The sequence below is a fragment of the Microchirus variegatus genome (genome assembly GCF_963457635.1).
Source record: "Microchirus variegatus genome assembly, chromosome: 19".
Lineage (NCBI taxonomy): Eukaryota > Metazoa > Chordata > Actinopteri > Pleuronectiformes > Soleidae > Microchirus > Microchirus variegatus.
Window position 1 is genome coordinate 18033941 of NC_139820.1, and position 60948 is coordinate 18094888.

General features: G+C 39.5%; 3 protein-coding genes across 4 annotated transcripts; 1 reads left to right on the top strand and 2 right to left on the bottom strand.

Annotated features, from left to right (window-relative positions):
* The first annotated feature begins 33432 nt into the window (after positions 1-33432).
* Positions 33433-43764, top strand: atoh8 (atonal bHLH transcription factor 8). The gene is made up of 4 exons (XM_083906235.1): positions 33433-35183; positions 36182-36337; positions 36519-36710; positions 41545-43764. The coding sequence occupies exons 1-4, from the start codon at positions 34533-34535 to the stop codon at positions 41569-41571; spliced, it is 1026 nt and encodes a 341-aa protein (XP_083762361.1). The 5' UTR covers positions 33433-34532; the 3' UTR covers positions 41572-43764.
* Positions 43765-44086: 322 nt separating this feature from the next.
* tmem129 (transmembrane protein 129, E3 ubiquitin protein ligase) lies at positions 44087-49313 on the bottom strand. Of its 2 annotated transcripts, none has more exons than XM_083905511.1 (7): positions 49033-49313; positions 47467-47525; positions 46987-47244; positions 46072-46232; positions 45823-45982; positions 45671-45743; positions 44087-44608 (listed from the first exon to the last, which is right to left on the bottom strand). In XM_083905511.1, exons 1-7 carry the CDS (start codon positions 49235-49237, stop codon positions 44424-44426), a joined length of 1101 nt encoding a protein of 366 aa, XP_083761637.1. In that variant the 5' UTR covers positions 49238-49313; the 3' UTR covers positions 44087-44423. The 2 variants fall into 2 exon arrangements, with proteins under 2 accessions (XP_083761637.1, XP_083761638.1); XM_083905512.1 differs by having other exon boundaries at positions 44522-44608; positions 45654-45743.
* A 553-nt stretch (positions 49314-49866) lies between these two features.
* LOC310941248 (dolichyl-diphosphooligosaccharide--protein glycosyltransferase subunit MAGT1-like) lies at positions 49867-57676 on the bottom strand. Its single transcript, XM_083906382.1, has 10 exons — positions 57551-57676; positions 56328-56497; positions 55978-56095; positions 55334-55474; positions 55023-55163; positions 53579-53668; positions 53425-53488; positions 52972-53046; positions 51626-51716; positions 49867-51535 (listed from the first exon to the last, which is right to left on the bottom strand). The coding sequence occupies exons 1-10, from the start codon at positions 57629-57631 to the stop codon at positions 51520-51522; spliced, it is 987 nt and encodes a 328-aa protein (XP_083762508.1). The 5' UTR covers positions 57632-57676; the 3' UTR covers positions 49867-51519.
* Between the last annotated feature and the right edge of the window lie 3272 nt (positions 57677-60948).

A 60948-nucleotide genomic window follows, 5' to 3' on the forward strand; every position in this document is an offset into this window, starting at 1 on the left:
CAACATACTCGCATGATGGTGCAGTTGTCTCTTCAAGGAGCTTCTGGTTTCTCAGCCAAGTGGAGCAGCATCTCAACAGCATCCTGCAGAACACAAGACACCAAGTTACACAGACAAATCGACCCTTGTTTAGCAGAACACTAATAAAGATTGTCCATGTGAGACAATGACAGTCAACATAAGGCTGGGTATTCACAATAATTTGGATTGTGGCTAACAGGAAGGACACGCGGACTATAGCAGTGAAGATGCAACATAAGTCACTAACACTACAAAACACATCTAGGTAATTTAAACCAAACTTTTAGTCAGATACTCCCAATTTAGTAAGGGCACAATGGAAGACCTTTAAAAATTACATCTTCAGGTGTTAGCCTACAGCATTAGCACAAGTATTTAAAGATCAAGGTCTTGCAGATTAGCAGCTTGTTGCATGAATGACTCAAATCTAACCGCCCTTTTGGATTGTGGGTAACAGGAAGGACACGACTATAGTGGTTAAAAGACGCAACATAAGTCACTCTAACTTGGGGACATGGGCAATTTCTAAATTAGTTAAAGTTAGACATGAGTCAAGGAGCTGTGACACTAAAGCAATGTAAACCCAACTTTTAGTCAGTTACTCCAAATTAAGCAAGGGGACAAAGAAGGATGTTTATAAATGACATCTTCAGATGTTAGCATCTTCCAAATTAGCAGCTTGTATGAATTGCATTTGTGGCCAACAGGAAGGACTATGCGAGTGAAAAAACCAATGCCAGATTGAATAAAATCAAACACCAACAAGTAACTTTGTTTAAATGCCTTTGAGCATGTTTATTAAACACAACTGCAAACAGTTTCTGTGAAGTGTACCTGAGGTGGTTCACATCCTGCATTACACCTTCAAACATTCCCAGAGTCTGAAGTAAAGACAAGAAAAAAAAAGGGTCAAGCACATTTGTAAGAGGTCAATAAAGGAAAACTGCAGATTATAATCTGTCCTCTGGCGCCATCTTGTGGTCAAACAGTGACGCTGGAGATTTACCTGCTTCTCGAGCTGATTGTCCAAGCTTCCACTGCTGCAGGAAGTCAGGAATCCTGAAAAAAAAAAAATACAAGTTTATAAGAATAAAGAGCAAGAGGAGAATGTGAAATTTAAAGAACATTAAATGGTTAATTTGGTTAAGGGAATCAAACATTTAAGTCAGTAGTCAAGGCAGCACTGGCTTAATGCATGTGTGCCATGATGTTAAAAACAACATTTCTCTATAGAAAATGGTGCAGGGACTAAGTTTAAGATGCCATTATCCCCATTTGCTGTGAGCAAGTGAGCACATTTGAGGATGTGGTTACAAAAAAAAAATTACCTGATGCAAGTCTGCTGCAGGGACTCAGGATGGAGCTTCTGTTCCTTGTCCGAGTGACTCTGAACAGGAAGTGATGCTGACTCCGGGCAGAAGCGGAATAAGAAGAACCGGAAGTGAAGAGGCTGGATTCAGGCCGTGTGTGATGGCTTTTTCCTTCACCTGGTGATGAATAATGATGCAAGTTAATGGCAAAATGCACAAATGGAATTCCACTAGTTTTCTTTTTCTAAAAGTCATTATCTACTGAAGACAATAGATATCCTGCAGAAGACAAGACACCAAGTTGGACATAAATGACAAATGGACCCTTGCTTAGCAGTACACCAATAAATATTAGGGTAATTTAAACCCAATTCATGAAGACACAATGCATCTGCATTCAAACAAATTTGACATTAGCACAAGTATTTAAAGATCAAGGTCTTCCAAATTAGCAGCTTGTTGCATGAATGTGGCCAACAGGAAGCACTATGGTAGTGAGTGGAAAAAACAGAGTCCAGATTAAATAAAAGCAAAATGCTTCACCTCAAATCAAACAAGTTACTTTGTTTAAATGCCTTTGAGCATATGTTTATTCAACACAACTGCAAACAGTTTCCATGAAATGTACCTGTGCAGATTACTTGAAGGGGTTGACTTCCTGCATGACTCCTTCAGACATCCCCAGAGTCTGAAATAAAGACGAAAGGGTCAAGCACATTTGTAAAAGTCCAATAAAAGGAAATCACAAGATTAAAGTCCACCCTCTGGCGCCATCTTGTGGCGAAACAGAACAGATAGTGGATGGGGATTAACCTGCTTCTCTGGCAGATTGTGGACAAAAGCTTCCACTGCTGCAGGAAGTCGCACACAGGCCAGAATCCTGAAAAAGAAATGCACGTGTAACCGGATGGGTTATAGTGGTTGCGCATTTCAGTTCTCTGGCACCTTTGTAGTCTGTCTAGTTTGCAGCAGGAGGGTGACACGCCCCTAACCGGCACCTGTAGTGCAGCCTCGGCCGCTAATGCGGGGTGCTTCATATACCCCCCCCAGTTGTTCAGTCTCCCTCTTTCCCTCTGCCAAAGCGAGTGCTGCAGGTTTGCCGCTGTGCCGAGTCGCAGTGTTCCGGCGTCTGGCTTTGTGTTCTGCAGGTTGGTGCGTTGGTCTGAGGTGTGTGTGCGTGTCCCCTTCCGCTTAGCTGCCGCTATTAGCAGATGCGAGCGCTGATGCATTCAGGAAACAGTTTGTCTGGTGTTGGGCTGCCGTTTGCCCTGCCTTGCCTCTACCTCTAGTCGTTTTCTTTTATTTTTGCCTTGCTCTGTGTGTAGTTTGTGAATTGTAAACACTTCTCGTTGTGTATATATAATCTATTTGTAGAATCAGAGTTCAATCGTGGTCCGCTTAAATCCGACCACAAGTCGTCAGTGGGGTTGGAGAGAAAGTTATTGTAGTGGAGGGACTGCCAAAATTATAAATATTGCATGGTTTGTTTTTCTTTTGTGTTGAATTTGCAGTTAATTTGTAAATAAATATTTTGTTTTGTGTATAATTTGAGAGAAAAAAACTACATGAATGTTTTAGAGATATAACTTGAAGTGAAATCGTTTTATTGTAAGAAATAAAGATTGTTAAATTGTAATACATCGTGCCTGTATTCATTTGTGTATAGACCTGTGTATGGGTTGTTTTGGGAAACCCTCTCAGAGAAATTAAAGTTAAACAAATTCACTCTTTAGGTGCAAGTCCTAAGGTGGCGTTGTCGGTGTTATATAAATTCTCTAGATCTGCCACCCGCAGTTCAACTGGTATCGCCATGGTACACACGTAAAAAAAAAACCGAGCAAGGGGAATATAACATTTAAAAAAAACACAAAAAAAAAAAACACAGTCTTGCAGCTCGTACCTCTGGCTGCATGGACTTCAATGGATGTACTTTCTAAGAACCGGTCGGTCTGCAGGCCGTGAGTCATGGCGTCTTCTTTCACCTGGTGATGAATAATGATGCAAGTTAACGAAAAAAAAAAAACCCACACGTACACAAAAGTAATTCCACTAGTTCTCTATCAAAAGTCATTATCTACACACCTCCTTCGTGTGTCTCGGTGTTACCGCTGGAACCTACAAATGGATGAAAACAAAAGTTTAGTGAAAGGTGGGAATCTTTCGCAAATGTCAATGAGACGAATTGTTCAGCTTGATCCAACGAAGCCGGAACAAGTCCTAGATACAAGGGTTTTGGAAAGAGAGTCACTTATTAAAGCGTTAGTTCACAAAAATGGCAGAAAGTTGAACGGGGTTTTGTTTCTGGCACTCACCGAACAGACATCACGGCGGGTGGATGAGCAGTATTTCAGCCGCAGAGTCTGTTAAAAAAAAAAAAAAGGTAGAAAAAAACAAAGACACGTTAGAAAGAAACAACGCGTTCAAATGTGAACAAGATTAAAGACAAAAGGATCGACTGAGCGTTTTTACTTCACCTTCAGTTCAGGCTCAGCTGCTCAGGTGATGATTCACTGAGGTTCAGCGGAGAATGAAGCATTTGAAGGAGTTGGCTTATATACATACACACACACACACACACACACACACACACACACACACACACACACACACACACAGGTGTCAGTGGTTGGCCTAATCACCTGCTCATTTACGTGTGTTTAGGTACTGAAGTGTGATGGGTGTGTAGCAGCATGAATGAGTTTCATCGCATGCATTATAGTCAATTTGAATTTACGTATAAATATGATAGATCGCCCCCGGTTTCACTCTTTGCACTCCTTCCCGACGCGTCACTTCCGGTCGGAGTGTTTGGCTCTTGGTGAGTAGGATTGTGTGCTGCTCCGCGTTTCTCCCGTTCATCTACCTGTATGCTTATGGAGTTTCTTTTGTGTACTGCAGAGCAACTGGGTTTGCACGCCTTGCTCAAGGTGCGCTGTTTGTTCCGCTTGCGGTGGTAAGTGTCCTTTTCTCTCTCCGCATCATTCTGCCTGGTGCCTCACGGCTAACGCTGAGGTGGTTGCAGGTGAATGCCGGTAGCAGCGCGACTCTCTCTTTCTCTCTTCCCCCGATTTGTTGTGCGGGCATCATACTCTGCAACAAGGTTTGTGATTTGTTTTTATTGCGGCGCTTAAAAATATTATTTTAGCTTAATAATAAGTGTTAATTTTGTATTTTTTTAGATAAATGTTGGCAACCTGGCTTAAAAAAGGAAATGTGATCTGGATGACGTCACAATCAGCTGTTGATCAGCTGTCCGCTGCTGTTTTGTCTCTCCATGAAATTCTGCCGCGTCTCAGTGTGACTCCTGCTCCTCATTTTCGTTCACTGCCGTTTCCATGTACTGCATGGGACTGTCGTGTGTTGGCTTGTTTAAGTTTGATGCCTTAGTTTAGGTTTATTTCTTTATTTTGTTAACTTGGTTTTGTTTGTTCACTTGTCCTTTTGTTTTGATTCCCAATATTTATTTTGGTTGGATTGATCTGATTTATTTCTTATTTTTTTGTTACAGATATTTGTTTAGGTCATATGTTTAAGATTTAGGTATTATATTGGTTATTTCTTTTCTTTAATTATTGTTTAATTAATTTGGGCAATCTTATGTAGTTCAGTTGGTATAATTTGCCCAGTCGTTATTGTAATTATTTTGTTTAATTTGTTTATTAATTTTCTTTATATCGCTTGAGTTATTTGTTTGATTTGTTCTTATTTCTGTGCAATTTATATTTTGTATAATTTGCCCAGTCTTTGTGAGAATCTTGAGTTTGTTTTCTGTGTGATTCATTTCTTTATCTTGTTTTAGTTGCCGAGGCCGGTGGTGGTGGTGCTGGTGACCTGGGTGGCGGTGTTCGTTTTCCCTGTGTGCTGTGGTCCCTTGGGATTTGGGTATTCACTGTGTGTGTGTGCGTGTGTGTCTGTCACATATCTGGGTGATTGAGTTAAATTGAATTAGGACTCCTCCCCTCACTAGCCCCATTTCACCCCAAGCCTCTGTTTAAAACGTGTTCCTTTTTCTGGTGTGAATGGTTAAATTGTGTTTTTTAAAAAAGAGGATTTAAACAATAAATTGTATTTTTCTTACATTTCTGAGCCACGTCTCTTGCATTCCGAGTAGAATTTACTTGCGTGTCCTTTATTGGGGTAAATCTTTGGGTGAAAGTCCCAAGGTGGCGTTGTCAGTCTCTAGTAGGCTACAAACAGGACCTTGTTAGTCCTAATAACTTTAGCTTTAGCAATATTATGTTACTTTGTTTGGTTCCCTCCTTACACTCGCCACAGGTGCATCACAGCAGAGTTGGTACAAGACAACCCCATTATAACCAAGACCTTTAATGTTTTCATATCAAGTGTGTATTAGGTACATATTGGGTAAGATGTATAACCATGCATCAGATGAAAGAAACAGTAAGGCCTCAGATGAAAGAGACTGACCACAGGTGCAACTGCACGGCCAAGCATAGCAAGAACGCGGTAAGAGCACATGATAGCCTCATGCTCACATGTGTGACGCACACAAAAATGTATGGTCACATTTTTTTTGGGTTATTTGTATGATCTAATAGTTTGTCTTGCTTAAAGAAAAATAGACTAAGAACACAGAAGGGTCTGTGATACTACAATCCTGAGCAGAATTTTAGCCTCCAGCCAGTAGGTGGCAGTGCAACACTGTGGTTTAACCCTGAACCTTGAACTGCCATACATCGGCTACAGCTCCTCATAACTTGAGGAGACTTTGAATGAGAAGCCACGTGTTTGCCTGTCTCATCATTTTACCTGTTATCTCAGGTTAGTAACATCTTAAAGTGTACAATACACGTCACGATATACGACGCTGAAGTTGGCACCACATTCGCCTCCGGTTCTCTTTAAGTTTCCGTTCCACCTTAAAAAGTGCAAGTTTCAGCCACTGGGTGGCGAGCTATTCTGCAGATGGGTCGTCAACAGCAGTGCTGATCACACAGCTGTTGATATGGGGGTGTTTTTTGTTTTTTCTTGGTTAAAAAAACTTGCCAGCACATACAGGTGCATATACATACAATAGCTAAAAATATGCTGGTGCATACTTGTATTTATTAAACAACACAAAAATTAAACACTTTAGAAGAACAACATTCAGTAATATTTAGTAATTTTAATATTCTTTATGAATGATGATTTTTGAAATGCATTTTCTCCAAAATTCCACAGTAAATGTGGATATATGGGGCATCACCGGTAAGGTGAGAAGCTGTAGTATGTGAATCAGGTGAGACATTCAACGGGAAACCTTATTTGGCCATGAGGTGGCACTGCAAAGTCAGCAATTGTTGCAATAATAGAGTCAAAATTCTGATTTTTTTTTAACGGATTTTCTCCAAAATTCCACAGTAAATGTGGCTATATGGAGCATCACTGGAAAGTTGAGAAGCTGTAGTATGTGAATCAGGTGAGACATTCAACGGGACACCTTATTTGTCCATTAGGTGGCACTGCAAAGTCAGCAATTGTTGCAATAAAAGTGTCAAAATTAGGATTTTTTTAAATGGATTTTCTCCAAAATTCCACAGTAAATGTGGCTATATGGAGCATCACTGGAAAGTTGAGAAGCTGTAGTATGTGAATCAGGTGAGAAATTCAACGGGACACCTTATTTGTCCATTAGGTGGCAGTGCAAAGTCAGCAATTGTTGCAATAAAAGTATCAAAATTATGATTTTTGAAGTGGATTTTCTCCAAAATTCCACAGTAAATGTGGCTATATGGAGCATCACTGGAAAGTTGAGAAGCTGTAGTTTGTGAATCAGGTGACACATTCAACGGGAAACCTTATTTGGCCATTAGGTGGCACTGCAAAATCAGCAACTGTTGCAATAAAAGTGTCAAAATTATGATATTTGAAGTGGATTTTCTCCAAAATTCTCAAGTAAATATGGACATATGGGGCATCACTGGTAAGGTGAGAAGCTGTAGTATGTGAATCAGGTGAGACATTCAACGGGAAACCTTATTTGGTCATTAGGTGACACTGCAAATTCAGCAACTGTTGCAATAAAAGTGTCAAAATGATGATTTTTTTATGGATTTTCTCCAAAATTCTCCAGTAAATATGGACATATGGGGCATCACTGGAAAGGTGAGAAGGTGTAGTATGTGAATCAGGTGAAACATTCAACGGGAAACCTTATTTGGCCATTAGGTGACACTGCAAACTCAGCAAATGTTGCAATAAAAGAGTCAAAATTATGATTTTTGAAATGCATTTTCTCCAAAATTCCACAGTAAATGTGGCTATATGGAGCATCACTGGAAAGTTGAGAAGCTGTAGTTTGTGAATCAGGTGAAACATTCAACGGGAAACCTTATTTGGCCATTAGGTGGCACTGCAAAGTCAGCAACTGTTGCAATAAAAGTGTCAAAATTATGATTTTTGAAGTGGATTTTCTCCAAAATTCTCCAGTAAATATGGACATATGGGGCATCACCGGAAAGTTGAGAAGGTGTAGTATGTGAATCAGGTGAGACATTCAACGGGAAACCTTATTTGGCCATTAGGTGGCACTGCAAAGTCAGCAATTGTTGCAATAAAAGAGTCAAAATTATGATTTTTTTCAAATGGATTTTCTCCAAAATTCCACAGTAAATGTGGCTATATGGAGCATCACTGGAAAGTTGAGAAGCTGTAGTATGTGAATCAGGTGAGACATTCAACGGGACACCTTATTTGTCCATTAGGTGGCAGTGCAAAGTCAGCAATTGTTGCAATAAAAGTATCAAAATGATGATTTTTGAAGTGGATTTTCTCCAAAATTCCACAGTAAATGTGGCTATATGGAGCATCACTGGAAAGTTGAGAAGCTGTAGTTTGTGAATCAGGTGAAACATTCAACGGGAAACCTTATTTGGCCATTAGGTGGCACTGTAAAATCAGCAACTGTTGCAATAAAAGTGTCAAAATTATGATTTTTTTTATGGATTTTCTCCAAAATTCTCAAGTAAATATGGACATATGGGGCATCACTGGTAAGGTGAGAAGCTGTAGTATGTGAATCAGGTGAGACATTCAATGGGAAACCTTTTTTGGCCATTAGGTGGCACTGCAAAGTCAGCAATTGTTGCAATAAAAGAGTCAAAATTATGATTTTTTTTATGGATTTTCTCCAAAATTCCACAGTAAATGTGGCTATATGGAGCATCACTGGAAAGTTGAGAAGCTGTAGTATGTGATTCAGGTGAGACATTCAACGGGACACCTTATTTGTCCATTAGGTGGCAGTGCAAAGTCCGCAATTGTTGCAATAAAAGTATCAAAATGATGATTTTTGAAGTGGATTTTCTACAAAATTCTCAAGTAAATATGGACATATGGGGCATCACTGGTAAGGTGAGAAGCTGTAGTATGTGAATCAGGTGAGACATTCAACGGGAAACCTTTTTTGGCCATTAGGTGGCACTGCAAAGTCAGCAATTGTTGCAATAAAAGAGTCAAAATTATGATTTTTGAAGTGGATTTTCTCCAAAATTCTCAAGTAAATATGGACCTATGGGGCATCACTGGTAAGGTGAGAAGCTGTAGTTTGTGAATCAGGTGAGACATTCAACGGGAAACCTTTTTTGGCCATTAGGTGGCACTGCAAAGTCAGCAATTGTTGCAATAAAAGAGTTAAAATTATGATTTTTTTTTATGGATTTTCTCCAAAATTCTCAAGTAAATATGGACATATGGGGCATCACTGGTAAGGTGAGAAGCTGTAGTATGTGAATCAGGTGAGACATTCAACGGGAAACCTTTTCTGGCCATTAGGTGGCACTGCAAAGTCAGCAATTGTTGCAATAAAAGAGTCAAAATTATGATTTTTTTTATGGATTTTCTCCAAAATTCCACAGTAAATGTGGCTATATGGAGCATCACTGGAAAGTTGAGAAGCTGTAGTATGTGAATCAGGTGAGACATTCAACGGGACACCTTATTTGTCCATTAGGTGGCAGTGCAAAGTCAGCAATTGTTGCAATAAAAGTATCGAAGTGATGATTTTTGAAGTGGATTTTCTACAAAATTCTCAAGTAAATATGGACATATGGGGCATCACTGGTAAGGTGAGAAGTTGTAGTATGTGAATCAGGTGAGACATTCAACGGGAAACCTTTTCTGGCCATTAGGTGGCACTGCAAAGTCAGCAATTGTTGCAATAAAAGAGTCAAAATTATGATTTTTTTTATGGATTTTCTCCAAAATTCCACAGTAAATGTGTCTATATGGAGCATCACTGGAAAGTTGAGAAGCTGTAGTATGTGAATCAGGTGAGACATTCAACGGGAAACCTATTTTGGCCATTAGGTGGCACTGCAAAGTCAGCAATTGTTGCAATAAAAGAATCAAAATTATGATTTTTTTTTTATGGATTTTCTCCAAAATTCCACAGTAAATGTGGCTATATGGAGCATCACTGGAAAGTTGAGAAGCTGTAGTATGTGAATCAGGTGAGACATTCAACGGTACACCTTATTTGTCCATTAGGTGGCAGTGCAAAGTCAGCAATTGTTGCAATAAAAGTATCAAAACGATGATTTTTGAAGTGGATTTTCTCCAAAATTCCACAGTAAATGTGGCTATATGGAGCATCACTGGAAAGTTGAGAAGCTGTAGTATGTGAATCAGGTGGAACATTCAACGGGAAATCTTATTTGTCCATTAGGTGGCAGTGCAAATTCAGCAACTGTTGCAATAAAAGTGTCAAAATTATGATTTTTGAAGTGGATTTTCTCCAAAATTCTCAAGTAAATATGGACATATGGGGCATCACTGGTAAGGTGAGAAGCTGTAGTATGTGAATCAGGTGAGACATTCAACGGGACACCTTATTTGTCCATTAGGTGGCAGTGCAAAGTCAGCAATTGTTGCAATAAAAGTATCAAAATGATGATTTTTGAAGTGGATTTTCTACAAAATTCTCAAGTAAATATGGACATATGGGGCATCACTGGTAAGGTGAGAAGCTGTAGTATGTGAATCAGGTGAGACATTCAACGGGAAACCTATTTTGGCCATTAGGTGGCACTGTAAAGTAAGCAATTGTTGCAATAAAAGAGTCAAAATTATGATTTTTTTTTAATGGATTTTCTCCAAAATTCCACAGTAAATGTGGCTATATGGAGCATCACTGGAAAGTTGAGAAGCTGTAGTATGTGAATCAGGTGAGACATTCAACGGGACACCTCATTTGTCCATTAGGTGGCAGTGCAAAGTCAGCAATTGTTGCAATAAAAGTATCAAAATGATGATTTTTGAAGTGGATTTTCTCCAAAATTCCACAGTAAATGTGGCTATATGGAGCATCACTGGAAAGTTGAGAAGCTGTAGTATGTGAATCAGGTGAGACATTCAACGGGACACCTTATTTGTCCATTTGGTGGCAGTGCAAAGCCAGCAATTGTTGCAATAAAAGTATCAAAATGATGATTTTTGAATTGGATTTTCTCCAAAATTCCACAGTAAATGTGGCTATATGGAGCATCACTGGGAAGTTGAGAAGCTGTAGTTTGTGAATCAGGTGAAACATTCAACGGGAAACCTTATTTGGCCATTAGGTGGCACTGTAAAATCAGCAATTGTTGCAATAAAAGTGTCAAAATTATGATTTTTGAAGTGGATTTTCTCCAAAATTCCATAGTAAATATGGACATATGGGGCATCACTGGTAAGGTGAGAAGCTGTAGTATGTGAATCAGGTGAGACATTCAATGGGAAACCTTTTTTGGCCATTAGGTGGCACTGCAAATTCAGCAATTGTTGCAATAAAAGTATCAAAATTATGATTTTTTAAGTGGATTTTCTCCAAAATTCTCCAGTAAATATGGACATATGGGGCATCACTGGAAAGGTTAGAAGCTGTAGTATGTGATTCAGGTGAGACATTCAACGGGAAACCTTATTTGGCCATTAGGTGACACTGCAAAGTCAGCAACTGTTGCAATAAAAGTGTCAAAATTATGATTTTTGAAGTGGATTTTCTCCAAAATTCTCAAGTAAATATGGACATATGGGGCATCACTGGAAAGGTGAGAAGCTGTAGTATGTGAATCAGGTGAGACATTCAACAGGAAACCTTATTTGGCCATTAGGTGACACTGCAAAGTCAGCAACTGTTGCAATAAAAGTGTCAAAATGATTTTTGAAGTGGATTTTCTCCAAAATTCTCCAGTAAATATGGACATATGGGGCATCACTGGAAAGGTGAGAAGGTGTAGTATGTGAATCAGGTGAAACATTCAACGGGAAACCTTATTTGTCCATTAGGTGACACTGCAAACTCAGCAACTGTTGCAATAAAAGAGTCAAAATTATGATTTTTTTTTAATGGATTTTCTCCAAAATTCCACAGTAAATGTGGCTATATGGAGCATCACTGGAAAGTTGAGAAGCTGTAGTATGTGAATCAGGTGAGACATTCAACGGGACACCTCATTTGTCCATTAGGTGGCAGTGCAAAGTCAGCAATTGTTGCAATAAAAGTATCAAAATGATGATTTTTGAAGTGGATTTTCTCCAAAATTCCACAGTAAATGTGGCTATATGGAGCATCACTGGAAAGTTGAGAAGCTGTAGTATGTGAATCAGGTGAGACATTCAACGGGACACCTTATTTGTCCATTTGGTGGCAGTGCAAAGCCAGCAATTGTTGCAATAAAAGTATCAAAATGATGATTTTTGAATTGGATTTTCTCCAAAATTCCACAGTAAATGTGGCTATATGGAGCATCACTGGGAAGTTGAGAAGCTGTAGTTTGTGAATCAGGTGAAACATTCAACGGGAAACCTTATTTGGCCATTAGGTGGCACTGTAAAATCAGCAATTGTTGCAATAAAAGTGTCAAAATTATGATTTTTGAAGTGGATTTTCTCCAAAATTCCATAGTAAATATGGACATATGGGGCATCACTGGTAAGGTGAGAAGCTGTAGTATGTGAATCAGGTGAGACATTCAATGGGAAACCTTTTTTGGCCATTAGGTGGCACTGCAAATTCAGCAATTGTTGCAATAAAAGTATCAAAATTATGATTTTTTAAGTGGATTTTCTCCAAAATTCTCCAGTAAATATGGACATATGGGGCATCACTGGAAAGGTTAGAAGCTGTAGTATGTGATTCAGGTGAGACATTCAACGGGAAACCTTATTTGGCCATTAGGTGACACTGCAAAGTCAGCAACTGTTGCAATAAAAGTGTCAAAATTATGATTTTTGAAGTGGATTTTCTCCAAAATTCTCAAGTAAATATGGACATATGGGGCATCACTGGAAAGGTGAGAAGCTGTAGTATGTGAATCAGGTGAGACATTCAACAGGAAACCTTATTTGGCCATTAGGTGACACTGCAAAGTCAGCAACTGTTGCAATAAAAGTGTCAAAATGATTTTTGAAGTGGATTTTCTCCAAAATTCTCCAGTAAATATGGACATATGGGGCATCACTGGAAAGGTGAGAAGGTGTAGTATGTGAATCAGGTGAAACATTCAACGGGAAACCTTATTTGTCCATTAGGTGACACTGCAAACTCAGCAACTGTTGCAATAAAAGTGTCAAAATGATGATTTTTGAAGTGGATTTTCTCCAAAATTCCACAGTAAATGTGGATATATGGGGCATCACCGGAAAGTTGAGAAGCTGTAGTATGTGAATCAGGTGAGACATTCAACGGGAAACCTTATTTGTCCATTAGGTGGCAGTGCAAAGTCAGCAACTGCTGCAATAAAAATGTCAAAATTATGATTTTTGAAGTGGATTTTCTCCAAAATTCTCCAGTAAATATGGACATATGGGGCATCACTGGTAAGGTGAGAAGCTGTAGTATGTGAATCAGGTGAGACCTTCAACGGGAAACCTGTGATGCGGCCCAGCCTCACCCAGACTCTAACTCATGCAGCCCCCAGGCAAATTGAGTTTGAGACCCCTGATCTATATGTAATATCACGTGTGTCCACCGGGGGGCAGGTTTAACAGTTGAACAGCCGTGAATTAATTCATCTACACGTAATATCACGTTTGTCCACCGGAGGGCAGCTTTAACATCTGAGCAGCCGTGAATCAATTCATCTACACGTAATATTACGTTTGTCCACCGGAGGGCAGTGTCAACTTTTGAGTAGCAATACTATCACATTTGTCCACCGGATGGAAGTTTAGATACCTCTATTTTTGGAATCTTCCACTTCCTGTTTGTCATTCAGAACTTCCGCATACGCAGGTGCAGGAGGAGACACGCGGAAGGACGAGGAGCAGCGGTGACAAACATGTGGTGGTAACTGCTGCTGAAAAATGATTGTTTTTAATGTTGAAGACATACTTTATACTATGACGCTGACCGTGACCGTTTTGTTTAGGAAGCTGTCGTTTCGTGTCGGCCAAAGCCAAGAGTTCCCGGATGTTCTGCTGGAGAAGCCACGCTGGATGAAGAAGACGAGCCGCCATGAAGACTCGGTGAGCGGCTTCTTCTACCACGCTGAGACATCATATCAATGTAGTTTCTACCCATTTATATTGATTAATTCTATTTTTAAAAAAATCAAAAAACAGACTGTATTACGTAGACATATTCTGATAATTCTGAAAATTAACTCGATTCAAATGTAATGTAAGTCTATGAGAAAATTAGCTACTTCTCACTTGATTAAAATGTAATTTAAGCTCTTAAATATAACGTGATGATAATTTTAATCCATTTTAGTAAGATAACAGATCAGTTGTCTTCTCATATGAATCCTGATTTGTCTAAATAACAGCTAATATTTTCCACTTTTAAAATAAACCTTCTGTGGGGAAAAAAAACAACAAATGTCTTTTAATATTTACTTGCTCTAATTTTATCAGTCACCTGTCAATAGAATGACTGGAATTATTAAGTCTTAAACTTTTAACTGCATTAAAGATATTACTCTCACAATCTCCTCAAATAAACTTTAAATTCCTGTTTTTATTAATAGCTAAAACTAATTGATCGTCTTTGTCACTAGAGACTTTGAATTCTCCTGCTCAACCTGCCAAATAAAATGATTAAACTAATCTTTCTGTATAGTATCTTTATATTTTAAATAACTGAATTGTCACTTTGTACAATGTGTGTCCAAATAAAAAAATCTTAATTGTACTATGTTTCTATCACGTTTTTTTATATATAATTTTTAAAACAATCAAACATAATAATGTCGTCTTTTGAAAACCGTGCTGCTTTTTTCGTGCAGTTTCTATAATATAAATAAACCCAGTGTTCACAAAATAAATGTAAAACGAATATAATATTGGGTTGTTAAAGGAGTACAATTTTGGAAATGCATAAAATCATTATGTAATTATACAATCTTGCATACAAAAATAATCAAAAATTCGATTTAAAAAAAAAAAATGCTACTTTAATCCCATGCTCACCATAAAAATAGATTTACTTTAACTGATTATTAGACCAAAACTAAATATCATTTCCTTCTCTACTGAACATGAACTATTATTATTTCTTCAGTGACTTATGTTAAGATTTCAATCAATAATCATTGAGTAATTTAAAAGTAAACTGTAAATGTAAAGAGTGAAAATAAAGTTACAGCATTAAATAAAGTGTACTGTCTATTTATTAAACGATCTAATCAAGTCCCTTTAGGATCTATTTTTAGACCAATTTATTTTTCCAACTCAGATTAATTCAAAATAACCACACAATTACATTCCCCGTCCAGTCTAAACCATAATGTCAGTGTGTCTCAGCAGGTGAAGACCACCTCTCTCTCTCAGCCAAAGAAAATACTTGTTAACTGCAAACTAACACTTGTACATTTTCACAGAGACATGTTCAGCAGCTCTGTCAGTGATCAGTGACACAACTGCAGAGACAGTGTTTGAGTCTTAAACTTATCACTGAAGAGAACTTCTTTAATGATAAGTGCAAGTCTCTACTGTCTCTGCAGTTGTGTCACTGATTACTGACAGAGCTGTTGAACATGTTTCTGTGACAATTGTTAGCTGTTAACTTAGCATTTTATTTTGGCTGTTAGGTGTTTTTTTTGTTATATTGTTTATACTTAGTCAGATTATTTGACTTTAACTCTGGATTTTATCTTGTTAATGTCTAACTTAGTTCAGCAGCTCCTCTGATAGTCTTGTTTGTTATAATTATTCTCTGTGCAGCTTGTGTCACTCTACATTTATACTTAGTAATCTTTTCTCCATGTTTTAATGTGTTGAACTTTACTTCATTCAGCAGCTTCTCTGGTTGTTGTACTTTGTTATATTTTTTGTCCTCAGCTCCAGTGTTAACTGGTTCATTGAATGTACTTAGTAAATTTGTTTTACTTCTTCTGTTCCTTATAATAAAGATACATGTGAAAAAAGTATGCTTGAAACATTTTTGAAAAGATGTATAGTTCAAGTTTTTATTTTGAAACACAACAATCCCTGCATTGCACTATCTAAACGCATGTTTCTCTCTGGACATTGAGCGCTCAAGGGATTCTTGAACACTCTCCTTCCAAATGGCAGTAAATAGACAAAACTGAAGTTCTTGCAAGAGTCCATCTTCATTCTGGAAGACAAAGCACAACTTCAACACAAACACCACAGAAGTGGTGACATGCTGCAAGACAACATACTCACATGATGGTGCAGTTGTCTCTTCAAGGAGCTTCTGGTTTCTCAGCCAAGTGGAGCAGCATCTCAACAGCATCCTGCAGAACACAAGACACCAAGTTACACAGAAGACAAATGGACCCTTGTTTAGCAGAACACTAATAAAGATTGTCCATGTGAGACACAATGACAGTCAACATAAGGCTGGGTATTCACAATAATTTGGATTGTGGCTAACAGGAAGGACACGCTGACTATAGCAGTGAAGACGCAACATAAGTCACTAACACTACAAAACACATCTAGGTAATTTAAACCAAACTTTTAGTCAGATACTCCCAATTTAGTAAGGGCACAATGGAAGACCTTTAAAAATTACATCTTCAGGTGTTAGCCTACAGCATTAGCACAAGTATTTAAAGATCAAGGTCTTGCAGATTAGCAGCTTGTTGCATGAATGACTCAAATCTAACAGCCCTTTTGGATTGTGGGTAACAGGAAGGACACGACTATAGTGGTTAAAAGACGCAACATAAGTCACTCTAACTTGGGGACATGGGCAATTTCTAAATCAGTTAAAGTTAGACATGAGTCAAGGAGCTGTGACACTAAAGCAATGTAAACCCAACTTTTAGTCAGTTACTCCAAATTAAGCAAGGGGACAAAGAAGGATGTTTATAAATGACAGCTTCAGATGTTAGCATCTTCCAAATTAGCAGCTTGTATGAATTGCATTTGTGGCCAACAGGAAGGACTATGCGAGTGAAAAAACCAATGCCAGATTGAATAAAATCAAACACCAACAAGTAACTTTGTTTAAATGCCTTTGAGCATGTTTATTAAACACAACTGCAAACAGTTTCTGTGAAGTGTACCTGAGGTGGTTCACATCCTGCATTACACCTTCAAACATTCCCAGAGTCTGAAGTAAAGACAAGAAAAAAGGGTCAAGCACATTTGTAAGAGGTCAATAAAGGAAAACTGCAGATTATAATCTGTGCTCTGGCGCCATCTTGTGGTCAAACAGTGACGCTGGAGATTTACCTGCTTCTCGAGCTGATTGTCCAAGCTTCCACTGCTGCAGGAAGTCAGGAATCCTGAAAAAAAAAAAATACAAGTTTATAAGAATAAAGAGCAAGAGGAGAATGTGAAATTTAAAGAACATTAAATGGTTAATTTGGTTAAGGGAATCAAACATTTAAGTCAGTAGTCAAGGCAGCACTGGCTTAATGCATGTGTGCCATGATGTTAAAACAACATTTCTCTATAGAAAATGGTGCAGGGACTAAGTTTAAGATGCCATTATCCCCATTTGCTGTGAGCAAGTGAGCACATTTGAGGATGTGGTTACAAAAAAAAAAATTACCTGATGCAAGTCTGCTGCAGGGACTCAGGATGGAGCTTCTGTTCCTTGTCAGAGTGACTCTGAACAGGAAGTGATGCTGACTCCGGGCAGAAGCGGAATAAGAAGAACCGGAAGTGAAGAGGCTGATTCAGGCCGTGTGTGATGGCTTTTTCCTTCACCTGGTGATGAATAATGATGCAGGTTAATGGCAAAATGCACAAATGGAATTCCACTAGTTTTCTTTTTCTAAAAGTCATTATCTACTGAAGACAATAGATATCCTGCAGAAGACAAGACACCAAGTTGGACATAAATGACAAATGGATCCTTGCTTAGCAGTACACCAATAAATATTAGGGTAATTTAAACCCAATTCATGAAGACAATGCATCTGCATTCAAACACATTTGACATTAGCACAAGTATTTAAAGATCAAGGTCTTCCAAATTAGCAGCTTGTTGCATGAATGTGGCCAACAGGAAGCACTATGGTAGTGAGTGGAAAAAACAGAGTCCAGATTAAATAAAAGCAAAATGCTTCACCTCAAATCAAACAAGTTACTTTGTTTAAATGCCTTTGAGCATATGTTTATTCAACACAACTGCAAACAGTTTCCATGAAATGTACCTGTGCAGATTACTTGAAGGGGTTGACTTCCTGCATGACTCCTTCAGACATCCCCAGAGTCTGAAATAAAGACGAAAGGGTCAAGCACATTTGTAAAAGTCCAATAAAAGGAAATCACAAGATTAAAGTCCACCCTCTGGCGCCATCTTGTGGCGAAACAGAACAGATAGTGGATGGGGATTAACCTGCTTCTCTGGCAGATTGTGGACAAAAGCTTCCACTGCTGCAGGAAGTCGCACACAGGCCAGAATCCTGAAAAAGAAATGCACGTGTAACCGGATGGGTTATAGTGGTTGCGCATTTCAGTTCTCTGGCACCTTTGTAGTCTGTCTAGTTTGCAGCAGGAGGGTGACACGCCCCTAACCGGCACCTGTAGTGCAGCCTCGGCCGCTAATGCGGGGTGCTTCATATACCCCCCCCAGTTGTTCAGTCTCCCTCTTTCCCTCTGCCAAAGCGAGTGCTGCAGGTTTGCCGCTGTGCCGAGTCGCAGTGTTCCGGCGTCTGGCTTTGTGTTCTGCAGGTTGGTGCGTTGGTCTGAGGTGTGTGTGCGTGTCCCCTTCCGCTTAGCTGCCGCTATTAGCAGATGCGAGCGCTGATGCATTCAGGAAACAGTTTGTCTGGTGTTGGGCTGCCGTTTGCCCTGCCTTGCCTCTACCTCTAGTCGTTTTCTTTTATTTTTGCCTTGCTCTGTGTGTAGTTTGTGAATTGTAAACACTTCTCGTTGTGTATATATAATCTATTTGTAGAATCAGAGTTCAATCGTGGTCCGCTTAAATCCGACCACAAGTCGTCAGTGGGGTTGGAGAGAAAGTTATTGTAGTGGAGGGACTGCCAAAATTATAAATATTGCATGGTTTGTTTTTCTTTTGTGTTGAATTTGCAGTTAATTTGTAAATAAATATTTTGTGTATAATTTGAGAGAAAAATAACGACATGAATGTTTTAGAGATATAACGAAGTGAAATCGTTTTATTGTAAGAAATAAAGATTGTTAAATTGTAATACATCGTGCCTGTATTCATTTGTGTATGGGTTGTTTTGGGAAACCCTCTCAGAGAAATTAAAGTTAAACAAATTCACTCTTTAGGTGCAAGTCCTAAGGTGGCGTTGTCGGTGTTATATAAATTCTCTAGATCTGCCACCCGCAGTTCAACTGGTATCGCCATGGTACACACGTAAAAAAAAACCGAGCAAGGGGAATATAACATTTAAAAAAAAAAAAAAAAAAAATCAGTCTTGCAGCTCGTACCTCTGACTGCATGGACTTCAATGGATGTACTTTCTAAGAACCGGCCGGTCTGCAGGCCGTGAGTCATGGCGTCTTCTTTCACCTGGTGATGAATAATGATGCAAGTTAACGAAAAAAGAACCACATGTACACAAAAGGAATTCCACTAGTTTTCTATCAAAAGTCATTATCTACACACCTCCTTCGTGTGTCTCGGTGTTACCGCTGGAACCTACAAATGGATGAAAACAAAAGTTTAGTGAAAGGTGGGAATCTTTCGCAAATGTCAATGAGACGAATTGTTCAGCTTGATCCAACGGAGCCGGAACAAGTCCGAGATACAAGGGTTTTGGAAAGAGAGTCACTTATTAAAGCGTTAGTTCACAAAAATGGCAGAAAGTTGAACGGGGTTTGGTTTCTGGCACTCACCGAACAGACATCACGGCGGATGGATGAGCAGTATTTCAGCCGCAGAGTCTGTTAAAAAAAAAAAGGGAGAAAAAAACAAAGACACGTTAGAAAGAAACAACGCGTTCAAATGTGAACAAGATTAAAGACAAAAGGATCGACTGAGCGTTTTTACTTCACCTTCAGTTAAGGCTCAGCTGCTCAGGTGATGATTCACTGAGGTTCAGCGGAGAATGAAGCATTTGAAGGAGTTGGCTTATATACACACACACACACACACACACACACACACACACACACACACACACACACACACACACACACACACACACACACACAGGTGTCAGTGGTTGGCCTAATCACCTGCTCATTTACGTGTGTTTAGGTACTGAAGTGTGATGGGTGCATCACAGCTGAGTTGGTACAAGACAACCCCATTATAACCAAGACCTTTAATGTTTTCATATCAAGTGTGTATTAGGTACATATTGGGTAAGATGTATAACCATGCCTCAGATGAAAGAAACAGTAAGGCCTCAGATGAAAGAGACTGACCACAGGTGCAACTGCACGGCCAAGCATAGCAAGAACGCGGTAAGAGCACATGATAGCCTCATGCTCACATGTGTGACGCACACAAAAATGTATGGTCACATTTTTTTGGGGTTATTTGTATGATCTAATAGTTTGTCTTGCTTAAAGAAAAATAGACTAAGAACACAGAAGGGTCTGTGATACTACAATCCTGAGCAGAATTTTAGCCTCCAGCCAGTAGGTGGCAGTGCAACACTGTGGTTTAACCCTGAACCTTGAACTGCCATACATCGGCTACAGCTCCTCATAACTTGAGGAGACTTTGAATGAGAAGCCACGTGTTTGCCTGTCTCATCATTTTACCTGTTATCTCAGGTTAGTAACATCTTAAAGTGTACAATACACGTCACGATATACGACGCTGAAGTTGGCACCACATTCGCCTCCGGTTCTCTTTAAGTTTCCGTTCCACCTTAAAAAGTGCAAGTTTCAGCCACTGGGTGGCGAGCTATTCTGCAGATGGGTCGTCAACAGCAGTGCTGATCACACAGCTGTTGATATGGGGGTGTTTTTTGTTTTTTCTTGGTTAAAAAAACTTGCCAGCACATACAGGTGCATATACATACAATAGCTAAAAATATGCTGGTGCATACTTGTATTTATTAAACAACACAAAAATTAAACACTTTAGAAGAACAACATTCAGTAATATTTAGTAATTTTAATATTCTTTATGAATGATGATTTTTGAAATGCATTTTCTCCAAAATTCCACAGTAAATGTGGATATATGGGGCATCACCGGTAAGGTGAGAAGCTGTAGTATGTGAATCAGGTGAGACATTCAACGGGAAACCTTATTTGGCCATGAGGTGGCACTGCAAAGTCAGCAATTGTTGCAATAATAAAGTCAAAATTCTGATTTTTTTTTTACGGATTTTCTCCAAAATTCCACAGTAAATGTGGCTATATGGAGCATCACTGGAAAGTTGAGAAGCTGTAGTATGTGAATCAGGTGAGACATTCAACGGGACACCTTATTTGTCCATTAGGTGGCACTGCAAAGTCAGCAATTGTTGCAATAAAAGTGTCAAAATTAGGATTTTTTAAAATGGATTTTCTCCAAAATTCCACAGTAAATGTGGCTATATGGAGCATCACTGGAAAGTTGAGAAGCTGTAGTATGTGAATCAGGTGAGACATTCAACGGGACACCTTATTTGTCCATTAGGTGGCACTGCAAAGTCAGCAATTGTTGCAATAAAAGTGTCAAAATTAGGATTTTTTTAAATGGATTTTCTCCAAAATTCCACAGTAAATGTGGCTATATGGAGCATCACTGGAAAGTTGAGAAGCTGTAGTATGTGAATCAGGTGAGAAATTCAACGGGACACCTTATTTGTCCATTAGGTGGCAGTGCAAAGTCAGCAATTGTTGCAATAAAAGTATCAAAATTATGATTTTTGAAGTGGATTTTCTCCAAAATTCCACAGTAAATGTGGCTATATGGAGCATCACTGGAAAGTTGAGAAGCTGTAGTTTGTGAATCAGGTGACACATTCAACGGGAAACCTTATTTGGCCATTAGGTGGCACTGCAAAATCAGCAACTGTTGCAATAAAAGTGTCAAAATTATGATATTTGAAGTGGATTTTCTCCAAAATTCTCCAGTAAATATGGACATATGGGGCATCACTGGTAAGGTGAGAAGCTGTAGTATGTGAATCAGGTGAGACATTCAACGGGAAACCTTATTTGGCCATGAGGTGGCAGTGCAAATTCAGCAACTGTTGCAATAAAAGTGTCAAAATGATGATTTTTGAAGTGGATTTTCTCCAAAATTCTCCAGTAAATATGGACATATGGGGCATCACTGGAAAGGTGAGAAGCTGTAGTATGTGAATCAGGTGAGACATTCAACGGGAAACCTTATTTGGCTATTAGGTGGCACTGCAAACTCAGCAAATGTTGCAATAAAAGAGTCAAAATTATGATTTTTGAAATGCATTTTCTCCAAAATTCCACAGTAAATGTGGATATATGGGGCATCACCGGTAAGGTGAGAAGCTGTAGTATGTGAATCAGGTGAGACATTCAACGGGAAACCTTATTTGGCCATTAGGTGGCACTGCAAAGTCAGCAATTGTTGCAATAATAGAGTCAAAATTCTGATTTTTTTTTAACAGATTTTCTCCAAAATTCCACAGTAAATGTGGCTATATGGAGCATCACTGGAAAGTTGAGAAGCTGTAGTATGTGAATCAGGTGAGACATTCAACGGGACACCTTATTTGTCCATTAGGTGGCACTGCAAAGTCAGCAATTGTTGCAATAAAAGTGTCAAAATTAGGATTTTTTAAAATGGATTTTCTCCAAAATTCCACAGTAAATGTGGCTATATGGAGCATCACTGGAAAGTTGAGAAGCTGTAGTATGTGAATCAGGTGAGACATTCAACGGGACACCTTATTTGTCCATTAGGTGGCAGTGCAAAGTCAGCAATTGTTGCAATAAAAGTGTCAAAATTAGGATTTTTTTAAATGGATTTTCTCCAAAATTCCACAGTAAATGTGGCTATATGGAGCATCACTGGAAAGTTGAGAAGCTGTAGTATGTGAATCAGGTGAGAAATTCAACGGGACACCTTATTTGTCCATTAGGTGGCAGTGCAAAGTCAGCAATTGTTGCAATAAAAGTATCAAAATTATGATTTTTGAAGTGGATTTTCTCCAAAATTCCACAGTAAATGTGGCTATATGGAGCATCACTGGAAAGGTGAGAAGCTGTAGTATGTGAATCAGGTGAGACATTCAACGGGAAACCTTATTTGGCCATTAGGTGACACTGCAAAGTCAGCAACTGTTGCAATAAAAGTGTCAAAATGATTTTTGAAGTGGATTTTCTCCAAAATTCTCCAGTAAATATGGACATATGGGGCATCACTGGAAAGTTGAGAAGCTGTAGTATGTGAATCAGGTGAGACATTCAACGGGAAACCTTATTTGTCCATTAGGTGGCAGTGCAAAGTCAGCAACTGCTGCAATAAAAATGTCAAAATTATGATTTTTGAAGTGGATTTTCTCCAAAATTCTCCAGTAAATATGGACATATGGGGCATCACTGGAAAGGTGAGAAGCTGTAGTATGTGAATCAGGTGAGACCTTCAACGGGAAACCTGTGATGCGGCCCAGCCTCACCCAGACTCTAACTCATGCAGCCCCCAGGCAAATTGAGTTTGAGACCCCTGATCTATATGTAATATCACGTGTGTCCACCGGGGGGCAGGTTTAACAGTTGAACAGCCGTGAATTAATTCATCTACACGTAATATCACGTTTGTCCACCGGAGGGCAGCTTTAACATCTGAGCAGCCGTGAATCAATTCATCTACACGTAATATCACGTGTGTCCACCGGGGGGCAGGTTTAACAGTTGAACAGCGGTGAATTAATTCATCTACACGTAATATCACGTTTGTCCACCGGAGGGCAGCTTTAACATCTGAGCAGCCGTGAATCAATTCATCTACACGTAATATTACGTTTGTCCACCGGAGGGCAGTGTCAACTTTTGAGTAGCAATACTATCACATTTGTCCACCGGATGGAAGTTTAGATACCTCTATTTTTGGAATCTTCCACTTCCTGTTTGTCATTCAGAACTTCCGCACACGCAGGTGCAGGAGGAGACACGCGGAAGGACGAGGAGCAGCGGTGACAAACATGTGGTGGTAACTGCTGCTGAAAAATGATTGTTTTTAATGTTGAAGACATACTTTATACTATGACGCTGACCGTGACCGTTTTGTTTAGGAAGCTGTCGTTTCGTGTCGGCCAAAGCCAAGAGTTCCCGGATGTTCTGCTGGAGAAGCCACGCTGGATGAAGAAGACGAGCCGCCATGAAGACTCGGTGAGCGGCTTCTTCTACCACGCTGAGACATCATATCAATGTAGTTTCTACCCATTTATATTGATTAATTCTATTTTTAAAAAAATCAAAAAACAGACTGTATTACGTAGACATATTCTGATAATTCTGAAAATTAACTCGATTCAAATGTAATGTAAGTCTATGAGAAAATTAGCTACTTCTCACTTGATTAAAATGTAATTTAAGCTCTTAAATATAACGTGATGATAATTTTAATCCATTTTAGTAAGATAACAGATCAGTTGTCTTCTCATATGAATCCTGATTTGTCTAAATAACAGCTAATATTTTCCACTTTTAAAATAAACCTTCTGTGGGGAAAAAAAACAACAAATGTCTTTTAATATTTACTTGCTCTAATTTTATCAGTCACCTGTCAATAGAATGACTGGAATTATTAAGTCTTAAACTTTTAACTGCATTAAAGATATTACTCTCACAATCTCCTCAAATAAACTTTAAATTCCTGTTTTTATTAATAGCTAAAACTAATTGATCGTCTTTGTCACTAGAGACTTTGAATTCTCCTGCTCAACCTGCCAAATAAAATGATTAAACTAATCTTTCTGTATAGTATCTTTATATTTTAAATAACTGAATTGTCACTTTGTACAATGTGTGTCCAAATAAAAAAATCTTAATTGTACTATGTTTCTATCACGTTTTTTTATATATAATTTTTAAAACAATCAAACATAATAATGTCGTCTTTTGAAAACCGTGCTGCTTTTTTCGTGCAGTTTCTATAATATAAATAAACCCAGTGTTCACAAAATAAATGTAAAACGAATATAATATTGGGTTGTTAAAGGAGTACAATTTTGGAAATGCATAAAATCATTATGTAATTATACAATCTTGCATACAAAAATAATCAAAAATTCGATTTAAAAAAAAAAAATGCTACTTTAATCCCATGCTCACCATAAAAATAGATTTACTTTAACTGATTATTAGACCAAAACTAAATATCATTTCCTTCTCTACTGAACATGAACTATTATTATTTCTTCAGTGACTTATGTTAAGATTTCAATCAATAATCATTGAGTAATTTAAAAGTAAACTGTAAATGTAAAGAGTGAAAATAAAGTTACAGCATAAAATAAAGTGTACTGTCTATTTATTAAACGATCTAATCAAGTCCCTTTAGGATCTATTTTTAGACCAATTTATTTTTCCAACTCAGATTAATTCAAAATAACCACACAATTACATTGCCCGTCCAGTCTAAACCATAATGTCAGTGTGTCTCAGCAGGTGAAGACCACCTCTCTCTCTCAGCCAAAGAAAATACTTGTTAACTGCAAACTAACACTTGTACATTTTCACAGAGACATGTTCAGCAGCTCTGTCAGTGATCAGTGACACAACTGCAGAGACAGTGTTTGAGTCTTAAACTTATCACTGAAGAGAACTTCTTTAATGATAAGTGCAAGTCTCTACTGTCTCTGCAGTTGTGTCACTGATTACTGACAGAGCTGTTGAACATGTTTCTGTGACAATTGTTAGCTGTTAACTTAGCATTTTATTTTGGCTGTTAGGTGTTTTTTTTGTTATATTGTTTATACTTAGTCAGATTATTTGACTTTAACTCTGGATTTTATCTTGTTAATGTCTAACTTAGTTCAGCAGCTCCTCTGATAGTCTTGTTTGTTATAATTATTCTCTGTGCAGCTTGTGTCACTCTACATTTATACTTAGTAATCTTTTCTCCATGTTTTAATGTGTTGAACTTTACTTCATTCAGCAGCTTCTCTGGTTGTTGTACTTTGTTATATTTTTTGTCCTCAGCTCCAGTGTTAACTGGTTCATTGAATGTACTTAGTAAATTTGTTTTACTTCTTCTGTTCCTTATAATAAAGATACATGTGAAAAAAGTATGCTTGAAACATTTTTGAAAAGATGTATAGTTGAAGTTTTTATTTTGAAACACAACAATCCCTGCATTGCACTATCTAAACGCATGTTTCTCTCTGGACATTGAGCGCTCAAGGGATTCTTGAACACTCTCCTTCCAAATGGCAGTAAATAGACAAAACTGAAGTTCTTGCAAGAGTCCATCTTCATTCTGGAAGACAAAGCACAACTTCAACACAAACACCACAGAAGTGGTGACATGCTGCAAGACAACATACTCACATGATGGTGCAGTTGTCTCTTCAAGGAGCTTCTGGTTTCTCAGCCAAGTGGAGCAGCATCTCAACAGCATCCTGCAGAACACAAGACACCAAGTTACACAGAAGACAAATGGACCCTTGTTTAGCAGAACACTAATAAAGATTGTCCATGTGAGACACAATGACAGTCAACATAAGGCTGGGTATTCACAATAATTTGGATTGTGGCTAACAGGAAGGACACGCTGACTATAGCAGTGAAGACGCAACATAAGTCACTAACACTACAAAACACATCTAGGTAATTTAAACCAAACTTTTAGTCAGATACTCCCAATTTAGTAAGGGCACAATGGAAGACCTTTAAAAATTACATCTTCAGGTGTTAGCCTACAGCATTAGCACAAGTATTTAAAGATCAAGGTCTTGCAGATTAGCAGCTTGTTGCATGAATGACTCAAATCTAACAGCCCTTTTGGATTGTGGGTAACAGGAAGGACACGACTATAGTGGTTAAAAGACGCAACATAAGTCACTCTAACTTGGGGACATGGGCAATTTCTAAATCAGTTAAAGTTAGACATGAGTCAAGGAGCTGTGACACTAAAGCAATGTAAACCCAACTTTTAGTCAGTTACTCCAAATTAAGCAAGGGGACAAAGAAGGAAGTTTATAAATGACATCTTCAGATGTTAGCATCTTCCAAATTAGCAGCTTGTATGAATTGCATTTGTGGCCAACAGGAAGGACTATGCGAGTGAAAAAACCAATGCCAGATTGAATAAAATCAAACACCAACAAGTAACTTTGTTTAAATGCCTTTGAGCATGTTTATTAACACAACTGCAAACAGTTTCTGTGAAGTGTACCTGAGGTGGTTCACATCCTGCATTACACCTTCAAACATTCCCAGAGTCTGAAGTAAAGACAAGAAAAAAGGGTCAAGCACATTTGTAAGAGGTCAATAAAGGAAAACTGCAGATTATAATCTGTCCTCTGGCGCCATCTTGTGGTCAAACAGTGACGCTGGAGATTTACCTGCTTCTCGAGCTGATTGTCCAAGCTTCCACTGCTGCAGGAAGTCAGGAATCCTGAAAAAAAAAAAATACAAGTTTATAAGAATAAAGAGCAAGAGGAGAATGTGAAATTTAAAGAACATTAAATGGTTAATTTGGTTAAGGGAATCAAACATTTAAGTCACTAGTCAAGGCAGCACTGGCTTAATGCATGTGTGCCATGATGTTAAAAAACAACATTTCTCTATAGAAAATGGTGCAGGGACTAAGTTTAAGATGCCATTATCCCCATTTGCTACAATTGCTGTGAGCAAGTGAGCACATTTGAGGATGTGGTTACAAAAAAAAAAATTACCTGATGCAAGTCTGCTGCAGGGACTCAGGATGGAGCTTCTGTTCCTTGTCCGAGTGACTCTGAACAGGAAGTGATGCTGACTCCGGGCAGAAGCGGAATAAGAAGAACCGGAAGTGAAGAGGCTGGATTCAGGCCGTGTGTGATGGCTTTTTCCTTCACCTGGTGATGAATAATGATGCAAGTTAATGGCAAAACGCACAAATGGAATTCCACTAGTTTCCGTTTTCGTTTTCTAAAAGTCATTATCTACTGAAGACAATAGATATCCTGCAGAAGACAAGACACCAAGTTGGACATGAATGACAAATGGACCCTTGCTTAGCAGTACACCAATAAATATTAGGGTAATTTAAACCCAATTCATGAAGACACAATGCATCTGCAGTCAAACAAATTTGACATTAGCACAAGTATTTTAAGATCGAGGTCTTCCAAATTAGCAGCTTGTTGCATGAATCCTAAAGCCTTTTTGGATTGTGGGTAACAGGAAGGGCACAAGTCACTCCTACTTGAGGACAATATCTAAAGCACTGAAAGTTAGACATGGGCATCAAGGAGATGCAAAACTAAAGCTTGATACACATCAAGGCAATTTAAACCAAACTTTGTCAGTTACTCTAGGTTTAAGCAAGGGGACAATGGAAGACATTTAAAAATGACATTAGCCTACAACATTAGAACAAGTTTTCATGGCTCCATGTCTTCGGAATGAGTCCGATAGCTTTTTTGGAATGTGGCTAACAGGAAGGACACAAGGACTATAGTAGTGAAGAGAAGACTACAGCGTGAGAGAATTTACTCCAAATTAAGCAGGAGAGGATGGAAGAAATTTAAAAAACATCTCCAGATGTCACCAACATGAGAAGTATTCAAAGTTCAACATCTTACAAATTAGCAGCTTGTTGCATGAATGTGGCCAACAGGAAGCACTATGGTAGTGAGTGGAAAAAATAGAGTCCAGATTAGATAAAAGCAAAATGCTTCACCTCAAATCAAACAAGTAACTTTGTTTAAATGCCTTTGAGCATATGTTTATTCAACACAACTGCAAACAGTTTCCATGAAATGTACCTGTGCAGATTACTTGAAGGGGTTGACTTCCTGCATGACTCCTTCAGACATCCCCAGAGTCTGAAATAAAGACGAAAGGGTCAAGCACATTTGTAAAAGTCCAATAAAAGGAAATCACAAGATTAAAGTCCACCCTCTGGCGCCATCTTGTGGCGAATCAGAACAGACAGTGGATGGGGATTAACCTGCTTCTCTGGCAGATTGTGGACAAAAGCGTCCACTGCTGCAGGAAGTCGCACACAGGCCAGAATCCTGAAAAAGAAATGCACGTTAAAAAAAAAAAAACCGAGCAAGGGGGAATAACATTTAAAAAATAAATCAGTCTTGCAGCTCGTACCTCTGGCTGCATGGACTTCAATGGATGTACTTTCTAAGAACCGGCCGGTCTGCAGGCCGTGAGTCATGGCGTCTTCTTTCACCTGGTGATGAATAATGATGCAAGTTAACGGGAGAAAAAAAACCCACACGTACACAAAAGGAATTCCACTAGTTTTCTATCAAAAGTCATTATCTACACACCTCCTTCGTGTGTCTCGGTGTTACCGCTGGAACCTACAAATGGATGAAAACAAAAGTTTAGTGAAAGGTGGGAATCTTTCGCAAATGTCAATGAGACGAATTGTTCAGCTTGATCCAACGGAGCCGGAACAAGTCCTAGATACAAGGGTTTTGGAAAGAGAGTCACTTATTAAAGCGTTAGTTCACAAAAATGGCAGAAAGTTGAACGGGGTTTGGTTTCTGGCACTCACCGAACAGACATCACGGCGGGTGGATGAGCAGTATTTCAGCCGCAGAGTCTGTTAAAAAAAAAAAAAAAGGGAGAAAAAAACAAAGACATGTTAGAAAGAAACAACGCGTTCAAATGTGAACAAGATTAAAGACAAAAGGATCGACTGAGCGTTTTTACTTCACCTTCAGTTAAGGCTCAGCTGCTCAGGTGATGATTCACTGAGGTTCAGCGGAGAATGAAGCATTTGAAGGAGTTGGCTTATATACACACACACACACACACACACACACACACACACACACACACACACACACAGGTGTCAGTGGTTGGCCTAATCACCTGCTCATTTACGTCACCTGTGATACCTGGCCGCTGGGGGGCGTGGTCTCTGCTCCATGTGACCTCGCGTGCTTCTCTTTTTAAAACAGTCGTTTTTGTCTTTCATACTAAAACTACTTCTAAACAACAATATAAACTCTACCTCCTATCACTATATTTAAAATGTATATGTTATTGTTTAAATAGTTCATTCACTGTGTAGAAAGTATAAGACTTTTTATTCCGCTGCTTCCAAAATACAGCTTTTGAAATGTATGTGGTCAGTTTACAGTGATCTTCATCTGAGAAATGAGAAATAAACAAACACAAAGTCACATTTAAACATCTGTTACAAATGGTTTTAATTCAACACTGCAAAACCCACATTAACGCTGTCTCTGCTGGACTTTGATCACTTTTTATGGAGAAATTTGACATAAAAAAAGATGGAATTTAGGCTCCACAGAAAGACAGATGTGTAAAAGCAAAAAAAACAGGAGAGCATTTGAGATTCATGTTATTATTGTTCATATTCATCTCATTTAAATACCTTAAAAAGACCTATTTAAAGAATTGATCATACATTACAAAGAAATATGTGCTCAGTTTATACTCTTATTGTCTATTTCTGGATTTTTCCACACAGTGTTTATTTAAATAAATAAACCAGAATCAGGAAAAATACATTTCATTGTACTCGCAACATAAAAAATGAGGTAGTGCTTATTTATTGATTGACACAACTTTTTTTGGAGGTGTAAAACGAGCAGGGTATGAACAAACATCTGTTTGGATTTTTCAGAAACTTTATCAAAAAGACACAATTTAGTTCTGGCAACACGTTTGAAAAGGACAAATGACTCAAATTGTACTTTCAAAAAATCCGTTTCGTGTTTTCTTCTCGGATTAAACTGAACAAATGACAATTCTGTTACAATTCAAAAACAGTAGTCGGGAAATAAAACATCGAGGTGAATCGATATGAAAGACGAATGGCACGAATGCTGTTCTTCTAAAGTGTTTAATTTTTGTGTTGTTTAATAAATACAAGTATGCACCAGAATATTTTTATCTATTGTATGCAGAAAAGCTCGCCACCCAGTGGCTGAAACTTGCACGTTTTAAGGTCGAACGGTAACTTAAAGAGAACCGGAGGCGAATGTGGTGCCAACTTCAGCATCGTGCTGCATTCATTGCACGAGGTGAGTGTCAGGAAATTTACATTCACACTACAGTTTTTGCCGTTCACCTATTCACTCACTATCACATAATCTTCCATACACATTGACAGTTAGTTTTTGGGTTCATGTCCCTTATCATACGTACACTTGTTAAAGGTGCATTATGTAATAAATATAAAACAACTGGCCATAAAATCCTCCTAATATGTCACAGAGACTCAGGAATAATGTTCATATAACAAACTGAACTCACCAACAACAACAGTACAGAAAAAATATTTGCATTAAAAAAAATATTTTGCAGACTGCAAATCATGTTTATGTTATGAAATCATGTTTTAGCATGTGGCGCCACCTACCGCCATCTTCCAATCATTGCAGTCAGTAGAGACTCAGCTGCCGAGCAACCACGGGTTGCCAGTTACGTCAGAAAACGAAACCTAAAAGACCTCAGTATTTTGAATTTGAATGTAGTAACCGTTTTTGGCCACATTCTTACATATGGCACCTTTAAATAAATGTGTTTTTTCAAACAAAACTAAAAAAAACCTCACATACAGACATACATTTGCACTGTAACTTGAACGTGTATGCCAGTCTTCCATGCTTACTTGCATTCCTTATCTGAGCTTTTGTGGCAGGATTGTGGCGATACTACGCATGACGTCGTCAGAATGCCAGCCACTGATTACACAGGAAGAGCAAAAGTCCGTAGATCAGTTAAAAAGACTTAACAATCCTAAAAATGTGGGTTTATCACCATCAATTACCAGGGAAATGTCTAAAATCTCAATATTTAACAGAGAAGTCTAATGTATTTAGTGACTGCATTCTAATGATTGAGTTACACTGAAAACGATGTCACGTCAGTTTCATGCAGCTGTGCATGTTGAGGAGGTATTATATTGTACATGGCAAACCATGTAGTGGAGACACGGCATATGTGTATGACTGCAACCTGATTGCAACTCGACTACAACCTGTTGTGACACTGTCAAAAATCCAAAGACCTCGGAAATTCCGAATGTTCACTAGAAATGGCCATTGTTAGTGAAACCAGTGAGTAACAATGCATGCCAGGACTCTCTTCTCTCTCTCTTTGAGCAGAAGCGTCTTCTACACAAAGATTGATTCCAGTGTGAAAACAATGAAAAGTGAGCTCTTGAGAATCTTATTAAGATCTACTCTGATCTCCTGTATTTAATCACGACGGTACTCAATCCTCGTCATAAAGATCATTATGTATGTGTCATATGGATGTGGGGATAAAACTGCGCATAGAGAAATTATCCAGTCTGCATTGGATCATATGGTTTTACATGCCATTATGTATACATTATACAATAAACACTATGTGGTCAGGCTAAGTGATGTTTGTCCATATATCTACACGGTAAATTAAGAAACGGGAAAGTAAAGTAATAAGTAGTGAAGTTACTTTTCAAATCCAGTAATGAGTAAAGTAATCTCATTACAATTTACAGAAGTAACTAGTAACTACTTTTTTTGAGTAACTACCCTAACACTGCAAGCAGCATAGCACCATGTCCATGTCAAATTGAAGACTTTTTAAGACTTTTTTAAGACCACAATGAATACAATTTAAGACCCATTTCAAATCCGTACTGGCAAAAAAGTACAAAAGACGAAAGAAAGTAATGTTAATAGATTTTTAAGACCTTTCAAAATTTTATTTAAGACCTTTTATGAGATTTTAGGAGAATTTAAGACATTTTAAGGCCTTAAATTCAAATTATTGGATCTAAGACTTTTTAAGACCCTGCGGATACCCTGCTATGGTTAAACTGTACAACAGTAAAAGTAGCCGCAATCCTGACTTTGGAATATGCGAAGTTTCCGAGTAAAAATTGAGAATTTAGTTTAGTTTTGTTTTTAATTTGTTTTGTTTTGTTCTGACGTTCGTTCTCAACTGGTGGAGCTCCAGTGTTGTATATTGGACCTTTAACTTCAGGATTAGCTCGAGCGCTGCATATTGGACCTTTAAGTTCAGGATTAGCTCCAGTGCTGCATATTGGACCTTTAACTTCAGGATTAGCTCCGGTGCTGTATATTGGACCTTTAACTTCAGGATTAGCTCCAGCACTGTATATTGGACCTTTAACTTCAGGATTAGCTCCGGTGCTGTATATTGGACCTTTAACTTCAGGATTAGCTCCGGTGCTGCATATTGGACCTTTAACTTCAGGATTAGCTCCGGTGCTGCATATTGGACCTTTAACTTCAGGATTAGCTCCAGGGCTGTATATTGGACCTTTAACTTCAGGATTAGCTCCGGTGCTGCATATTGGACCTTTAACTTCAGGATTAGCTCCGGTGCTGCATATTGGACCTTTAACTTCAGGATTAGCTCGAGCGCTGCATATTGGACCTTTAAGTTCAGGATTAGCTCCAGTGCTGCATATTGGACCTTTAACTTCAGGATCAGAAACTTGGGACTGCAAAAAAAATGTGCAAGTGTCCTCACAACTACAGAAGCACGTGCGCGCGCGCGTGCCGTGCGTGTCCTCCAGCCAGTCAGACGCCAGCAGCAGAGTCAGAGTCAGAGCAGAGGGGAACCACCGAGCTGCTGCTGCTGCTCTCTCCTCACTCACTCACTCACAGACACAGAAACACAGCAGCGGACCTGGATCCACCGCTGTCTGCGCTTCTGCTGCGGGACGAACGCAAGTTGGACGATTACTTTTCTCTGACTCTTCTGGAGCGAACACGCACAGCACCAGACCTGTTGCGTCTTTCTTCACTGAGGGATGCACCGGTATCGAAGCTGGAGATCACAGAAGCCTGACTCTCCTCCTCCTCCTCCTGCTGCTGCTGCTGGGAATTATTGTGACTTTTCACTGAGTTTTAGTGTGGTTTAACTCAGCTGAAGTGTGTCAGTGTGAAACATGTTGACACTGTGATGATGATGATGATGATGTTTTCCCTGCAGCTGAGTGTCAGAGTGTGTGTGTAAAAAGTCATTTTGATCCTGAAGAGCTGCCATCCTGTTCATGTACTGTTCCCATTATTTAGTCCTGCAGCAGCTGTAGTTGCACTGCAGCCAGTCTGTTCTCTCTCTCTCTCTCCCTGTGTGTGTGTGTGTGTGTGTGTGTGTGTGTGTGTGTGTGTGTGTGTGTCAGTGTGGGTTATTCACAGTGCTGCTATGCAGACTGACTGGAGCCACGCTCAGACAGCTCCACTGTAACCCTGAGTCTGAGGCGCAGGCCAGAGCTGCTCACACACACAGAAAGACACTTTTAACAGCTGAGGGAAAAGCTTTCAGTGGGACGACTCGTGTGGAATAGCAGATGTTACACAGCTTTGTGTACTAATGTGGATTATTCAGGATGCTGCTATGCAGACAGAGTGGAGCCACAGTAAACCTGCTGGTGTGCGGCCTCTGTCAGTGCAGCTGAGCGGCTTGTGTTTCACAGTTGGCAGCTGAGTATCTGGCTGGAAGGAAGAGTCTTCACTCAGTTAAGATAGGACATAACCGATTAAGATTGTGCACCTATTAAACGGCAACATTTGGCACAGTCTGGGACCAAAACAGAGCCACTGTTTTGTTTACTTCACTGTGATGTTGCCGGTGAAACCTACAGCAGGTGAACCTGTAGAAAGATGACACTCTTATGAAGTGAGGGATTTTGAAAAACATTTGGTCAGAGCTTGGTTTCACTTCAGCTGAAATTAGATTTTGTTGTTGGATTACATTTAACGTGGGCTGGTTAGTCACACTAATTGTTGGAAAATGAAGAACCCCCACCAGCTGAGCAATACATGGAATGGATCGCTGAACAAAGAGCCAGTGCTGATGTCTGTGCCAGGCACTAACAAGAAGTTCAAGAGGAAGTCCCGCGAGCCCAAAAAGCTTTTCAGCAGCTCTGAGTCGAACCGGATGAAAAACTATCAAGCAGACATGTCGGATGACGATCCAGTAGATGAGGCTTGTGGTATCGGCAGGTTGGTTCCCTTGCAGAGACAGCTGATGATGTCACAGGAGTCAACAGCCAGTGCCGCAGGAATCCTGTCTGGGCTGTCAGAAGGCAGCATGGCTCCAGCTCAGAGTGGCGCCATAGACATGAGAATTGGTATAAACGTGCCAGCCATCACTTCCAAACTGTCCCAGCTAGCTGCTCCGCCATTCTCCGGCCCAGAGATCTCCCACTGGCCCACAGCCATCTCCCAGCCTCTGTCCAACAGACTCAAACTGGGCATTCGGTCCACTTTCCCTCTGTCAACATCCACCAGCAGCAGCAGCAGCCACAGCCTGTCACCCAGCCACCAGTCCTTCTCCATGGAGCCTTCTCTGTCAGGACAGGCTGCATCTCTGTCTGTCCCCAGAATGTCCCTCACCTCCCAGTGTCAGGACCACTTGGAGTTCCAGGCGCTGTCACCTCAGGTGAATATGGGGAGTGGTATGAAAAAGAATCATGACGAGAATTATGACGAGGATCTAGTACAGTCGTGATGAAATACAGGAGATCTGAGTAGATCTTAGTAAAACGTGTTGTCAGATTGTCAAGAGCTCACTTTTCATTGTTTTCACTCCGGTCTCAATCTTTGTGTAGAAGACTCTTTAGCGCTGTAATTAAGAGAATAACAGATGCATCAGATGAGCTGATCTCATCAAAATAGTTTCCATCTAAGTGTACAGTCAGCAGTGGATCAACAACTCGCTGATTTTCTCTCTGGACTTTGGTTTGAGGAGTGAGTTTACAAAACAGAACAGTCAGATAAGGCCGTCTAACAGCAAGATATAACAGCGACCGTGTTCTTCAGGTATCAAAAACTGCAGGCATAGATTTTTATTAGAGTCTTATAGTGGCCAGTGTTTTTCCACGATGGTGATGTATTAGTGCCTCATGCAACCCAGACTCTACCTTTAACATATTCAAGCTGATGACGTATAAAACCAACAGAACATGCATATTCATGTGTAGAATCCTGAACTGGGGACCAGTCTGACAAAGTGTAACTTTGTGTCCTGGTTTCCCTCATGAAGTCGCTGCAGAAATGACTAAAAACGATTTATTTCCTAACCGACTGAGGGCAAATATTGTACTTTTAAAAAATTTAAATAATATGACATTAATAAATAAATAATTTTTTTAGCCCAGTGAGGAAAACAAGAATAAATGTATTTGTACAAGAGTCAATTTCATTAGCTTAGTCATCATGATCCAAAGGTTGATTATGCAGAGGTCATCTCGGGCTGAACTATTACTTGAAATTTAATCAAAATCTCAATATGGCCGACTGAAATCTTACCATTTTTATTGTCCTGCCCTATACACACATAATTGCAATTGAATATTTATATAAAATCTAGTGCCAGGCAGGGTTTGGGGAGTCATGTACCGCCCAACATCATCTGACGTCTCCTGTTGTCTCTTCCAGGACTCTCCTCAGAAGAGGCCGGGAACAAGCGCTGATGGACCCGGGCGTCTTCCGGAGGTCAAAGCCGTCCAGCAGACCAGGAGACTTCTGGCCAACGCCAGGGAGAGGACCCGTGTCCACACCATCAGTGCTGCGTTCGAAGCCCTGAGAAAGCAGGTCAGCCTCACATAAACGCTGTGCATGTGCTGACATATCTGTAACAATACTACTGAATAATTGTGCAGATGAGTCTGTAGTGGTGGTCCATTATCCTCCTTCATGCTTCTAATTATTGGACACTGTTTAAATCAGTCATAAAGAGAATCTTTCTTATTTACCTCCATTGTTTTCCATCCAGGTACCGTGTTACTCCTATGGGCAGAAGCTTTCCAAACTGGCTATATTACGTATCGCCTGTAACTACATCCTCTCTCTGGCTCAGTTGGCTGAGCTGGACTACAGTGCAGAGCATGGCAGTGTGAGCTTCTCTCAGTGTGTGGAACAGTGTACCAGGACTCTGCAGGCCGAGGGCAGGAGCAAGAAGAGGAAGGTGAGATCTCAAATACACCTTGTGTTGTAATGACTGTAGTAATGATGTAGTAATGACTCCTGAGAACTGTGTAAAAAAAAATACTTGTGATATTGTAGGAGTTTTTACTGAGTACTAGAGCAAATACTTTTATTTAATAATGTAGGGATTAGTGAGGAGTACTGTAATAATACGTGTCTTATAATGTAGCAATGACCATTTTGTGCTTGTGTAATAATGTAGTAATGATTACTGATTACAAGCGTAATAATATAGGAATGACTACTGACTCCTCTTGTAATAATGTAGGAAATATGACAAGGATTGACAAATAAATACTCATGTGACATTGTAGGAATCTACTGAGCACTAGAATAATAATGGAGTGATATTTTTGGAATACCTTTATTTTATAACGGAGTGAATAGTGAGGGGTACGCCTGTAATAATACAATAATACATGTAATGTAGCCATAACTACTACGCCCTTGTGGAATAATGTAGTTAGGATTACTGAGTACTCTTGTAATAATGTAGCAATGACTACTAGGTACTCTTGTAATAATGTAGCAATGACTACTCTTGTAATAATGTAGAAAATACTACTGAGTACACTTGTAATAATGTGGCAATGACTACTGAGTATTCTTGTAATAATGTAGGAATGACTAGTGAGTATTCTTGTAATAATGTAGCAATGACTACTGAGTACTCTTGTAATAATCTAGAAAATACTACTGAGCACTCTTGTAATAATGTAGAAAATACTACTAAGTACTCTTGTAATAATCTAGAAAATACTACTGAGCACTCTTGTAATAATGTAGAAAATACTACTAAGTACTCTTGTAATAATGTAGCAATGACTATTGAGTACTATTGTAATAATGTAGGAAATACTACTGAGTACTATTGTAATAATTTAGGAAATACTACTGAGTATTCTTGTAATAATGTAGGATACACAAATTACTACTCTTGCAATAATGTAGCAATGACTACTGAGTACTCTTGTAATAATGTAGCAACGACTAGTGAGTACTATTGTAATAATGTAGGAAATACTACTGAGTACTCTTGTAATAATGTAGGAAATATTACTGAGTACTCTTGTAATAGTATAGGAAATACTACTGAGTACTCTTGTAATAATGTAGGGAATACAACTGACTACTCTTGTAATAATGTAGAAAATACTACCGACTACTCTTGTAATAATGTAGAAAATACTACTAACTACTCTTGTAATAATGTAGTAAATACCAGTGAGTACTCTTGTAATAATATAGAAAAGACTACTAACTACTCGTGTAATAATGTAGTAAATACTAGTGAGTACTATTGTAATAATGTAGGAAATACTATTGAGTACTCTTGTAATAATGTAGCAGTGAAGTAGTAAAGACTATTGAGTACTCTTGTAATAATGTAGGAAATACTACTGAGTACTCTTGTAATAATGTAGCAACGACTAGTGAGTACTATTGTAATAATGTAGGAAATACTACTGAGTACTCTTGTAATAATGTAGGAAATATTACTGAGTACTCTTGTAATAGTATAGGAAATACTACTGAGTACTCTTGTAATAATGTAGGGAATACAACTGACTACTCTTGTAATAATGTAGAAAATACTACCGACTACTCTTGTAATAATGTAGAAAATACTACTAACTACTCTTGTAATAATGTAGTAAATACCAGTGAGTACTCTTGTAATAATATAGAAAAGACTGGTGAGTACTCGTGTAATAATGTAGCAATGACTACTGAGTACTATTGTAATAATGTAGGAAATACTATTGAGTACTCTTGTAATAATGTAGCAGTGAAGTAGTAAAGACTATTGAGTACTCTTGTAATAATGTAGGAAATACTACTGAGTACTCTTGTAATAATGTAGCAGTGAAGTAGGAAAGACTAGTGAGTACTCTTTGGTCTAATGTTCAGTTCAGTCATGTTGACGTTGAGTTTTCAGGACAAACACCATGAGTTTCGTCCGTGTGTTTTGTTCATTGTGAAGTCAACAGAGGCTTCTCTCCTCTGCCTCTGCACATGTGTCGTATTAAACACAGTCCAGTAGTTTACAGGCAATCATTTGCCTCAGACATTTTGAGTTTTGCTGGCTGGAAAATGGCATTTCAGAGACAGAGAGAGCACATTCATACAATAATAACCAAGAAGAGAGTGGGGACCAGCATGACAACAAAGAGGCTCATGAGTAAACAACAACAACAACAACACAGATAATGACAGAAACATAGGGCAGTGCATCAATAAGGAGATCCTCAGGTGCTCATAAAAGGTACTTCACCAGGGTTGTTTGGCATTTCCTGCTTTTGTGAGTCACTGTCTCTGACCACATTCCACTTGAATGATTTATACACAGCTGCACAAACACCTGGCCACTGTGACGTGAATCTAAACACTGTATCTAATCTAAACATTGAATACGTAGGTTAACGGCTGGAGTTAGAAGAGCATGCTGTCATATGTGCTGGGTGGAAGCTGCACATTTGCTCTCATTGATAATATCTCTGCTCACAGGGACAGGAGGAAAACGTGATTTTAGCCACTTAAGAAGACACACTGCATCTGTTTGAGTCTACAATGTCTTAGTAAATGACCCTAACACACTCACTCTCTTGCACCAAAGTCCCCAGAAAACAAAAATACGAAACAAAGAGAACCGCAGCACCATCCATCTCACCATCCATCTTTGTTTTTCTGACCAGTTCAATACGCACTAGTTAGAGTCAGACGGCAAATAAATTGATTTTCACCTCCGCATGCTGACTTGGACTCGGCAAGTTGTTGACCTCAGCTCGATTAAACTGTATGTGTAAACAACTGAGGCCTGAAAGTGTGTCAATATCTGATACAATCACACTTTAATGAATATTATGACACTTTGACATCTCTCTTTTTTGTCTTTAGAGTTAAAATTCAGAGAAATGCCCTGTGAAGTCCTCTTTTTCACAAACATGGTCATCCAGCTTCACACTCATGCACTCATGTGTTGCTCTTTTATATGTAAACTTTACTGAGGGCTTTTCCTTTGCTTTGGCTGTTTCTGTGTGTGTGTGCGTGTGTGTGCGCGCGCGTGTGTGCGTGTGTGTGTGTGTGTGGTTTCAGTTCGCGTGCCTTCTCCCTGCCCTCTGCCCTTCATGGCGCCAGCTCCACTTCCCCTCCACTCTAAACATCTGGTGTCTGGGACTTTGAGAACACACACACACACACACACACCGAACACACACACACACACACACACACACACTCGCACTTGGCACATTCCCCAGCAGCCTCTCCAACATTCCCCCACTCTGCCTTTCCAGGCCATCTGCTCCAACATACTTTGAAACAAGGAGGGGAAAAAACACAGTCATCATCAGGCTGTCAGACAGCAGCAGCTGGTGGAAAGACAGAGAGAGGGGCCGTGTGCGTGTGTGTGTGTGTGTGTGTGTGTGTGTGTGTGTGTGTGTGTGTGCGTGCGGGGGGGTTCTGGCAAGAATGAAATGCTTTTTTTTTATGTTCTCAGAGCCACTGAGTCTGTGCTCGCAGTTTGGAGGAAAAACACATTTTTTTTGCGTCATTGTGATTTTGCACTGATGTCTCCAGTCACACGAGCAGCAGGAGAGACTTCAGAGGTGGACTCTATCTCAAGGAACCATGTGAATTCTTACTGAGCCGGAGACGAGTTTCATCTGCACTTGATGCACTCGTGCTCAAAGAACTATATCGACTCAAAGATCAAGCAAGTTAAATAAACATGGATGCTGTATGTGTTCCCATAATCTCTGACAGGGAAGTCATCTTCTTCCAGTTAGTGACTGAGCTCAGCAGGGCAGCCATGGCTCAGGAGATACTGTTAGGCAGGTCGTCCACTAATGAAAAGGCTGCTGGTTCAACTCCAGTGAAAGAGATGCTTAAAGGTGCATTATGTAATAAATCTAAAGCAACTGGCCATAAAATCCTCCTAATATGTCACTGAGACTCAGGAATAATGTTCATATAACAAACTGAACTCAACAACAACAACAACAGTACAGACAAAATATTTGCATTAAAAAAAATATTTAGCAGACTGCAAATAATGTTTATGTTTTGAAATCATGTTTTGGCATGTGGCGCCACCTACTGCCGTCTACCAATCACTGCAGTCAGTAGAGTCTCAGCTGCCGAGCAACCACGGGTTGCCAGTTACGTCAGAAAAACGAAACCTTAAAGACCTCGGTATTTTGAATTTGAATGCAGTAACCGTTTTTGGCCACATTCTTACATATGGCACCTTTAAGTTTGTTTATTTCCATATATGCAAATGTATTTGAGTTGGGGGGTCGCATGTAATCGATTTGGGGTCCGTATGTGGCCCCTGGGCTGCCAGTTTGAGACCTCTGATATAGATCATTTTTCAATAGTTGTTTTGTTTTTGTTCTTGCAGAATTTCAAAGACTAGCAAACACCACTGCTTTGTACTGCTGTGCATTTGTATATGAGTACATATGAGGGGGGGGGGGGGCTTTTTGGGGCCCACTTTCTCACTGTCCATCCATCCCATGTATGTGTACATTCCGTGTAGTACAAATTCAACGTGTACATAACCTTATATTGCTTATGGGACATTTACATATGTGTGTAACCTATCAGTGTGTCTGTGTACTCAGGATAGCATGTTTACCCAGGGCTGGCCCAAACCTTTATGGGGCCCTATGCTGAATTTAATTTGGGGGGGGGGGGGGGGGGGCTTGTTTTAATTTGTACATTTATGTACAAGTGAAGAACTATGTGTGGTGAAAGTGAACTTTAATGACTTACCATGTTTATTTTAAAGCGCTTTCTCATTTTGTGGACAGGTTGGGAGGATGCCAGAGGACGTGTGAGGCCGTCCCTCTGAATTCGGCGGAGTCTTCTGCTCTTACTTATGGACGCAGCCGCATCAGTCCTTCATCACACCGTCAGCCTCAGGCTCAGCTCATCTGCTGCACAGGGACGAACAAACAACGCTGATGTGAGCGTGAAGACATGTTTCCATGGAGAACAACAATGCTCAATACTCAACACAGTAACAAGTAACATAAAAAAGATTATGTATGATGGACCAAATCTAACACAGATTAACAGCAACAAAAAACGTGGCCACGCGTGGATGGAACTGGAGCCGAGTGATAATGACGATAACTAACTGTAGACTTGTACATGGGAAACTTCAGTGCAGACGTGTGGACTTAACCATAATCTGAGTATTCTTCTCTCAATAATATTAGACATGAGGACTGTGTTTACATGCAGCTACACTTTCTACACTAAATGTTTTGATTTTAATTGTATGATTTTGATGCTGTTGTATGTTACTTCAAGAAGTATTAGTGTGCGTCTCGGTTCTTGATTGAACTGTGAACCTTTAAGTGCCAAAATGATGTTCAAACAGAACTTCATAGTCTCACTAAATTCACTAAAGTCCCAAACACCCAGAGCACTGACGCACAGGTGTGACCTGCAGGTAAATAACAGATCTTTCAAGTAGCTTTTCCTTCATCAATCTCACATTTTCTCTACTTTTATTGTATGGAGCCAGGACGTCTTAGGACATAATGTTTCACTCAGACTTTAACTTAGCCAAAAAAGGGGATTCATGTACCACAGTGACCTTCAGCATGCAATTCCAACTCCTAACATAGTTAAGTGTGGTTGCCATGGTTTTTGAAACACTTACTAAGGTAATTGAAGAAATAGAGTTTATGGTTGAAGATTGTATTGTCACTGAGATTTCCTGGAAGTCAGTGAATGCATCTTGATGAAATTAAGAGGGAACACCTGTGTGTTTACTGATAGTTTTGTGTACAACGAGCTATGGATTTATACCAATTGCCTCGCGTTTCAACTACTTCAACTAAGTTTTTGGTGAGAAGGTTTTTCACGTCATTAGACTTCCTGGAAGGTCAGAAACATCTGCTCCCAGTGATGAAGCCACTGCTACGATCAGTACCTGTTCTAAATGATGCTCCTCTGCCTGCACTTGCCAGGGGTCGGGGCGACAGTTGCAGCCGAACCGGCTCAGAGAAAGTGAACTTCCTCCAGATGATGCAAATGGATATTGTGCAACATGTTGACTGCATTCAGTGGTGACTGCACGCTGTGCACACTGTGCTACTGCAATGAAAAACGCCGTGTCACAAGGATTACCAACAACTGTGAGTGAAAACGTGTGAAAAGACTTTACTCAGATTTATTTTATTTCGTTTTATTACTCTCTCGACTCATTACGCATACTGATGTCCAGTATGACTGACTTCTTACTGTGTTGTTTTATTAAAGGTAGTTCATAAAAAAGCAGTTTTGCCATAATTTGCCCCCCCCCCCACGAAAATCAATTGCCCGTCCATGACTTTGACTCACTCTGGCTGTAGCTTTGTTATCTGGGAGAAAATGATTCACTCTATTATGTCTTGTCTTCAGTGTCTTGTCTGCATCTCCACTGCAGGCCCTTGTTTTTTTTAACCTCCAGTTCAAATGTTTTTGAGAGGGGTACTGAGGCTTTTTAGGGTTGGACATGTGAGGCACAGCAGCTGCAGCTCACTGAGGAGACTCTTCTGGCAACCTGGCTGTTAAGGTGCTATGAGCTGCAATATTGGATGGATGGCAGTAGGTGGCGCAACATAGTCAAACAATAAACAAACATAAACAATAAAAGAAGAAGAAAATGTAGCATTTTAAATATACTGGCCGCACCATGAATAACAGTGAAGGTGGTATTTTAACTTAACATTAACATCCCTATTCTCTCTACTACATGACTTATAATGAATTTCTTACATAGGCCCTTTTAATCTGTGCAAGTTAAGCACAATTTGGGTTTACTCATGTGTTCCCACAGGCTTGTGGAGAGATGCACCATCTAAAACCTGCTTTGCCTTTCAGTCTGGGTAAATAATGTGACTGTTTCCTGTTGTTGTAAATACATGGCTCATGTTGAAGCAAAGAACGGCCTTAAAGATTTCACTTTGAGAGGTGAAGGTCTTATTTAACACTTACAGCATTCAGTTGATTAGAGTGGGTGTCTGGTAACAAATGTACTGAACATAAAATGTAATAAAAAATGAAAATGAATGTGTTTTCGTGTGAATAATCACTTTTTTTAAACAATATTATAGGTGGATAAGTTGTTTTTTGCAGTCAATAAAGAAATAACAACTATAGACGCAGCATTATTTCTGAAGGAAACAAAAAACAGTAGTGTTAAATTAATAATTCAAATAAATTTTGACTGTCTGACACATGTAAGAGATGGATGGATTCTCATCAGAATAGCATCATATTACAACAGCAAATCAATAGCTTTAGCCATTTACCAGTCACCACATATTTTAATATGCATCATCATCACAAAAGCTGCTGCTTCTTTTACATGTAGATGCACCATATCAGACTTCCTGCTCAAGCGTAGATGACGAGAAAAGTTGGCGTTGAGTCCATTTGCTTCCTCTTACCATGCAGCATTTAATCCAGAACTAAATTGCCTGTGTTTTCTTACAAAGCACAAACTCATCACCAGATTTTCCCTTCATTTCCCTGCACGTTCAGCTACTTCTTTAACGGACTGGTGGACACGTTCACATGTTAAGTGTGACTGGAAATTCATACAAAGAGAATGAAGTGAAAATACAGAGTCAATTATGCTTATGCATAACATTAAGACATAAAATGTCAGTTTGGATCTGCAGGTGTGTCTCTGTCAGCGAACCACACAGACATCCAGTATACAGAATTTGGCCCTACAGGTGGGACAGGGGACTGTGCTGGACAACCACGTCTCCGGCCTCTGCTGGTCTTGGCGGCTGGCGAACCATCGGCCCAGACAGGAGAGACACCACATGGGTCTGCAGAAACACTCCTGGCAGTCGGACACGTTAAAAGCTTCTGGAACACACATGGGTCACATGGTGATGTTAGCTAACACACACACACACTCACTCATAGATTTACAGAGCTATTCTTGTTAGGACTCTACAAAAATATCAGCAAACACATTATCTAAGTAAATATATTGTTGCCTCACACTCCTTCCCCTGTGACTTAATATTGAGCCTCGGTGTTGGTAGCCACTCTAGCCTTTGCATGCGAGTACTCTTTGGAGATGCCCCCCCCCCCCCTATTCTTGACCCATTAACGTTTAAAGCGGACCTAGAACAGAAGTTCCTATTAACACTGTTGTTTAAGTGTGTATCTGCGTCATTACCTTGTTTATGAAGCCCTAGAGTTTCGAAACAAACAGTTCAGCCATTGCTGAGAACGATATGTTTATTGTAATTTCAGAGATCTCGCTGGGGTGAGAGTTCACTCTGAAACATCGCGACTGACGAACAGCGTCAGAAAAGAGAGACTTCTATCGGCTCGTTTACAGCAACTAGGAGGTTTTTGACCATAAAAAAAAGTTAATATATGTAAGTAGAGCTCCATAACTAACATATATGTGCAACAGGACCACTCTATGTGAGCTTTAAGTTTTATCTGAAGATAATAGGTTTTTTGAGCAGTAAATATTAACTTCTCAAACTTTTAATGGACGTTTTTTTTGTTGCTTTATTAGCGCAATATTGTGGTTGCCTCCTTCTGTCTTGACATAAAACAAATCACTTCCTGTGTGCAGTGCGGGCATGTCACTGGGCAACATGAGCTTTGAACATGTGGAGTTGTATAGTCGTGTGGAGTTGAGAGACTTCATTAGTGTTGCGAGAACAAAGCCCCTTTTCCATGAGTGCGGCACGCCTCGCCTCTGCACGGTGCGGATATTTTGCATTTGCATTAGCAAAAGTACCTGGTACCTAGTACTTTTGGTGACACCAGAAAGAAAACAAAAGTATGCGTGACATCGTCAGACTGCCGGCCACTGACTACACTTAAAAAATATATTCTTACAGGTAGTATATTCAATTTCTGCGAATAAACTCTCATTTAAGTTTACCTTTTAAGAGCACAAACCTTCTGTGTGGCAGAGTCTGACCAGCTTTGTGTTTGCTGGAACCTGCATACAGCCGATACATGGCTCTATCTCCTGTGTATGGAAAGAGAGAACATTCATCAGTCACCAGGATGCAATTCTTAGCACAGAAACTTCACAACCAGTGGTTTACCTGTTCAGTGGGGAGTGTGTACGGCTGATTGAGGTCCACATGTGCTCTGAAGGTTTCTAAGAAAAGTTCACTGATTGTTTGGTGGATCACTACATTAGCAGAGTTCCTGATGGGAGCATGGAGTTTCTCCCTGAGATCTGCATACTCTGTAGAATTTAGCCTAGAAACGGTGAAAAAAAAAAAGGTGATTTGGTTTGTAGGAGAACTTACCCAAAACCAGTGCTGGACTTGCAGATTTGAAAAACACACCTAATGTCAAAGGGTCTGATGGCGGGGTTGATGCTGGCCACTCTCATTGTCAAAATCTGAGCAGGGGATGCCGTGTCTGGACTCATGTGGTGCTGCCTGGACTCTGTCACTGTCACATGACAGTCATCCTGTAAGGCCATGTGCACGTGATAGGTGGTAGCCTGGAGACAGAAAAAGACGTAAACGTATTTGTATACATATCTATCTATATGTCTACAGTGGTATACAAACGTTTGGGCACCTACAACATCATCTTGCTGCAGATAGGTTCACTGTGATGTTCAACTATTCAGCGCGCTTTTCACAAGGAGATGCTGTATGGAAGAGTAATGCAGAAAAAGCCTTTTCTCTGCACCCGCCACAGAGTCGCTTGAGTCGGTATGCTAACCACTGCTTAAAATCTACTAAGGCATTCATGAAGAGGAACAAATACGTTCTGGAATGGCCATCTCAGTCCCCAGACCTGAATATTATTGAACATTTGTGGTGTGTTTTAAAACGGGCTGTCCATGCTCAGAAACCATCAAACCTGACTGAACTGGAGATGTTTTGTGAAGAAGAATTAAGAAGTTTAATCATAACTAGGTGAACAGTGGCTATTTACATTAGCAAAAACGGAGCATTCTTTCGGAGCCCCATCTGAGAAAATGCAGACTTTTCCACTATTGAACTGCTTGTCTTGCTGTGTCTAAGCAGCTCAGGTCTTAACCCACATTTTGACATGTGTAATCAATGTTATTCCTTTTATCTGTAAGTGTTCACAATCTTCATGTGGGAAATGTTGATCAATTCCTACAGAACGAGTGAGCGAACTGCACTGTTGTTATAAACTGTAAGCTTAAAAACAATGTTTCAGTGTGCACACATATTTTAGCAACTTCTTAGCCTTTGTTCAGACATGGCCTGTAGACTCACCTTTAACACCCAGCTGTCCGTCACAATAACGCGGGCTCCTGGCGCTCCAGTCGCAAACTTATCAATCCGTCTGAACTCGGTGTTGATACTCGCTGCCACAGCGCCCCAGCTGGGGTGAGGAGGCCGTACGTGGGCCTGCAGGCTGCGGCTAATTGGGTGGTTGTGCCAGTGACGGCGGGACCAGTAGATGACGAGTGTCCAGCTGGCCAACTGGAGGCAGATGGAGAAGAGGAGGAAGGCTCTCCAATTGTCACTGACCTGATCAACGAATCACAATCACACAGCTGAGATAAGAGACAAGAGCGTTTGAAAGGTTAAGAGCACACAGTTTAAAGTAAATAAAAACACAATAACAAAGGTTTAACTCCATAATTCCAGAGTTGTTCCATGTTGAGGCCTCAGTTTAAGCTCTCCATTTTACTTTGACTATTCTCTCAACAGAACAGTTGCATGTGTCCAGTATGAGACAGACGGACTGACCTGGTAGATGTAGCCTAGGTTTTTCTCTGGAACAGCAACACACATGCCCAGGTAGTAACCTGCAGAGAAGAACAACACCATGTCACATATCAACAACAGCATTCAAGGAGCCCATCATAATCACATCATGCTACTCTACACCAACACTTCATAGTTCCTGAAGCCCGAAGAGTAAACCAGCTGCACCAATGCAAATTTATAAAGTAGATGGCTGTGAAAGCTTGTTTTAATGACACTCAAACCGATGATTTATCGTTGCAGACCTAGTGCAAAGTGTGGTCCAACTATAATAAAAGAACACAAAGCAAAACAAAAATTAACATAACAAAACACAAACAAACCTCAGCCACAAAACAGATATAAGGGCCAGATATAATTGTGTTTAACCTCATTTTAACCTTGTTGTAGGGTTTACATCAGTAACTGCCAATTCCTCCTCCTTGTCAATTATTAGATCTATATTTTTTTTGAAAACACATCAAACGATCCCCATAACTTTTCAATCATATCCAGCTTTCCCTTCCTTATAAACATCACTCTCTCCAAAGGAAAGGCTGTCAACATTTGCCCGACCCAAAATGTAAAACTTGGCCTATTAGACCAAAACATTGCAATTGATCTTTTGGCATGAAGATTGTTCATTCACCTTTGGTATGTGTGTCCTAAAACAGGGGTTCTCAAAGTTTTGATACCTGAGGGCCAATTTAGGAACCCAAAGAAAAAAAAAGGAAAAAAAACAGAAAGATGACCAGATTGCAGTTCTACAGTTTAGCGTTAAGTAATATAAGCGTTAATATAGTGTAATTTAAGCATTAATATAATAACGCTTTATAATTTACTGGGTAATTACCCAGTATTTTGGCCATTGTTCTTACCTTCTAATTACAGGTTAATACCAAGACACCAACACATTTCTGTTACCATATATTTCCTGGGTAAATAGCTAGTAATTGGGGGCTGTAGCTACCTGCTTATTAGCAGTTTATAGCCCAATAATACACTAAAATTCACCATATAGAAACCAGGTAAATACCCAGTATTTTTGTTTACACTTATTGGTCTGTATCCAGTAATGTCCAATAAACATTTAACAAGCTTAGTACCTCCTGGATTAAAACTATCAACTGTAATTCATTGCGGGCCGTGAGAAATGTTTCTGCGGGCCACTTTGAGAACCAATGTCCTAAAAGAACAAAAATCAGCATTCATGGGGATACTTTTTGCCACTTTGAATGACCCTTAGCCTCAGTAAATGTTATACATATATCTGGGATATTCCTGTTGTATTCATTTAGCTTCAATGGTTAAATACACATGTGTAATATAAGAATTCTTCCCCTGAGTTGGTTAACAAGTGATAGAGTGCTAAAGAGAGAGAGCTAGAGAAGAAAAACTAATCTTGTTCAGTGATAGTAGAAAGTGTTAGCTGCTGATAAGTAGTGAGGACAGAGGACAGGAACAGAGTGTCCTCCTCAGGACTGGAGGACCTCCTGGTGTCCCCCTGAGGTCCCCCTGGTGTCCACCTCTTCTGTGTACATGGAGAACAATGCCTGTTGCTGTAGTTACCTAGCGGCAGTGCAGAGTGGACCAGCACGGTGACGCTGGTCCTGCGGACGTGGTACTGGATGAAGGCCACATCCTCGCTGCCGAGCCAGGACGAGAACAGGTTCTGGATAGTCAGACCGGCGGAACGGAACTCGTTGGGCGTGAACACGAAGCAGAGACAGAAAACAATGTAGACCAGAGTAAAACTTAACTCCGGACTCTCCATATCTGTCAGTCTGTGGCTGACTGACACCGTGACAATCTCCTGTTTACATTGTGTACAACATTACACTCGTCACACACACACGTACTTCCGTATACGTCACTGACGAGGCGGCGTCTTTTAACTTCTTCTCTGAGGTTTATACCCACACTATGAAATAGTAGTACTGCCACCTAGTGGAGATAATGCGCCCACCAGCCTTTATACCCAGAATACTTGGTCCACCACCCTATCTATTCCTTCAGGTTATGTACAACAATATAAAAAGCATATTTATACATGTTAATTCATTGATATTTTTTTGGAAAAATCGTCCTCCAACTCAAACACAGATCAGGTTCCAAACTGGAAACTGAAACTTGTTAGTCCAGTTTTTCATCTTGTACTAAATGGTCTAAAGGAATTCATGGCGCTCGGGTGTTTTCCTCAGGTTCTTTCCTGTTCCTGAGCACAAAGCCTCCTGATGAGCCAACAAATATTATATTTTTACAATAATTACACTGTGGAGAAACTGCTCATTGATTTGAGGGACACTTTGTGTGTAGACACTGGCCTTCTGAAGAACAATAATTCAACAATGAAGGGCAGTTAAGGCACTTTAATTTCAGAAATACTCAAATATTTTCTCCTGGTACAAACTGATAAGGACAAACATTTAAAGCACTTAAAATGTTTCACTCCATAAGAAGCATACACTCCTCATAAAGGACTCATCAGTCCCACTCGGTCGATAAGACCATTCTTTTTAAAAGGGACTAAAGAAAAAAAACAAAAACATATCACCTGCTCTCCGCAGATCCAATGATGGGAAGAACAAAGGTATAATGTACCAAACATCCGACAATCAACAAACACACTGCCAAGTTCATTGATAAACACATATTAATTATGGTAGAGGGGATTTAGAAAACACCATTTTCTTTCAATCAACATTTACTAATAATTTCTCATTTGGCAAGTAAATGGGGGAGGTAGGGATGGTGATATAAAACATTAACATCTCTACTAATGCTTTATACATCCATCCATTATCTGTATCTTTCCAGGAAGGTTCACCCAGGACAGGTCGCCAGCCCATCACAGAGACGACATATAGAGACGAACACATTCACACCTGCAGTACATTTACAGCCTCCAGCTAAAGACCCTTCTAGCTGGATTATTATTTGATAACCGTTTTTAAAGATGCAGCAGTGGTGAGATTATGGTAGGATCACAGGTGCCGCTCCTAAATACTATTGTGCTGTGTCATAATTGTGAAAAACATGCATCGGAGCGCAGTTCCTTCATGTTATTTTCCAGAAAAATCACTGTCCTGGAGGGAAAGAGAATAGCATTGAGACAAAAATCGTTGGGGACCAAAATAAAGACGGATCGCATTTTCGGTCACTATTACACTGCAGGATTTTACATCCTAATGTTTTTCTTTTATTTAGGCCAATAAGTGTATGTTTAAACCTGAACTTAAAGGACAGTGGGAAAGTAAACCCACCCAAACACACACACACACACACACACACAAGGGGAGGACACACAAAAGAGCCTATGGTCAAACTGAGAAATTTTTTGATATTTGAAACCACTGTATCTGTTTCATAAGCACCAGGCTTTGCAAGTGGCTAATGAAGAAGCAGGAGATGGTGAAGGTACATTATAATTTGACCACCACACATCCACATTCTTGTATTTTCATCCATTTTAAGACTTGCATCGAATTCCATCCATTTGGACAACCTACCCAAGGGCTTATCGCTAACCTTAACCATAACCAATTAATGCCAAACCCTCACCTTAACATAACCACAATTCAAATCTTAGCCCTAAACTCAACCAGTTCCTCAGAGATGAGATTCTGCCATGTTAGGATCAGGTTTTGGTCTACATGAGGACTACTGGTTTTGACGAGGTCAGTGTTTCTACCAGAAAAGGTCCTGAATAGGTAACAAATACAAAAACAAACTCGTGCACACAAACATACAAAGCTAAAAAAAAAGTTTAAAAAAAAAGTTTGATACACACTGGAAATTATGTACTAATTATTACAAATTAAACGCTTGGAGGAATTGATTTTTCTTGCCTAAGATGATTTTAGGACACACTCTCGTGATGAGGATTCTGTTGTAAAGGCACTGTGTGTGTGTGTGTGTGTGTGTGTGTGTTGAGACACAGATTTGACTCGACAGGTAAGAAGACAAATCATGGCTTAGCAAAACAGTAATGTGGCCTTGTTGCCACGGACGGCCCCATGGTTGTGGACAGAACTTTCTTTATGCAAGCGGTCTGCTCTAAGTCATCAGGAAGCTGCAAACACAGAGACGACAAGAATTTGAGTCAATAGGAAACAAGACACAGAGTCAGACAATCACAGCGGATAACATGAGCTCTCTCTACCTGTATGGATATCCATGGTATTTTGCTCTGAAAATGGACAACAACCAGCTGAAGAAAAGCACCACCAGACCAATACCTGCTACACACATAACTGAAACACACATACACATGGTCACGATTCATTTCTACATCAGTAACAGCAAACATTTTGACAAGAGGAAAGTTCTCTCACTCTCCTGATGTATATGAGCGGAACAGTTTTTGTTAATGTGATCAGTGTCACCTTTACTTTTCGTGCTAAAATATGCTAAAATGGCTGCTGTGAAAAGGCCAATGCCAAATGCCAGAATTGTTAAAGTGGTCCCCAATTGATTACATGTTATAATGAAAACATGGCCCCTGACCTCTTCTCAGTGTGGCTGAGACACAGCTGCCAGCACGGTGACAGAATATGTTTAGTGTTTTGATTGGGCGACCCAATTATTATATTTACAGGGTCTCTGCAGGTTTCAACAAGTCAAATTTAAGACTTTTTAAGACTTTTTAAGACCATAATGAATACAATTTAAGACCCATTTGGCAAAAAAGTACAAAAGACATTAAGGGAATTTAAAGCCACAAATTGAACTTGCACTTACCCATCTTATGCAAGCAATTCAGCTTAGCTGTGGGCTTTCGCTATTCTGTGCTGCTATGCTATGCTAAGCTGTAACACACTGCGGCGCGCACAGCACACAAGCTAGTGGTGCTCGGTAAATTCTCACCGGGGAGCACAGGTGGCAGACGTTGTAGTTATGTTGTCGCAGCCTCAAAAATAGAAACATTTTAAAGTGAGACTGAAGTTCATGCATGTTTTAAATAAAAGTAATGTTCATAGATTTTTAAGACCTTTCAAAATTTTATTTAAGACCTTTTGGGAGATTTTAAGACATTTTAAGGCCTTGAATTCAAATTATTGGATTTAAGACTTTTTAAGACCCCGCGGATACCACGATTTACTTAATTTTTGATTTATTAGTGGTTTTGATTTTTATTTTGTATCATAAATGCGTTTTTATTGTGAAGTTTACATAATTCCACATCAAAATGTGCACTTTTCCTTTGAAATTCTGTAAAATATCACCATGAATAGCTTTGTAGAGTATTGTGTTATAATTTCTAAGCTCATTTTGCCCACACGCTACTGAACCGTTGTATCTTCCCACTTTATTATCTATATTTTTTCATATTCTGAAAAATACAAATATATAGAGGGAATCTGAAATGGGAAGGGGGAAATTTGACTATCTACTGAAGCCTGTCTGGGAAGTCTGATGAAATTTTTATGTAAGCAGTTAAGATTCAGACTTCTTTGAGTGTATGCTTAACAGTTGGGTCAGGAAGGAACAATCTGTGTATGTACGTACTTTTCCTCTTTCCAATGTCGACATCAGACGTAGCAGCCTCACAAAGCAGCACAATTCCCATGGTCACAGCAGCATCTAACAACAAAGTCAAGGTCCCAAAAACAGCGTATGTGATGATGCATGCATCACTCTGGTCAGAATTCAAACCAGTACCTCTACAGTTGTACAGACAGCTACAAGACACCAGGAGTCACTTTGAAGGAATGTGGTATGTGTCTGTCTGGTAAGAACCTGTATTTATGTCCAGACTAATCTGAGGATATTACAAAAACACTGACAATGACCACTATATATGGATTTTTACCTGATGCTATCTTTAGGTCATTGTAAAGTTGGAGCAATAAGGCACAATTTGCTTATGGATTAGTGAAATCTCATCTAACCAGACTCTCAGGTTCTAATCCACTCCACCTAGGCTGTGTGAGAGTGAGAATGCATTCAGTGAAAGGATACTGAAGAGTAGGACAATGTGCGTCTCAGCCACAAACTGGGCTTGACTGCTGCCATGGATATAACTCTGAAAAGATGAAACAGTTTGCAGTTAAATCAAATTCACAGAGAAGTTTGTGAATGTCAATATATTCAAAATAGAGTGTTTCTGACTTACAACTTGTCCAGTGCTGGGATTTTTGTGTGCATATGGCGGTCCTCTGATGTGGTTCCACATCTGGCCTGAAGTCATGATCAAGACAAAGCACTAGAGGACAGAGAAACATTTGAATTTGTGACTTTAGAAATGGGAGGGGAGACTTCTAATACTTCTAATTCTCTCTAATACAGAGTTTTTTGGTGCACAAACAGGGGCACACAGTGGCATTTCCTTCAATATCTCAAATCAATATCACAATATATTGAGCAGCTCACCTCGATAACGATAAATGAACGATAAGTTCGAAGACGATAGATGGCGTCATCGCCTAATTTGCATAATTAATTTTAGGTCTGATATGTATCAAATGCAGTGATTTATTTGTGTACTGAATGTAGAGACTCACTGCCTGAGCCCTTGATCAAGCATTTGTGGGTTTTTTTCTCCCTCGTCGTGTTCGTGTGGTATGTTATAGCACGTCGTATTGTGTGAAGATGTAAAAACCTGCGGCCGTGAACGCATCTTTTAAATACCAGGAATCGTATCGCCATTAGCAACATATGCAGATCTCAGCGGCTCTGTTATTGTTGTAATTGTAGGGTTTAAATCGGGCTGTACACAGCCGAGTGTCTTAAAGGGACATGAACATGCCGGTAGCCTGCCTACATACACACACAGCCAAAAAATACTTTTATTTTCTTTTTTTTTTAAATTATCGTTATTGATATGGGCAAAATGACGTCGATTATCGTCGTAAATTTCAATTACATTTGCGATATATATCCCCCAGCCCTATTCTCCCGTGTGCGTGGGTTTCCTCCCACAGTCCAAGAACATGCAGAGGTTAATTGGACGCTCTATACTGCGATAGTGAATGGTTGTTTGCCCTACGATGGACCGTCTACCTGTCCGACTATCATGTGGAGGATAAAGTGGTAGGCGATAAAGAAAGTACATTTTAGATCTTTGCCGTTAGGTCACGATTCTGTCTGAGTGCTCTGATTGGATCAGAGAGCAGAAAATTGTATTCATCATCAACAAGTTGGAGAATGCCATCTATTTTGAGACACATGTTGACTGTTAATTTGCATGTTTTGCATTTACACTGTGGTAAAAACCCAACGTTCAAACCCGAGAGGATGTGTCCATCTTGTTCTTTACTGCAACAAGTATTTGAACACTCCTCTAATTTGTTATCCACAGAGTCCGCTTGATGAATCCTATTGATCATATGTATGTAGGCGTGTGTGTGGGGCGATTGGTGGATGTGTGTTTGTTGTATATGTATGTGTATGTATAGTTTTATTGTTTTTATTTATGGTTTTATTGTTTTTATTTTGTCTCCTATGTTTTATGTGCCATGTTTTATTTATTGTACTGTTAAGCACTTTGTACCAGCTTTAGCTGCCTAAAGCGCTCTATAAATAAAGTTGAGTTGAGTTGAGTTGTTGGCTGTTATTACCAATGCTGAGAAGGCCCACACGTTCTTGTTAAACAGAAACTCCAAATTGTGTCTTCGTAGATATGCCAGTCCTCCAATCACAGCCAGGAGGAAGCCCAACAGGAGAGGCCCGGCGTAGTTGGGAGGACGAATCACACGGATCTGAAACAAAGATAAAAATGACTGACGCTCATCAGAGGCTCTGATTATTTTACTGTTTTACTGAGTGGTTCAGTTTAGAAAGGATATTTAGGGGTTTATTTTCATCTTAACTTAATCATATTAAAACTATAGTGGTTAACTCATAAATTAGGTATATGTTTTACACTTACCTGAACGTCAGTCCTGTCTGCGACCCATCTAGCAACCTGCTCAGCAGAAAATCCTCTGACCTGCAGCTCATACGTATCAGATTTACGAGGTTTGCCTTTGGGTGGGAAGTGAAGGAAGGTTGGCGCAGAATTCATATTCAGCTGCAACACAAACAGTCAAAACCTTTAATCTGTTGTATTGATGGGGTTTGGTTAAAATGAAGCTGTGGAGGCAATCACTGTTATACATGTTCAACGTTATATTGTTACGTACTTATACTCATAGGCATAAAAGCATTTGGTTTAATTTATCATGTCAGCTTTAGCATCTATATACTTAACATTAAATACTCTATATAAACTAGTTACCGATACATTGCCACGTTTATTACCTGGTTAAAAAACTTTCCATACCACAGCAATTCTAGCTGAATGGATTAATTATTAACTGTCTAGTCTTGATGATCACTCAAAGTGCTTAGTACAATACCTTCGTAATACTTATTCTAACACACTGCAGGTAATTCAGGGTTCAGGGTGATGTCCACTTCAGTTTACAAATTGGAGGAGCAGGGATTAACCCATCAATGGTTAGATGACAACCCACAATGTCTCCTGATGTACAATTTAAAAAACAACGACAAAAAAAACATAGGTTGTCTCACCATCTGGAAGACGTCCGATCCTTCATCAAAATCAACACATGCAAAGAAGACTTTATTGGTAAAGGCAGAGGAATAACGCCAGGAATTAGCCAGCACCTGGAACTCCTCATCAGCTTGTCTGAAAGAAGAGATACATTTAATTTTCCCTTTGGATAGAAAACAGCAACTGCCTGTCACATTGCTTCCATTTGTCATCTAAAAGTCATTGAATCAGTAGTAAATGGATATTAAGATTTCAGATCAAGGGACAAAATCGAGAAAACTGCAAGTCCAGCTGCTAAACACTCAATGACTTTTAGATAACTGCAGTCTGGAAGAGTGAGGATCTTCATAAATGTTCCTATTCTTACCTGCACACACCACACTGCCTCTGTGGCTGTAGAGCTGTAAACATGATGACAACTGAGTAATTTCTAGGAGGAGCCTTGACAAAGCGCCGAAACTTATCTCCATTCATCCTGATGACGGAGCGCTTCGAGGCCCACTCCATCATCTGGGTCACCTTCTCTGACAGCAGGGTCTACACAAACAGAGACAGCTGCTGTCATCTCCAGCTCATGTAAAGAACAAAGGCACATTATGTGCAGAGGAGCTGTATTTGCAAATATATAATATGAGGTTAATGTACTAGCTCATGTTGTTTAAGCATGCAGAAAAGCAGGACACTCATTCTGTCACAAAATCCAACACAGAAAGTTCAGAAATTATATCAGCATTATCTGAAGGGACATCTTGGACTGAAACAATTTCTAATGTACATTTATAAATTAAAAACAAGAATTGTACACAATGTCGTTGTAAATCATGAGGTCCTGAATCCCTAGGACTGTATGTTGGCAAGTTATCATTTTCCACTGTTGTTGAGTTACAAGCAGTTATAAGATCACTTTAACTTCCCTTGGCATAAGGTTGCCTAGCAATATACTATCATAGCATGGACTCATCAAAGGTACTAATCCTTTAAGGATAAACTCAAAGGTCATCACAGGTCCAATACCACCACATTCCTCCCCCCTTAAGTGTAAACTTCCCGTTGCACTTAGGAGGTCCTTAAATAAGTCCAAGATACCACATCCACTTTCACGATGAAGAAAATAATCAGACTTCATCAAGATATCGTGAATGCATTTTTTCACAATGTGCAATATCTGCCATAAAACACCAACGAAGAAAAGAATATGTGACACTAACTTAAAACCATGTAAGAGGGGTCAGTCTCGGGTATTATGTGTTCTCGCCCCTGAAGTGGTCGTTCTCTGTGTGCTTTAGTTCTGTGTGCTTTAGTGCTGTCTGCTCTGCGTTCAAGTGAACTACCGTGAACAGCCCAAGAGCCACTGTTTCACCTGAATGTGTGTACAAACATTACTGTGGTTTAGAGTCAACTGCGTCTGTGTGTGAAAGTAGATTCAAAGCCAACTCATTTACTTCCTGCTCTGCACAAACCACGGGCTAGCTAGTTTCTGGTCGGTGTTAGCTTAGCATAGAGACTGACACGGTCACAGCATAAATGTGTTAAAACAGTGAGGAAGACTTCCTCGTCTGTCCTGTGTGAGTCTGACTAAAGACACGTTACCTCTTTCTTCTTCTGAGCGTCAGCTGCCTCATGGTGGGAAAGCAGGACGAGAAACAGCGGAAAGAAAAGTTTCCCAAACATTCTGCACCCGCAGCTCCAAACCTAAACCCAAACCACGACGTCTCCTGTCACTTTACTATTGGTCAGCTGTCAGCCAATCACAGTGAGCTGTCACCCTTCTCTCTTGTTTGATCATGAGTTATGCGGCTGTCGAACACGTTATTGGTGTCTTACCGCCACCTGTCGGTCGGAATGTGTACTATTGAACAAAGTTACATACCGGTACTTCTAAGTCAAGTATGTCGGCCGCTCGTTTTTGAAGGATAAATGTTTACACTGGGGCTCCGTACTGTTCCCGTAATTCATTCCCACAAAATATGAATTTAGGGTGGCCCTGAAGGTCAAAACACAACATTTCACAAACATTTGTTTTTTAATGTTGTGTTTTCTAAATGTTGTTGTGTTTTCTGTAGTGTTGTTGTGTTTTGACCTTCAGGGCCACCATACTAATTAGTTCCTACCTATTTATCCTGATATGGGTACACACTGGACAGTCCCCAGTCCAGTGACCATGTGCAGGACAGACATATCACGGCATCTGTTTACAAGTGGTTATTGACGGTGATGTCTGTGAATTATTTCAAGACATTCAAGAATTATTATTTATTTATTTATATATAAATATATAAATGTAATTTTTTTTTTTTTCCACGAAAAGTTGAGCGGTAGACCTGGTGCTAGAAATATGCATAGGAAGTTTACAAAGCCTTGATAGTAAAAAGCAGTTTATGCATTTTCCCCATCTGGTTAAGAGACGACAAACAATACAGTGGTGAGTGTGTGTTATAAAGCATATTGCAGTATGATACAGAGTCCAGCTTCTGAGGATGAGATGAAGCTGCATGCGTGTTAATCACATCACCATAATCTAACACAGATACGAATGAACACTTAATAATTCTCTTTCTTGCCTCTAGGCACACGATGTGGTTGTTATTGAATGGTCATTATAAACACACATCAGTCCCTTATGTATGGGCCACTTGTAGTCTGACACAGACACACAGAGCCACCAAAAACAATACTAGTATAAACTATGTCAGAGGAAACCATATCTAGTGACATTTCAGTCCACTAGATGGTGCAAATGGCAATATATGATTTTGCAAATTGCAGTATCATAATAATAATATCGTATCATGGTGTCTCTGGCAATAGTGGATATGATACTGATGTGTTGAATTGATCCAAAAAAAAAAAGTGTAAATGACTTTAGATTTGTTAGAATCTAAATCAAATTGTACAAAAGTTGTTCTCTGTCAGGCAAATACTTTTTTATTAAAAAAATGGATTTGGTTATTGTACATTTTGAAAACAGACAGGGAGTGAAGACTAAACAACTGAGATTAAAACTAATTCCATTTTGAAGATTAAAAATGTAATTTGGGTTGTTTGCAATTCTATATTACATTGTCATTTAGCAGACGCTTTTATCCAAAGTGACTTACAATTGAGTACAACCAGACAGGGGTGGAGTTGAACTTGTGACCATGTTGTCCCACAGGAGTAGCAGCTACTAATTCTATCCAACCATCCATTATCTACCGCTTTATCCTCCACCAGGCGCTTGTGGGTGGTGCTGTGCCTATCTCAGCTGACACAGGGTGATTGGTGGGGTTCACTCTGGACAGTTCTCCAGTCCATCACAGTGCAAACATGTAGAGACAAACCATCCACTCTCACACTTACGGTTTAGAGCAGGGGCGTCAAACTCATTTTCACTGAGGGCCACATCAGCATAATGGTTACCCCAAGAGGGCCAGATGTAACTGTCATACAGAATAAACGTAACTAAATGTAACCAAATATAATGACCATTTTGATCCAGAGAACCCTTTAAAAACCCTTTCCCTAATAAAGGGTTTTAAAAGGGTTCTTAGTGGAATGTTTATATAAAGGTTCTACCTGGGGCTAAAAAGGGTTCTCCTATGAGGACAAGCAGAAGAACCTTATATGGTTCTACTTAGCACTTTTATTTCTAAGAGTGTAACGCAATTGCCATGCATTGTGGGAAATGTATTTTATGGTCAATGCACACCTTAATGGAGCATAGACCTATTTTAACACAGATTTTTAAGACTCGCGGGCCACATAAAATGATTGGGCCTTGAGTTTGACACGTGTGATTGAGAGTGTCCAATTGACTTAATCCCCATATTTACAGAAAACCCATGCACACATGGACAAACTCCACGCAGAAAGGACAACCAGGTTCCAACCAGGTCGCCAACCCAGGTCTCAAACCCAGGTCTTTTTGCTACAAAGGCAAGAGTCTAACCACTACAATTTCAATGTCAATCTTTACCAGATAATAAAATAGTTATCAGCAGACAAAATGTCATCATGTCTTCATCCACAAACAAAAAATATTGTTTTACTGCGAATGAGAAATCATCTTTTTGAATGATACAGAGGTCAATCACTCACAAGATGTTCCACTGTTTTCTGAACTGTACTCGCTTTAACCCTAAAACTAACCGATCACAGGTGTGCTATTATACTGTGGCCTAATGTGAAATGATGCCTGATTATATTATTATAATATTTGTAAATAATTCCTCTTTCATGCATGAAATAAAGGGTCCCAAACCTGCCACATGAAGTGTTGTCCCAGTCCCGTTCATACCATTTGCAGCCCATGCAGGTAAACAAAGGAAACAGAGGGAGTCATGCGATATTAAGTTTTTCGAGCAATTTCTGGAACAATTGATTCTGATACATGATTAATAACAGACAAATAAGTAGACCTTCATTAATAGTCAAAGCCGGCCCAAGGCATAAGCGAAATAAGCGTTAGTTTGCTTAGTGTATGGAGTTTTGTTTTTTTTAACTCATTAAAGTATATTAAGCTATCTAAATAGTGTTAAGCTTTACTTTGGAGCTGAAGGCTCATTAAGTGCACATTTGCACACCTGTTATAATATAAAGTAATTAAACTGCTTTAATTATTATTGCTTCACTTTGAATACAAAAGTGCAAATTAATACTGGGCCAGTTATGTGATTGTAGTGCCCTCTAAGGTAAAACAACAACAACAACAACAACAAAAAGAGTGACACTGGTTTAGTGTAAATTAATTATTTAAAATGAACTATTAATTAATGCAATTTATAGTCTTACGTTTGTATCAGTAATAAGCACATGCTACTCTGAGGTGGTGGAAGGGGGCCCCCGAAATCAAGCTTAGGGCCCCATAAAGACTTGGGCTGGCCCTGTTTAAAAATGAGAAAGCTGTCCCCCCCCTCCCCTCCACACACACTCCAGTCCATGAGGTGGCAGCAATGGTCCTAAAAGCTGTTTGCCCACCGCTGGTACAGACGAAGAAGAAGCAGAACAAC

Excerpts from the sequence above, each read along its gene's own strand:
- tmem129 (XM_083905511.1), bottom strand. The coding sequence starts at position 49,237 with ATGGAGAGTCCGGAGTTAAGTTTTACTCTGGTCTACATTGTTTTCTGT. Across the intron at positions 47,526-49,032 it reads CCACTCTGCACTGCCGCTAG|GTTACTACCTGGGCATGTGT; the intron begins GTAACTACAGCA and ends TCTTCTCTGCAG. Across the intron at positions 45,744-45,822 it reads ACACACTCCCCACTGAACAG|GAGATAGAGCCATGTATCGG; the intron begins GTAAACCACTGG and ends TTCCATACACAG.
- atoh8 (XM_083906235.1), top strand. The coding sequence starts at position 34,533 with ATGAAGAACCCCCACCAGCTGAGCAATACATGGAATGGATCGCTGAAC. Across the intron at positions 35,184-36,181 it reads TCCAGGCGCTGTCACCTCAG|GACTCTCCTCAGAAGAGGCC; the intron begins GTGAATATGGGG and ends TGTCTCTTCCAG. Across the intron at positions 36,338-36,518 it reads TCGAAGCCCTGAGAAAGCAG|GTACCGTGTTACTCCTATGG; the intron begins GTCAGCCTCACA and ends TTTTCCATCCAG.
- LOC310941248 (XM_083906382.1), bottom strand. The coding sequence starts at position 57,631 with ATGTTTGGGAAACTTTTCTTTCCGCTGTTTCTCGTCCTGCTTTCCCAC. Across the intron at positions 56,498-57,550 it reads ACGCTCAGAAGAAGAAAGAG|ACCCTGCTGTCAGAGAAGGT; the intron begins GTAACGTGTCTT and ends CTGTTTGTGTAG. Across the intron at positions 55,164-55,333 it reads CAGACAGGACTGACGTTCAG|ATCCGTGTGATTCGTCCTCC; the intron begins GTAAGTGTAAAA and ends TCTTTGTTTCAG.